The sequence below is a fragment of the Mustela nigripes genome, chromosome 9 (assembly GCF_022355385.1).
Source record: "Mustela nigripes isolate SB6536 chromosome 9, MUSNIG.SB6536, whole genome shotgun sequence".
NCBI classification, from domain to species: domain Eukaryota; kingdom Metazoa; phylum Chordata; class Mammalia; order Carnivora; family Mustelidae; genus Mustela; species Mustela nigripes.
The window spans coordinates 54,186,316-54,258,404 of record NC_081565.1 but is presented as its reverse complement, the minus strand read 5'-3'; the positions used below and the strand labels follow the sequence as shown (position 1 = coordinate 54,258,404).

General features: G+C 39.1%; 1 long non-coding RNA gene and 2 pseudogenes across 2 annotated transcripts; 1 reads left to right on the top strand and 2 right to left on the bottom strand.

The window, feature by feature from the left end:
- The first annotated feature begins 20,286 nt into the window (after nt 1-20,286).
- On the top strand, nt 20,287-70,381 carry LOC132025131 (uncharacterized). 2 transcript variants are annotated; one of them, XR_009406427.1, is made up of 7 exons: nt 20,287-20,343; nt 30,206-30,285; nt 37,959-38,036; nt 60,884-61,043; nt 63,587-63,681; nt 68,291-68,558; nt 69,122-70,381. It is a non-coding gene; the product is annotated as an uncharacterized LOC132025131 (long non-coding RNA). The 2 variants fall into 2 exon arrangements; XR_009406428.1 differs by lacking the exon at nt 37,959-38,036.
- Nucleotides 23,426-24,040, bottom strand: LOC132024918 (eukaryotic translation initiation factor 3 subunit M-like; annotated as a pseudogene).
- On the bottom strand, nt 40,528-40,627 carry LOC132025231 (U6 spliceosomal RNA; annotated as a pseudogene).
- Nucleotides 70,382-72,089: the final 1,708 nt, after the last annotated feature.

The following is a 72,089-nucleotide window of genomic DNA, read 5'->3' as shown; positions in this document are numbered from 1 at the left end:
GAAGAAGTAAATCATAATCTTTTTTTCTCTCATTCAAGCATGCTATTATACATACAATGAGTGTGCAGTTCAAGCTCACAAACTTCTAATACCACATTATCTGCCTTAAGTATACTAAATATTTGTAGGACGTAAGAAAGAAGGGAAAATAAATACCATCCAACAAAACTATCATTCATTAAATATGTCATAGCATTTGAAAATCTAATACTTCAAATTACAATATTTTTGGACAATATCTATGCATAGTTAAAATCTATGCAATGTCTATACATAACATATACAAAATCTATACATATACAAAAATCCAAAATTACTCTATTCAAAGGACAGTGGATTTCAGATCTGTTGCTGTAATAATTTGAAGGCCAGATCACCTATATTGGTATCTTTTTTTTTTAATATTTTATTTATTTATTTGACAGACAGAGATCACAAGTAGGCAGAGAGGCAGGCAGAGAGAGAGGAGGAAGCACGCTCTCCGCCGAGCAGAGAGCCCGATGTGGGGCTCGATCCCAGGACCCCGGGATCATGACCTGAGCGGAAGGCAAATGCTTTAACCCACTGAGCCACCCAGGCGCCCCCTATATTGGTATCTTTTTTTTTTTTTTTTAAGATTTTATTTATTTATTTGACAGACAGAGATCACAAGCAGGCAGAGAGGCAGGCAGAGAGAGAGGGGAGGAAGCAGGCCCCCTGCGGAGCAGAGAGCCCGATGCGGGGCTCGATCCCAGGACCCTGGGATCATGACCTGAGCCGAAGGCAGAGGCTTCAACCCACTGAGCCACCCAGGCGCCCCCCTATATTGGTATCTTAAATCAAATCTGGTTTGACTTTAAGAAACAAAAAGCTTTTGGTTCCACACCACATTAGAAGGGGTGTCTATGAGAAGGCAAACTTCCAAACAGAGGAATTAAACTATAGTTTGTTCGACTGTGAACTGGAGCTACGTGAACACAAGAAACAGAATCAGTTCCGGGTCTCCCAAAGGTCACAAATGTCATTACTCCATCTTTCAGGGTCTTCATGCCTAATTTCAGCTCTAGTTACCTTCATACTATCTGTCTCATCTTTCCCTGGACTGGCTTCTGTTGCTTAGGCATGATCCAATAGGATGAACCCAAGTTTATTTAATCGTATGGGTCCAATAGTCCCATCTGCCAACTGCAACCCTCATTGTCAACTGGGAAAGATGTCTACCTCAGACGGAGCATGCACATCTGAATCTTTAGTTATGGAGAGGAGGGTATGAGCAGTTTAACCTTCACATTTTAATACAAACTTCATATTTGGAAAAGTTAAAACATAACCATTGTTCCATTTTGCAAATCACAGAAACTAAAACACTAGAAAACTTTACTGAGAAGTGAAAAAAAAGGGGGGATATACTTCACTGAAGACTCTGTTTTTGTGTCTTTTAGCTCTTATTCAAGAGAATCCTGACTGATTTTTTCCAACTAGTGGAGTGAGACTGGTGTCGGGGTGGGTGGTCTACCTCGGGTCTAGTCCACTGTGACTGCAAAGAAGAGTCATGTGGAACAAACCTGACTTATCCCCTCAGTGTGGGACAGAGGTGTGTAGTTCCCAGTGAAGGACACGTTGGGTCGTTAGTTTTCCCCTCAGAACTGTTAACTATGCAGGTATGGTGATCACACTTCATCAAGAAATCAAGTTTGGATTTAAATTTGAAGAAAGGACTATTACTTAAATCAAGAGTTGAGAAGACAGCATTCTCGGTAGGAGATGTTTCAAAAACAAAAGTATCCCAAATGGACATTACACATTGCGCAGTGTATTTTGAGGATTATGGATATGCTAATGGTTTACAGCCCATTAGCTCTTGAGGTAGAGCCTGAAGCAGTTTTGCAACCAAAATCACAGGTAGAATTGCTCCCAGGACCACTTTCTCAGCTGCCAATGAACATTTCTGTTGGGAAAAAGCTCTTTGCTGAAAGCTGTCAAGCTTGCAGTATATACTTACCTGTGGGAAGTTATGGCTACAGCCTGTTAGAGGGGGAGAAGCTACTGGCCTACTCATTCTCTCAGGAGATTTTTCTTCGAACATGGTTTTCCAACTTGAAATAGAACAAATCTGAACTTAACCTCTACTGTGTTTAACGTCTCAGAAAAAAAAAAAAAAAAAAAAAAAAAAAAAAAAAAAAAAAACCCCAAAAACAAAAAAAAACCCTTCCTCCCTCATTTCCAAGGAAGTAACTTTTTCTTGGAAGCAAGGAGGAAGGAGGGCAACCTGAGCCAAAGAGAGGAGGGCTGTGTGTGTGTGTGTGTGTGTGTGTGTGTGTGTGTGTAACTACACTAGGGGAGGACAGGGCAGGGAAGGAAGGAGGCCAGGGAAGGCCGGCTTTTCTTTATCATTTCACCTCCTGGGGTCATTCGTTCTATGAGACCTTCTCCTGACGTGTCTTAGATATGGGGCAAGAAAAGATGGCATGAGTTCCAGATTCTAGGGAGACAGGGAGGAAATTATTAACTTTAGTATGGGCGAATGCTCCAGAAAACCAGCGAGTTCCAGTGGTGGGGAGAAGAGAATGCTCTGTAGAATTTCCTTTTTTTTTTTTTCCCCAAGGCTGACATCCTCCTGCGATGTTTACAGGCTCTGTTACCATAGTTGGTGACCCAGATCGGATTATGGGAAGCGCTCTTATGACTCTCATGCTTTCTTCCTGTTAACTAGGAGGGTCTGTATCGCCCGTGACTCTGTGGCAAGGCAGGGTTTTCCTGGGCGTGGGCCCGCTGGGACAGCGTCTGGTATGCCTATTCGGACTTCCAGGGTCCTGTCTTCCAGGCCCCCACCGTCAGTTTATTTTGCCTTCAGGCTGAACAGGACGGCTCTCTTCCCGTTGGTGCTTTGTCACAGCTCCCTCCACAAGTTATCAGCTCTCTTCTCACAGCTCCTCTCCTCACCCCCACCCCCACCCGGCTTCCCAATACACACCCAGGGTTGTCCAGCAGCAGCCCATCTGCCCTCTGGAATCATCTGTTGCCTATTCTGCAGGCTGGAGGACGACTTTTTCACTTTTCTTTCAGTCGTGGGGAAAGGGGGTTTTCAGAGGCCTCTGAGAGGGAGAAACTGGTTCCCAAGGGCTCATGCAGGCCAGAAGTTATTGGCTTAGTGAAAGCTGTTACTTTGTTTTAAGAACCGGCATGAGTCTGTTATTGTTGGGTACCCCAGAGGCCAATCACTCAGAGGGAGTTTGATCCTGTCCTGTCTGAGAGAGAACACTGCGGAGCCTTTGTCTCCCTGCTGCCTGCCTACCCACACAGCCCTGTACCCCCATCCCACCCCCGCTGGGACTTCCCAGCATTCCTTGGCTCACCCTCCCCGGGGTGGAGCAAAAACCTCACACCGGGAGCTCCCAGAGGTGGAAGGGCGAGGGGACTTGCAATTTTAAAGTAAATGTAGCAGGTGGTCTCAAAGTACAATAGTGTTATGGGATTCCCTCAGTTTGTTTTCCGTCTCTCTGTGTTGACCCAAGTCTTGCTGTACAGGATTTTAAAAACATTTTTTTTTTCATTCCTCTATTGTGAAATACCATAGGCACTTAGAAAAGGTACATAAAGCATATTGGTTCAAGTTAGTGAAATATTGGAAAGCAAACAGCTACCTACCTATCACTTTTATTATTTAAAATGCGACTATTTCCAGGCAGAAAAATAGTCCTTTAAGACCAGAGTCTTTTCAACTTAGAGAAAATAATTAGGAATATATAAGTGAAAATATTGATTTGGTCTTTAATATCTCAGTGGTGTGGTTGTTATTTTATGTATGTGCATTCTGCTGACCAATCAACGCAGTTACTTGCCTGTGGATCAGCCTCGTCAGTCAGTTATATGAGACAAAAGTTTTCTTCCTTTATTGAACTGCTCTAGCTCAGGACTTTCTCCTTCTTCTGCAAGACTTCCCCTAGGAAAAGCCAACTAATCTGCGTAGTAGGGTGGGGAAAGCACAGTTCTTTGTACTTTCAAAGTAAAACAATTGCAAAATGTCCCAGTGATTCTACAAGATAATCCATGTGAATAACTTTTGGAGCATTTGGAGTTAACCATTCCTATGAGAGCCCATTAAAGTGAAATCTTCGCACATCAGTAGGTATTTAATGTGTGCCCACTGTGCTATGCATTGTTCTAGATAACTGAGCTGGATGAGCAAAGAGACAAAGATCCTTGCTCTTATGGAGCTTACCTGATAGCAGGCAAGACAAAGGCTAATATCGTAATAAACATAATATATAAATAAATTATACAATATGATAGAAAGGGATGAATGCTGTTGAAAAAAGAAAACACAGAGCAGGCTCAGAGAATCTGGAGTGCAGGGCAGGGGTGAGGGGGTATGGGTGGGGCAGAGTGCTATATTCAATAGGCTTGTGAGGACAAGTCTTAAAAAGGTAACATGTGATCAAAGGCTGGAGGGAAGTGGGAGAGTTAGCCATCCAGATATCTGGGGGAGGAACATTCCGGAGGGGTTGAGGGAACAGCTTGAGCAAGGCTGTCGGGTAGTAGCATGCCAAGCATGTCTGAGGGGGAGCAAGGGGGTCAGAGTGCAGCAGCTGGAGCAGAGTGAGGAGAAAGGCGGTTGGAGGTGGGGTCAGAGACCTGGGATCCAGTTCACTTTGGGCCCTGTAGGTCCCTGTAAGCACTCTGCCTTTCCCTCTAGGAACAGGGCAAGCCTTGGCAGGATTTCCAGCGACGGAAGGCATGATCTGGTTAACTTGTTTAAGTAGGTGTGCCAGTAATGAAGCTATTGTCTCTCAGCTCCCAACGCATCCATCTCAAACTTGGCCTCCTCATGCCGGGGCTGAGACTTTGCAAACCACCTATCTGCTTTGTTGGTGGCTCCCTGTGCGATTCTGCCAAAGGGCAGTAAGAGGGGGGTGCTCCAGCTGAGGGAGAGGAAGGGACTTCCTGCTTCCTATTTGCTTCCTGATCCCTCCCTCGGCAGTCACCTGAAGCTTCTAGCTCCTGAGGAACTAGCCCATCTCACAGTCTCAGCTTCACCAGCACATGCTGGTCACGCCCTTCCTTAGGGGCCTGAGCTACGAAATAGTCACATTTTCAGCCTCATTTCTTTCCTCTACCCACCTCCCCTCCCCACACCCATGGTAGCTGCTCCCTGCTCTTTCTACCTCCCTCATACCCTTTTTTGCCTTTTCAGCTATTCAGTTAATAACTTTATATCCAGTTAACAATTATCTATATTAAATTCTCCCTTTTACCAGAACTGGTGTGATCCAAGTATCCCCCTCTGTCCCCCCACAAGAAGAATGGATTTGCCATCAACCAAGGTGAAGAAAGCTGTAGGCAGAGGGGGTTTGGAGGGAAATATCAAAAATCCAACTTAGGACATGTTACTTAGACATAAATAGAGATGTCGAGTAGGCAGTTGGATATTACCACAGAGCTAATTTTCATTCTTTTCTATATAGCCCCTGGGCCATGATCGCACCTTTTGTTACATTAGGAATGTTCACGGAACGATTTACGTTCTTAGTGTTAAATTAATTTCAAGGATTTAAATCAGTCGGTTAAGAATTATAGATGTGGGGATTAGAGCTAGGTTTCAGTTCTGGCTCTTCGGTTGATCTCTGATGTTGAATCAGATATGTAACCTCTTGAAGTCTTAATTTTCATCAACTATAAAAACAGTGGTGATAATGCCAAAGTAATTGAAGAGAAAATTAAAGGAAATATAGTGGTGAGCACAGTGTCATTTTTGAGAGTGAAATGTCCTCCTCAGTGTCCTTACCTGTAACATGGGAATAATATCTATTTTATAGGCTTTTTTTCCCCCTTGGGTTTTACATCAGAACAAGTCATATAAATCACCTAGCAAAGAGTCTTCTCAGAAGGCACTCAATAAATTTCATTTTCATTCTTGGCATATTATTTCATCTTACCCTCATAACATCTCTCTCATTTACAAATTTAACAGCATTTTTTGAAACATGTTCCATAAAGCATTAATTCCAGAGGAAGTTAATAGGGTTAAGCACAATAAAATAAAGCCATAATCATTTACTTAAATAAGAGTAGCTAGTACGTTTAGCTGTGTAGATTATGATAAATATAAAACTGTATTTTGATTCCTGACCTACCGCCTTATGCTTTATTTAGTGAAGATTATCCTTTTCTGGTTGTGGATTGACTACTTCCACAGCCTGGTAACTTCTCATTTGTAATAATAGGCAGGATCACAGCCATTTTAAGTTATAACTATGTCTCAGTTCAGGTTCTATAATGTCTGGTCCCAAAGAGTTGGCCACAGACTGCAGGTGCACCATGACAGGTCTGTAGTTAGGTATCTCTGCCCTCTATAGCCCATTATCTTTCTCAGTCCCTACGCCTGACCCCCATTTGGCCAGACCAAGCTCTTCATAGATCAACTGAAGGATCCCAGAGAATGACAGCATATTTTCCAATAAACTGCTCTTCTTCCAAAGTTAAGTCAGAGGGACACATACATTAAGTGTCTATGATTAAATCTAATGAATCAGTTCCTCTTTATCAGGCTCTAAATACCTGGAACCCTGCTTGTACCACAGAGCACACAAATAGGTTTCAAGGAAGAGATAAATTGCTTCTAGGTAGTGATGTTTGTGAGAGAGTACAGCATTTTGATTAAAGTCATACACTCCGTACCCAAATCCTAGTTTTACTTCTTGCTAGCGGTATGAAAAAGCCACTTAGCCTCTCCAAGCCTGGCTTCCGTCTCTAAGATAGGGACACTAACAGAGCTGTGTGAGGATGAAAAGAGTTGACGCATAAGAACTACTGAGGCACAGAGGCCGAAAAGAGTACAGGCACTTGGCATCAGCTGTTAATATCAGAACATTTACAATTCAGGTACAAGAAACAAAGTAACGTAGTAGTTACAGCCAAGCCACAGGCTAAAGTGTGAGAGAGGAGCTGAAAACGAGAAAGCCCATCACCCAAATCAAGACAGTGCAGAAGAGGGAAGAACAGATTTGAGCCGTGGATAGCAGAGAGATAACAGAGAGATTCTGATTTTATTATTTTGTTGTTATATTACTTTTGGAAGGAGGACACACAGAGAGCCAGGGGTAACAGCAGTGTAAGAGGATATATTGAGGATGTTGTAATTTCTGTTTCTACTTTTTTGGAGGTCTGTGTAATTACATTCTGATTGGAAAATTGGCTGTAGTCTACTCTTGGGTGGGTGAGGTATTATCATGTCATTGCAGTTCTTTAAGTATAAATCTTTTGTTCATTATCTTAAGTTAAATTTTACTTTTTTTCCCCCCAAGATAGTAGGCATGACTCTTTCTGTATTTGGTATTTATATCACTAGCATTATTATATAATGTAGCTTTTGAAATAATTTCAATTTGGATCAAATTCATATTGTCTTTGAGCTACCATTTTCCAAAACCATAACTTGCAGTACCAATTGGCATATAATTTTAGAGCCTGCCATGAAATGCAAAAGAAAGGATAAGATATTTAATATTCAATACCCCCAAAAGATTACTGTAATTATTTCTTTAAAAAAAAAAAGATATGACTAGGAACTTGGATGAGACATTTATCAGTGCAAATGATCAATGAAATAAACAAAAATCATTCACTGAAGAAGAACATTGCTTATCACTCATACTTTGAGAAATGAAGTAAAGCATTCCAGTTCTGTGGATTTACTTCTCCTGTAATTCACTGTGCTTTTAAAATGAGCAGCTTGGCAACACAGAAATTTAGACTCACATTTCTATCTATAAATCACCAGTTTGTCCTTTATGTTGACAGTTTCTGTACAAAATTGAAGGATTTCAAAGTGTTCCAGCAACAAAATGTAAGAAATTGCAGAACACATAAATTTCAAGTGTTTTCTACCTACGTCAGCAATATCATTTTAGCAAAACACAGACGGTATTCAAGTGCCAAGATGGAAAAATAAAATAAAATAAGGTAAATAGCAAAACAGAATTCAAAGAAGGGATGTTCGTGGATAATCAGACTAATTCGTGGGAGATGTCATTCTGGTTTAATAAGCTGCAGTTGTTACCTAAGTGAAAGCTGGGTAAGCTGGAAAGATAAAGGAAAAGGTGCCAAGTTTAAAATCAAGGATCAGGTTTTTTTAAAGTATGTTTTGAGCAAATGTTGTATCTTTCATCAGGCAATTATTAAGCTGTTGCAAAGATATGGGCCAAACACTTTGTGAATCTTGAGGGGAGAAAAACAAGACAAATAATCTTCGTTCCTGCCCTCAAGGAGCTTATACCTTAGTAGGTTTCGCGATTAGAAACAGTAAGACGACTTTTTTAAAGTTGAGATGCAAACGAGGATATAGATTAGGTCATTAGGAAACTATGGGACCACCAGCCTAACCCTCTGTCTCCAAGAAGAAATATTTGTGCCTCCATTTTCCTCTCCAAGCTAACAGGAGCTTCTGTGTTGCACTTGGTGACCCTTAAATGGGCGAGCCAACTTTTTCATGAATAGGCTATTCACACACAAGGATCTGGACATTTATATTGACTTTTACCATTTCTAATTATTTTTTACAAGTGATACAAAGGTGGGGGAGCGAGTGAGAAAGGAAAAGAATTTGTAAAATCAACTCCTGAAAAATGACATAGTTTCACATTGCTCTTTCATTTAATTTAAGTGCCTTGGTTATTGCCTTTATATCGTACTTATTTGTAACGATCAGTTACATTGCTGAATAGCAGAAATAGTAAATTTAATAGATTGTGCTTAATATTTTGCTCTTGAGCTAATGTTCTTCTAAATTAGTTAGGTTGAAATGATTATGTCTTCCTCTACAACTGCCTCAAATTCTAAAAATCCTTGTACCTAGATTAAGGACATTGAAAGGAAATGTAGCAGGAGGAACGGGCTGAGTGTTACAGGGAGTAATATCTTAATGCATTGTTATTGCTTTATTGATTGGAGTGGATCTTTTCTCTTCTTACTCATTTTCACAGGTGCTCCCATGGTGACAGCAATTGTAAAAAGTGCTAAATATCTCCTAGTCACAGACCTCTGTTTTAACAGAAATCTTAAGTCTTACTATAAAGTGTTTTAGACCAAATATGAATTATTTTGGGAGAGTTGGCAATAATTCCTTTGCCTCCCAAACATTCTTCATAGCTTAAGGAATTTAAATGCTTTGGTTGAAAAAATTTATATATATATAAATATATATATATATAAATATATATATAGCATATATATATGTATGATCTATATATATATGTAATATATATAAATATATAAATAAAATTATATATATAAATTATATATATATATACATAAATCATATATATATGAAATATATGTTCTGTGTTTCATATGACCAGGGATTCCTGTTGAGAATAATTGAACAAACTTGTTATTTAAAAGATCACAATAAAGACAATGGGCATTAAAAACCACACAGTGGGCTTCAAGAGGGCAGTGGATGCACAGATGGTTTCTAGGCATTATATACCCATAAAAACAGACTAGCAAGAGAAGGAAGGTGAAAATTTTGGTTTGCAGGCAAAATCAACAATAGTACTTTCACAATCATTGTTCTCCTTTTGAATCCATGCTTTTCTTCAGACTTTTCTGAAAAACACCAGGGCTTTATTCATCTCCTGGCTCTGTTTGTGGTTTGCAGAGGTGTCATTGTTCTTAGCCACATCCTGTTTTCCCTTAGATGGCCCTTTAGGTTCAGTGGGAGTAACCAGAAGGTCAACTTTGTTGTCTTTCACATTGAAGAAAAACACTATAGTTCAGGAGAACCAGGATCCAACTTTAAACTGCTCCTTTTAGTTTGCAGTTTGGACAATGAAGTTTATTTCCCACTAACGTTAATTGCTGTAAAAACTCAACCCTGCTGGGTTGGTAGATGGCATTTCGCATATTTAGAAGGAGGCAGAATTATTTGTGGTCAGTTGTGGACAGTTTTCTTTTAAGTATAAATCAGTTCTCAGTTTGTTCTTCCCCCAAAATGGTGACCAGTCTCGGAAAAATATTTGGGGAAAAGGAGTTTGCCTGCTTTCTGCCAGCCTCTCGATGTTCTCCGTGTCCCGACCTCAGTGGAGGGGCACTGGGCCAGGCTTTCCCAGGGGGAGCACTGCTGCTAGCTAAAGGAGAGCTCGGGACAAGTGTGTGAACACGGGTGGGTAGATCTCTTCCACTCACGTCCCTGCCTCTTTCACCACAAGATTATTTTAGATGATACACCGTGAGTGATGGTATTTAAAAACTGTACACGACATATGGTTATCCCTGTAGTTCAAGAACTAAAAGTTACACAGTTTAAAGCCTTTGCAGTCTGTTGGCATCTTCTGGGTGCACTGAAATCTTTCCGTCTGTGACCTCCTTATCTAGCTTAAGGAAGCTCCCACCTCCGCATACAGTCTTGGTCTAGGCCTCCATCAGTCTCATTCCTCCCATGGCACATTTCCCCACATCCGGGTTAAGCACCCAGTGGACTCTGCCTTCCCAAACTCCCAAGGAATAGGCCAAAGTGGCTGTGCCCCAACCCCCAAGACCAAGCCGCTTAGGTATCTTTCTACCAGTGAAGGTTTGAGATGCGTCTTTTATTCTTCTAAATGTCCAACAGGAATTCTTGGGTCAAACTCCCATTTCCCCCAAAGACCAACATGAATTTTCAGATGTTTCAATCTTCATCCGTAGAGAGAATTTTTTGACTTGTCCTTTAACCGCACGTCACCATATTATAACTCAGTCTACTCTTTTGATGCCTTCCAACTCTCCAAGTTTCCTGCAAACACAAAACAAAAAAAAAACTAAAAATTCCAAACACTTCTTCATGGCTCTTCCTCTAGCTGTAGAAAGCCTCAGCCAAAGCTTTGAAATTACTTTCCTAGTTTCAGATTGGACGGGTATGGTTGTATGTTTTCCTTCTTCTGGTTACATTTGCAAGGGAAGCCATTGGTGAGTTTGGACAGTTTACAGTAGATTAATTTCTGTTTGTTTCATGGTGTACAGACAGAGGATCAAGCTTGAAATGCGAAGACCTGGGTGAAAATGCAGCTTAACTATTGCTGTTTGATACCACATGTTTTTCTTAAATCCTTAATAGAGTGGGTTTCTTTTTCTGTAAAATGTGACTACTGGTGCTCATCCTGTGGTTATTAAGGTTAAATGAGATCATTTAAATGGGAATAGTTAGCATAATGTCCAGGATGTGGTAAGGAGTCGAAAATATTGAACAGTGAATTGATATTTGGTTTTGCTGTATCATGATAAGTTATTACCAACCTATGAGCAACCCAACTTTAAATGAGGTCGCGAATGACTTGTAATATTGACTGTTATTTTCACTTTCTCCCTAATTTGGTAATGCCATTTTGTATTAGAGCTTTAATTTTTACATGATTTTTTTTAGGAATTTCAATAACAATATTATTTGATGGGATCCTAATCAATTATATTTCATAGGCAGATATTAGGTTATGATCATTTTGCTTGAATTTTTATGGAGGGTCTGTTCTGGGAACACATGATTAATTCTCCTCATTTGTTATTTATAATGACAGGAATAGTCCCCATTTATTGAGCCAATAAATAATTGTGACTATGTGGCTGGAAGATTAAATGCCTAATATACATTATCTCATTTAATCCTCACTTCAACTGGATGGTGTTGAGAACATTCACCTTATTTTACAGATTGGGAATAGGAGGCTTACTGAAATTAAATAGCTTGCATATGTTTTAGCAACCAGAAGTTGGGAGAGCTTTATCTGAAGCCAATTCAGATATCTATGTTTATACTTTTGACAACACTATATAGTGTATCACTTAACGCTAGCTTCTTTCTTTCTTCTTCTTTTTTTTTTTTTTTTTGCTTAACGCTCTCTTGATAACTTCCTCTGACAATTGTCTCTCTCCTCAGAACCAGTGATTCGCCTTACCCAGCCCAGCAGACTCCCTGAGTGGTGGGGCACCCCCAGATGGTCTTCAGCTTTGCTTCTGTACATCCCTGAAAGACCTCCTTACTGGGCCCCTGGGTGGCTCAGTTGGTTAAGTGACTGCCTTCGGCTCAGGTCATGATCCTGGAGTCCCAGAATCAACTTGCACATTGGGCTCCTTGCATGGCAGGGGAGTCTGCTTCTTCCTCTGACCCTCCCCCATCTTGTGCTCGCTCTCTCTCTCATATAAATGAAATCTTTAAAAAAGGGGAAAAAAAAAAAGCCTGTTCACCTAGTGTTTTTGCTCTGGGCACCCAGATCCAGATGACAGCTGTCCCATGAGAACGTGCACCTTGGAATCTTGCCTTGAATACTCAAATGAGATCTTTGGACCATAGTTATTGTAAAACAACAGAAGAAAAATATTTGAGGATGAACCCACGCTACAGTTTAAAGTTTAAACTGGAGCAAAATTTTCGCAAATCAGGCAGAAATGGCAACATGAAGAAAATATACATGGAGCTGGGAAAATTGCTAGCAAAAATGTGGCACTCTCTTTGGTCTTCAATTAAAAAAAAAAATAACTTCCTCTGGTGTTTGTGTCCTTCTTTGTTTTCTATTTATCTTGTTGTGTGACAACAACCCCGATCCAAATGTCCTGTTCTTCCATCAGGACTTCTAAAAGCCAATCCTGTGCCTGCTTAAAAGTGATTAATCAAAGCTCAGCCTTTAAATATAGTTGCCTCAAGAATTCTTTTACACAGTATTAATTGTTTCTACTGGGCTTTGCCATATGTGTGAGGCTCCCTTTTTTGTAATGCCTACTGCAGTCGCTTGCTATATGAAAATGCTTTGTTTCTCGGATCTCATGAGCTGGCTATGACGGCAATCGTAAAGACCACTCTGACTTTCAGCTGACAGGGACAGTTTCCCTCACTGTTCATAAATCTTTTCCTTCATTCTAGTTCCTGTATTACAGTGTCAGGAATTCCCTCTATTCACAGAAGCCTGGGACATGCTGGCTATTCTCCTTGGCCATGCCCCTAGTGAGTGCGCTGTATCATCCCACAAAACTCCCTAAGCTAGTCCGTGTCATAATTCTTTCAGCTTTAATGTAATCGAAATATAAGAGACACAACTGAACAAAACTGCATATTTATCTAGTTGGGGACAAGGAAGGTCTTCATAAAGAAGCAAACTAATGAAAAAATTCATAGATTCGACTACCTAAACACCAGCATTCTCTGTAACAGTGGTGACAACATAATGGTCAAGAAAATAATTAGGCAAATGAAAAACTGACAAAAATATTTGCCACTTTGCATACATGAGTTCTAATAAATTAATGAGAAAAATACAAATGGGCTGTGAGAGAGTAAAGAACATGAAGAGGCAAGGGACCACAAAAGGAATTTTAATATACTGAATATGTGACCAATGTTTTATTCTATCAGAAGTCAGGGAAATGAAAATATCTCACTTATTAAAATAGAGGCCAATTTACATATAGACACATATTTATCTGTGACGATGGAGAAACATGGGTGAGAATGATATGGGTACAGATTTTCTGGATTCCATTTGAAAATGGGTTTGTAAATTGCTAAATATGTTCTTGCCACTTGGTCCAGTAATTCCGTTTAAAAAAAAAAGAAACAAACTATCATGAATCTGGGATTCACAGAGATTCAGGCAGGAAAACATAAGTTGTAGACCTAATTTAATAGGGAAAATTTTTAAATAATATGTGTTCGGATGAAAGGAAAGGCGTTGTGAAGGAAATCACGTGTGTACACAAGGAGAGTGGGTCTGATGCAATTTAAAACCAGACTTTAGAACAATATTTAGTGATACATTATAATGCTGACTTTGACTTGCTGCAGTGTGATGCTGATTGGAGGAAGTTACAGATACAGGTGTGAAGGCACACAGAAAAGAAACTACTCCAAAATATTAATAACAATGAACTTTTAATGGGTATTGGGATTTAGCAGTAATTTTTGGTTTTTGTTTATATATTTTTTTTGTCAACGGCCCTATATGACTTGGGAAGAGATGAATATATTTTAAAAATAAAATTCAAAGACTTTATTACTCTATCAGAATTACTCAGCTGTACCACACTTGAGATGGAGTATGTTCCTTCCTTGTTATTTTCCATCCTTGTTATTCATATTTCTAGTCCTAAATCTACTTTTTTTTCTTTTGTTTCCAGAATGTGTTCATGAACCTGTATTTCTCACTCGGAACTCAGAAAAAGATTAAAGATAGTCATTACCTTCTTTTCTTTTTACACAGGCAGCGAAATCTATTTTTAATGGTTCCGTTTTAAATCCCTGCTGTTAGAAACATTTATTTAACCTCTAACTCTGCTCTACTGAGACATTTTTGTTTACATCAGGTTAGACCTTGACCTTCGCAACCCTAGACTCAGGGGAAATTTGTTGTTGTTGCTGTTGTTGTACATTCAAAAAGATTTGATTGAAATTGGTTTGGCTCATTCCTTTAGGTTTGGAAATAGCCAGAAGCAATTTTACTTTGGACTATTTGGGGAGACTTTATTTTTTCCTCCTCTGGCTTAAGAAGATTTCATTACGAACATGAGAACATGAGCTTATACCAACAGTGAATAAAGTGTGTGTCAAACTTGCTTGTTTCACAAGCTTGAGTGGTAAAAAATCAACCATTGCCATTACTGGCAACTTGTCGGCTCTCTCCTGTTTCCTTGGAGGTGTTCTGATGTGTGGACTGGAGTCGCAGGCAGGCCCTTCACTGTCCTCCGGACAGTTTGTTAGGATGAGGCTTGGTGACTAGCTGTAGGCATCTAGCGTCTGGTGGCCTCCCATGGAGATGCCCTCAAATGCTTTTGGAGGATTTTGAAAGAGATGTAAAGAACTTGACTTCTGGAGAAGATCAGGAGTAGGTACAAATGTTTTTTCTTATTCCATGAAGTAAGAATATTGTAGCTATGGCAAAAGCTTTTAAGTATGCTCAGGAAGAGGGTAAGAAGGAAGAATGAGTCCAAATCATTTCCACCCATCTCTAGAGCCCCCTACAGCCCTCAGACTCTGAGAAAATATTTGAAGGTTTCTACTATATCTACAGAGTTCCCATGTATCCCAGATCACTCCCCAGGACACAGGGAAGAGCAGGGGCCACAATAGCCACACAATGCAGCTCCCCATTCTCTACTGGGGTCTCTCCTGACTGATTATTACTAAGAACGTCCCATGTGTACTCAGGTATATAGTCTATGGTGCTCATAATTTTTTCCTAATTTTGGCTCCTATGGTGATGTTTGGTTTTGATGTCCTTGGTGACCTTGAAGCCATACTGAGTGCGGGTATCAATTCAGCAACTTTGCATGGCCTCTCACCATGCAAAGGCCACTGATGCCTGCACCGGGGGAGCTAGCTCCTGAAGCACTGGCTGTTTTCTCATCATGTTGACTGCCCAAGCTCTGGACTTAGACAACCAAGGCTCCTCAATTTACTAGCTGGGTCTCTTTGGTAGACTCTGCTGGCTGCCTCCTACTACTGATAGAACTTTTCATCAGCAGAATTCAGAGCAATGCGCCTAGCAAAAACATGACCTTCACCTCCTAGGCTGCTGAGTGTGGGCATCAGGTAATGTGAGACATGATAGAAGTAATGTTTGGGACTTTGGGACAAGGCTACCTGAAGAGAAAGAGACGAGTGCCCTTGGTTTCTGCTTTATTTCATTCCTGCTACCTGGAAATGTAAATGTGAGTCCAAAGCTTGGACAGCCACCTTAGGCTGCCACCTAAGTGGATTTTTGGAACTGAAGTCACTTATGGAAGATTGCAAAGCAGAAAGCAGGAAGCAGAAAGAAAGAAGCCCATATTTCAGATGTAGCTAGGAAACAAATAAACTTCAAATTGATGTAAGTTACTGTCATTTTGATCTTTTTCTATAATATGCAGCCAATCCTAATCCTGATAATTTATCTAAGAAAGGAGAAGGACAATAATAATACCTAAACCCTAAGTTATTGTTAAGTTATATAATGAAATAATATGGGTGATGAATTTCTGTATGTTTAATAAATTTAGATATTTTCACTAAATAAAAACCTAGTTTGCACCTAATAAAAGTTAGATGTTTAACCTGAATGAAACTTGGGATTCCCCAAGTCCACTCTTGAGATGAAATTTCATAAGAAAATGTGGTTTGGCCACAGAAATAATTAAAAGCAATTTAAATTTGAATTGGAGTTACTAAAAAATATCAAAATGTGTGCAATTTGAAAACCAGAGACACTTCACATTAAAGGATGAAGTTTCTTTTTGGGGTTACTTATTTCTTTTGAAAAGATTTCAGACTTACAAAAATTTGTCAGAATAGTACAGAAAACTTCGGTAACCTCTTTACTCGTCTTCCCCGAATGTCAACTTGCTATCACATTTCCACACTCATTCACCTGCATGCCCATCATCCTTAGCTTTGTTCTTGAACTTTGGGAAAGCGAAGATGCCCTCCTGTTCACCCTGAAACACTTGAGAATGTGTTCCCCAAACAAGAATATGCTCTTAAATCACCAGCAAATGACACCCCAAATCAGGAAATTGACACTTATTCCTTTTTCCCACGCACTGCACCTTGTCTATATGAGTGACATCCCAAACTGATTCAGAGCACAGTTTTAACTTAATTCATTAATATGAATTTTCTTGCATACTTTGCAAACTTGAAGTCATTCAAGACAGTTGTACTTTTCAAAATTAAAATAAAAAATCTTAATCCCAGGATGCACCTATCCCCATCCTCCATGATCCCCTAAACATGTTGCATTTTAAATCAAATATAATAATAATAAACAACTGAGCAAGAATTTTTTTTTTTTTTAAGTAGTCTCCACACCCAGCATGGAACCCATCACAGGGCTTGAACTCATGACCCTGAGTTCAATTTCAGGAGTTGGACACCTAACTGACTGCACCACCCAGGTGCCCCAAGACTTCCTTTAAAAAAATACAAAAAATAATATTATGCTAGAAAAATTTGACTTTGCCTGCAAAGCTCTTTAGCTGCCAGGGAAACATAAGTGTATGAAGCAAAATGCAGTCTTTCTTGTTCACACGTCAGACAAAGTCACAGGACATGAGTGCGTGTGTCCATGATTGCTTTGTTTTTCTTCTGTCTGCATCTTCTACCATCTGAACGTTTTGGAAAGATCAATGTTAGAAAACCATGCTATCCAGAAAAGGCTATCCATTTTGTTTTCTAAACTAGAATAGGCATATTCTAGTTTTTTTCTTGAGAACAAAAATGTCCCCTCCTCCAATGCATAAACTCTTATCCAAATCTTTGACCCATGACGTGCTTTAACTCTGCAGCAACTATTAACCTACAATTTTTTGTTCTTTGCTGGGCAAATGTAGAACTTGAAAACTTTTTCCAGGCTCCCTTGCAGCTCCTAAGGAATATGGTGAGGAGAGTGAGGCACACCGACTACCTCCAAGCTGAACTTGTGAAAGTCTTGGCACATGCTCCCTGTTCTCTGTCTTCCCTCACATGCTGGCCAGATGCGGAGCTGCAGTATAGGACTCCGAGGTCTGGTGGCAGAGCCCCTGAAGGGAAAGAATCTGGTTCCTGCTTGGAACAGAGGCCCTCCTCTTCCTACCCTATCCCTTCCCAACCTGCACAGGACTGAGAAGTGTAGGAGCAATGGACCTTCGTGGTTGAGATTTAGTATTATTTGTGAAGATTCTTAGCCTGCTCTAACAAATTCACCAAAGTGTCCTATGGGTTCCTACTAAGATTAGATCACAGACATTTGCTGATGGATAGTTTTCCCGAGTGGCTGTGTACAGCAAAAGTTGGCTGACTGAGCAAGACACTTTCTCTTACTTCACCATGGAAATTTCCTTAGTTTCTATGAGGGATATTGCAATACTTTTTAAGGCTCTCATCATACGACCAAAGTTCCAAACAAGGCTCTCAGATATGTCCAACTTCAGTGGCTCATCTGGAGATGGTGATATGTGGTTCCAGTGGAAATTCACAAGTGGAAACAGTGGTGATGCCTTATGGGAGTCAGCGGAGTGGTGCATGGAACTATTCCCGGTCTGGTCCAATGCAAACACTAATTAACGTTACTGTAACACATCTTTGAGTTGCATAAGGGTTAATACTCTTTTTTGTGTGTTTAGTTTACTGGCAAGAATGACTGAATAACAGGGAGGACTAAACTCAACACCACTAAGGCTTTTCCTTTCCTCAGAAAGAGCTTCTGGCCATGAAAGGTGGATTTACTTGTGTTCACACTACTGTGCAAGAAAAGGGAACGATCACGCCATCACCTCTTGTGATGCACAGGTCTTTTGTGCTATTCTGCCCAGTTGGGATGCTCCTACTTGTTTTTTAATCCCTGGTCCCTTTACTTCTTGGAGTAGACCCTGGGGCATTCTCAGCAGAGGGCCGTTGACACTGGAAATTCCTCCTTTTGGTTGATCAAAGCTGATGCTGCCTGACCCCACCCCAGGAAGTGGGGGCAGACACATCTGTTCATTCTGGCTTCCTGCCAATAGGGGATTACTCTCGGGTGAGTGGGGGAGAGGGACTTTTATGTCGGGAGGGGATTTATTGTTGGCTGACGGGGTGTGGCGAGTGTGAAGGGTGGGAACCACTTCAGCTCCTTGGCTGGATTGTCTGACTTTTTATGCAGCCGGGTTTAATCTTTGTATGTAGGTTCCAAGACTTTTGTAAAGGGCAAGGGCTGAATCGGTGAACTTTAACGATACACTGAGAAACTTTTTGGGAAGTATAGATTTGCAAAAAGCAAGAAGTTTAGCTGACTACACACAGTAAGATACTGTTTGGAATCAAACAACGACTGAAGATGGAATTCTGGCAGTCCTCGCTGGTTAGTGGGCATAACCCCTCAGGAGGAAGGGGAATAGAAGCCAGGCCACTTGGTGTTCTGAAATCTGGCCTTCGTTAATGGTCATTAGACCACTTCCCATCCCAAAGTCTTCATAGCAACAATTGCAATGATACTAAAATTATGGATCAAATTTCCTTATTTTATGAAAGTATTACGTGCCAAGAAAGGAAGAATATGACGTTACATGGTACTGAACCAGGAACACCCAAAGCCTGGAGTAGGAAGGTTGTCTGAGACCAGAATATGGTCCTGAGCATGACAATGTTTCGGTGACTCAACAGATGAACATGAAAGACGTGTCATGGGCTTTAATTGAGTTTAGATTTAGAAGTTGAGAGAAAGCCAGCGTTTGGCCCTTTAGAAAGTCCTTAACTGTTTTTGTCTTCATGTTGTTTTTACAAGACCAGAGATTTTCCCTAGATAGGAACTACGTGCCACCTCACAGATCTTACCTAGTGATACAGTTTCTATGCCCACTGCCAGGCCATATGACAAAGTCTACTACAGAGGAAATGTGATTTATGGTCTGTGTTCTCCATATAGCAGGGATTCCTGTTTGAAGCCTCAATTTAAGGGTTCAGGCAAGGCCACAGCCCAACTGTAAATGAGAAAAAGATACTGTCTCACCAGACATAGTCCCGGTTGCATGGTTTGCTAGTGGAGTGTGGGTTACATTTCAACCCTCACCAGTGTTTTACATTTTTAACCCATACATCTTTGTGTGCTTTGGAGTCCATCATATCTTACGGATATGGAGCATGATAACTTAATGGAGTTGTGGGATATGTCTGTCAGAAATCTTCGTTTCATAAGGCCCCATGAAAATCTTTCTGGTAAATAAATCATCCTCTGGGAAGAGAAATCAGAAGCAGACAAGTTTAATACAAGGGCAACACACCACCGGTGAATAGTCTGAGAGGATCCAAAGGCAACATGATGTCTGTCATAGAGCTAGATGACAGAGGGGAGTGTGTGGTGACTGTAGGTGACCTCTGCTAGTTGGCTCTAGCAGCCCAAGAAGTTTCACTCCAGACCAGCTGCAGAAGTTGGAGGCTCTGAGACGGACTCAGAGTGGCTGACTGGCAATTTCTCCGGTATAGGATCAGTGAGGGATGTGGGAAATGTCAGCTCTGTACATCAGCATACACGTGCTTTTTGGAGAATTCCAGAAATACCCAGCAGTGGGGAAGAAATTTAAAAAAGGACTGGAGTCCTAAAATTGGGAGTCGAGGAAGAGTCATAGGAAGATTATTTGTTGCTGTGATTGTGATACTGTTTTTTTTATCCCATCGCAGGGGTAAACTGGGCAACCAGAATAACACGTACACATAGGAAAATGTGAAGCAATGATACATTCCACTCCAATCTAACTTTTCCTTACCACCTGTTCTGGAGCACAAGGTGGGGCATGATTACAAAATGTTCAGTCAACACCATTTATATATATTCCACTTGGGTTGGTCTCACTTGTTAGGAATGATGGAATATAAAGGATGATGAGCAACTTCCACAATTCATAATTGGAGGTTCCCAGGTAATTCTCTTAAATTTCTACTTCAGCAAAGTGATGGGGGGAGGACAACGTGGTGGGGGGGAGAGGGCTGGAGAGGGGACAAGAAGTGACTGTGGGTAGAGTAGGAGTACAAGCTATGTGAAGGCGGATATACCCTAATTCAGCAACCAGGATTCCTGAGTTCTCTACCTCCTTCTGCTCCAGTCAGCAAAGCTGGACTGGGAAAATCATTTCCCTCCTCTGAGCTTTGATGTTCTCATCTGTGAAATGTATTGAATTGATTAGCTTTCAGAGTTATTCCCTGAGTCTGATGGTCACGTTTATTCCTGAAAACAGTAATTGTTGAAAGTGAAATTTTGCCTACCAACCCTGTGAATGGTTTGTAGCTTCCTTCAGTAGGATTGAACTGCCACCAGAGTGCCACATAAAAGGGTGAGCTTTCTAACTGGAGCCTTTTGGTCAGTCAAGTTGAGCCCTGTGTGTACACATACAGAGATATTTCGGACGGCTGGGTATTCCATGTTTTGCTAAGCTTCCTGCCCTTCCTTTGCTCTCCTGCTTCCTACATGTCAGATTTCTACTTCCTTTTTGGTCACTGTGTGTGTAGGACTTCCAGCCCTATCAGATTGGCTGGGCATTTTAGGCTGTGTTTTCGCAGTCCTGCCAAGATCAGCATGGTCATTTACCTCTGTTTATTTTCCCTTCCCAGACATCAGGTGTTGTCTGCATTCCAGCACCCCCGCAAAAGTACTATCTCCCTTAGTGAGGCTGCAAGGCCTCTGATTGTTGCTAAATTTGGTGGACTTGGAGTCGGACCAGCCATCAGAGGCACCCATGAAACAGCAGCCCATGGCGTTTGATTTCTCCAAGTTTTCAAAATCTCTGCAATAGCAATTGAATGACATTGTTTATTAATGTTTAAAGATTTTATTTATTTATTGGAGAGAGAGAATGAGAGAGAGAGCAGGAGCGGGAGTTGGGGGTGGAGTAAGGGAAGAGGGAAAGGGAAAAGCAGGCTCCCTGCTCAGCTGGGGACCCCACGCCAGGCTCGTCCTAAGACCCAGGATCATGAGCCTAAGGGAGACGTTTAACCAACTGAGGTACCCAGGTGCCCCTTGAGTGACATTTTAAATAAGTAGTTTTTATGAGAAAGAGAGGAGTTCATGGGAGGGACTAAGAGAAGAGAGGAGAGGAAGCTAAACTATAAGGGAAGGAATCCAGAGAAGAACGGACTCCTTCCATACTTCCTTCCATCACATATATGACAGATGACAGTGTTGTCTTTTAAGGATGTATTGGTCCGCTTTTTGATCAAACTACATTTCAACATTAAAAAATTAAATGTAGAGGCACATGGGTGGTTCTGTCTGTTAAGTGTCCTACTCTTGGTTTGGGCTCAGGTCCTGATCTCAGGGTCATGAGACGGAGCTCCGTCAGGCTCTGCACTCAGTGTAGAGTCGGCTTGAGATTTTCTTCCCTCTGCCTCTGCCCCTCTCCCAGCTCACATGCTCTCACTCTCTTTCTAAAATAAATAAATAAATAATTTTCAAGAATATTAATTTTAGATAGATTCTAATATCTGACATTTTGGCTACCCTTTGTAATGCATCAGGTTCTGCCTTACCTAAGGAATTTAAACCCTTTTCCAGAATCGTCTCCTGAAACCCAGGTCCTGGTAATTCATCTCCCTACTAAAGAATCTTCATTGGGCTCCTTGACCCCAGTATATTTTTCTAGTTTTGAATCAAACTGATTTTTTTTGTCTGTTTCCAGTGCTTTTCCACAGTAGCTAATATAGTTGAAAATATATGGTTTTCATATACTTGAGAATAGACTTACACATCCGAATTCACAAAAACACTGAAACTACTATTCCTATAGTTAGATTTTCACTTTAATTCCTTATGGAAACTATGTTGGATTGAGGCCACATATTTCTTAAACTAGATGCCTATCAAGTAAGTACCTGAAATCTGCCACAACTACTCTTATGCCCTCTGTATGAACAAATGAGGTGACCTGTGTCGTTTTCATCTGAACATTGTTGCAGAAGAAATAAAGAAAGATTATGTGGTTTGAGGATCCATTGACCAGCATCTATATCGATGACAGGAGGAAAAATGTGATTAAGTGAAGGCAAAGGATTTCTGTCTTGTAATATTAAAAATATTAACGATGGGGAGGAAGTAAAATACTGTGCACAGCTGATAATTATTGTAGAATTTGCTTTCCCAGACATCTTTTGTATCATGATGATAAGAAATACATATAAAATTATGAGGAAGGATTTGGAAGTGATTTGGCTCTCAATAAGGATAGAGGGAGAAATTTAATCAGGGCACTTATTATCATATATCAATATAAGCAATATAGGCCGGGAACAAATGGATGCTGCTGCTGATTTTCTGTGTTTATGGAAAATAAAAGCAAGGGAAAGAAAAGATGAAACAAAAAATGTTAGATGCCTACTATATGCTAGTCTCATGCTTGGCAATAACCTCATTTAATCTTTATACCAACTTCCCTGAAGGAGTTTCCAGTATCCTCATTTTACAGATGGGGAACCATAGGACGTAGAAGGTAACTGGTCCAGAATCCCACAGCCAGGGTTTTAGCTGAGCTCACCCCTCAGAGACTTTATTTTTTCCACATTGATCTCTTGTGATTGGTTTTGTTTGTTTGCTTGTTTTTTATTCAGTTAATTCCTTCTTGTTCTGGAGAAATTACACAGGATTTGATCACTGCTATCTGTGCAATTCCATGTTATAAGTTAGTTACCATTTTGAAATCATTTTAGCCCTGAATATTCAACAACTCATCAGTTTCAAGATGGCATCTTCATTATGCATGTATACATATTATTTAAAATAAAGAATATCCTTTTTCATTTTGGCCAAAGCAAGGCTAAGTTTCTTCCCCTGAGTTCTGACCGCCTGAATCTTCCTGTTCAGGTTTCTTTTTCTTTTCAGTTTATAATGTTTTGTTATGATTTAGATTTTCTCAAAGAACTATTTTATGCCATATGTGTGTGTGTATATATATATATATATGCTATTATATATATATAAAACAGAACAACTATTTTATAATTTATGTATAAACTTCATACATAGTGTAAAATTTCAGAAAGACTCAAAAGGCTCTTTTTCACTTTCTTCAAATTTTGTTTCCAGGCATTAAATGTGTCATTCAGCTGTTGCCATTGCTGTTTTCCAAATGTCCGATGTGTACCTTGAATGACAACAAGACCATTTTAGTTCTTACTGTATCAATAACAAACACTTCAACATCATTAGCTCCAATCTGAAGTTCTTGAAGCAGTGTATCTAAGAAATTTCTTTATTTTCCACTGTCATTCCCCTAAAAGTAAGCAGTCTCATTTTTGCTATATTCCGTTCATGTAATATATGAATATATATGACGGCTTTATTATTCTGATAAAACTTGACATATGACGCAAATCTAGTGCTCACAGAAATGGTTAAAAGAATGAATAAGTTCGTCTTCCCAAAATTTGACTGGTTTTAATGTAAGAAAATAGTCAAAAGATAGTCAAAAAGAAATGCATCTCAATCATTCAAGGCTCATATAATATACATGTGGGCATCAGCCCGAGCTGGGAAGTGTTGTCCTCTGTGTAACTTCCTACCAATTCCACACATGAGTGTATCAGCTGGATACTTACTGATATGCTTTTTCTGGAGAGCCAATGAACCATTCTCCTCTGGTCGCAAATGTACTGTTATCCATTGTTCAAGTCTGATTATTACCAAGTATGTTTATGGAAACATATTCTCTAGATGTAATAGACCTTTCATAATTTAACTTATCAATGTGAAGGAATTATGAAATGTCCTAGCAGCATTAATGTTGAATCAATTAAACATCCAAAATAAGCTATGGTGTTTCATGCTTTGGAAGATGAGAAGTGGTTACAGGCAAATCCACAGGGACAGAGCACTAAAATTCCAAAGGATGAGTAATCACTCCTAAAAACAGTATACACCTGGGGCGCCTGGGTGGCTCAGTGGTTTAAAGCCTCTGCCTTCTGCTCAGGTCATGATCCAGGGTCCTAGGATGGAACCCCACATTGGGCTCTCTGCACAGCGGGGAGCCTGCTTCCCTTCCTCTCTCTCTGCCTGCCTTTCTGCTTACTTGTGGTCTGTCAAAATAAATAAATTTTTAAAAAAGCCTTAAAATATATATATATATATATATATAAAGAATAGTATACACCTGTCTGAGATGCCGTATGAAAATATAGGACAATGGTTTTCTTAGAAGCTGTGAAAAGTTAAAACAAGACACCAACCAGACAGCTCTCCTAATACCAGATGCGTTTCAGGACTGGTATGTCTCTATTGCCTCAAAATCAAAAGTCAGAATCAGAACAAATTACAATTAATTATTACCACTATGATCCTCCATCAAGAATCCTTTAGAAGGATAACATTTCTTATAACTGCTAGATTTCTGAGTCAAAGATGATGAAAATCTCATTTTTTTTTAACATACCATGCAATTCTTTTACATCTTAGAGAATATTTGGACAAAAATTTGGGAAATAGACACATGAAATATTGATTCTTATTTCTGGTGAGTAATCAGGTTAACCCTATTGGTAGAATGAGGTTGAGATAATTAATAGGTGGATTTGCCAAAATGAGTAAATGAATCCGTTACAATACATTATGTCACAATCCTATCTCTGCTACCATCATTTTAAAATAAAAATAACATTTAACAAGTTCTGTGCCCCGAAGTTGAAAATAGAATGTTATAGAGTTGTCATTATTTCTTCTCTGGGAAGGATTGTGACTGATAAGATAACTATTGCCTAAACTATTTTAGTATGTGGAATTGGCACAGATAAATTCTCTGCTCTATGTACTAATTACAGTAATTTGATCATTATAATGATTATAATTTCATATTCACTTTATATGAGATAGTCTCTTAACACTGCCTGTCACATCATAGTAAATTTGCTTGTAAGATTCTTTTGGGGGAAACTATTATATCTTATCAACAATGTCTTTAGTGACTTAATTATGATATGCCTTCAGGATTTTTATAACACCTTCTTGTAAAGCCTGTTTTCTGAATGAGATTGCTATATTTCTAAGAGCTGTGTCAAGATACTGTTTTAAATAGTTACCTGCATGTCTAATATATTTATGAGAAAAATTATTGAAAACAACCTGAAATTTCAACAAGGAGGTACTTATTAAATTAATAATGGCATGTCTCTGTAATAGAATATCAGATATTTACCAAAAAAATGAGGAAATGCTGTGTACTGATTCAGACAGATTACCAAGATATACTCTGGCATGAAAACAGCAAGGTACAAAATAGTGAATATAGAACATATTTTTTTAATATAAAGTAGGGTGTGTGCTCAACCACTCAGCATCAGCATCAGGGAAATACAAATCAAAACCACAGTGAGATACCACCTCACACAGTGAGAATGGCTAAAATTAACCAGTCAGGAAATGACAAGTGTTGGCGAGGATGCAGAAAAAGGGGAACCCTCCTATACTGTTGGTGGGAATGCAAGTTGGTGTAGCCACTCTGGAAAACAGTATTGAGATTCCTCGAAAAGTTAAAAATAGAGCTACCCTACAACTCAGCAGTCGCACTATTGGGTATTTACCCTAAAGATTCAAAGGTAGTGATCCTAAGGGGCACGTGCACCTGAATGTTTATAGCAGCAATGTCCACAATAGCCAAGCTATGGAAAGAACCTAGATGTCCATCAACAGATGAATCAATAAAGAAGATGTGGTTTATATACAATGGAATACTATGCAGCCATTAAAAACTGAAATCTTGCCATCTGCAACAACATAGATAGAACTAGAAGGTATTATGCTAAGTGAAATAACAATCAGAGAAAGAGATTTATCATATAATCTCACTGATATGAGGAATTTGAGAAACAAGACAGAGGATCATAGGGGAAGGGAGGGAAAAATGAAACAAGAAGAAACCAGAGAGGGAGACAAACCATAACAGACTCTTAATCTCAGAAAAGAAACTGAAGGTTGCTGGGGGGGAGGGGCGTGGCAGGGTTTGGGTGGCTGGGTGATGGAAATTGGAGAAGATGTGTGGTATGGTGAGAAAATAAATTAAAATAAAATAGGGTGTGCGTGTATGTGTGTGTGTGTGTGTGTGTGTGTATCTCCATATCTATATTTTCTTGCATTTTCAATCAAGGAAGACTCTGGTAGAACAGATGGTTTCCTGAGGGTGAGGGTATGCATGGAACTAGACGAGTGGTGAATGGGGGCTTAAAGACAGACTTTCACTGTATTCCTTCTCTTAGATTCTCTGTTGGTGACTCCTGGGGCAATTAAAATTTTTTGATATTCACTCTGCCCACTATATCAAACTTTCTTTTGGATTTTGAGTCATATATATGAAAGCCTTTACTTGTTGTCATTTTATACTTATATAACTTTTGCAATTAAGTATTTGATCCATTTGTAATTCACTATGGTGCATACTGTGAGAAACAATGGTTATCCAGTTGTCTCAGCATTATTTATGAAGAGACTGTCATTTCCCTATTGATGGACCTGTTACCTGTTCACATGTTGAAGTAGCTCAGTTTCTTGAATTTTCTATTCCATTACATCGGTTTGTCTATGTATATGCTCCCATGATTTAGTTACTTCGACTATCTGTTTTAAAATTTATAGGTTTGGTTTTCCCTCATTGTTCTTTTTCAGAGGTTTTCTGGCATTTTAAACATTTTTAAATAAAATCTTCCAAAAATTAGATTGTCTAATTGAAAATGTTGACATTTATTGTGCTAAATCTATCCATTAACTTAAGGAGAATTGATAACATTCTGATGGGGAGTAGTTTTCCAGTTGGTTCTTTTGGACTTTTCAAGTGTATAATCATATTACTTGCAAATAGTGATAATTCTACCTTCTCCTTCCCATTTCTCTTGTCTCTAATTTCTTTTTCTCATCTAATTATAATGATTAGTTAAATATGCTCCTAAAAACTCTGCAAAGACTCACCAAAGGAAAGGTTTTAACAAGAGAATCTGGGTGAAATTCTTAACCCATTTATACAAGGCATTGTTTTGAATAACTGTTTTGGCTACATCAACATGACCTGTTAGTTAGAGATTTTTTCTTGATGCCTTATTTCTAAGAAATGAGAAATGACTTCACTTGTTATTAAAACCATCTTCAGTATAGTAAACTGGAGCTTTCCCTAAGGGCTAGTTTACAAAGAATCATGATTCATCTGACATACTGTAAGGAAATATACATAGACAAAAGAGAGATTTTAGCAGTTGACTGGTTAATCTCTCTTTTCCCCCAAGCCAGGTATATTGGAAATGATTGAAGTAAAATGTGTGGTTTACATCCTACTCCCCAACTCCTGTATGTTTGAATTCAACTCTCATATTCGAACATAGTCACGCCAGGTTTAAGAATGATCTTCCTCAACTATGGTAGCAAGATTAATTGTCTAGTGTGTTACATGATGATCTGTATATTTTATATTTATATCTAAAACTTCAGTAGCCAACCCATGGCTGAATTTAGTCCCAGTATGAAACAAAAGATATTTGACAACTGAATGGAAAGGATATCAACCAAACTAAAATTTGCTAAATTTAGGGATTTTTCATTCATGAGGTGAAGTGTTAGTAAATACTTTTGAAAATCCAAGGCTAGCATTGCCAGTCAAAAGACTGGATTTCCACAATCAAAATTCACAAATTTTCTTACAGACATTTACCTTTAGCATATTTTCGAGATGAAGGAGTTCGTTATGAAAGGAAAGGAACAAAGGGAATGACCAAAGACTACCAAAGTTAAACAGGACACGGTATAGCATTGATACAGACAAATTACACACACACACACACACACACACACATCCCAGGAGAGCCTCCTTACAAATCAATAGTCACTTGATTTACAAATCAAGTGTCCCCTTAGCTTCGAGGGGCCACAAAGGCCCATGCTCTTTGAGGATCCCTGAGTTTCGAAGGAATTAATCTGCTTTGAACCTCTTGATGCTCCTTTCTGGACCAAATAAATATCAGTAAACCTGCCAGAAAACAAGAAAACAAGCTCAACATAAGTCTTCCCAGTTTTGTGTTCTAACAGTCCAATCCTCTATCTAGTGTAGTTGAGAAAAGAGAAGTGGCCATTTGGGAAGACTGATGAAAGTTGACCCTAATTCTAATTGCCACGTTTAGCTAAGCTAACGCTAACTTACAGGTCTACAGGAAACAGGCAGGGCAGAGCATCCATTCAGTCATGGAAGTCCACCAGCATATGTCACCACCATTCCCCAGTATGAGTGTTTTTTACCTACTATGTCTATCAACTTGGTAACACTGAGGCCATCTCTCAATATCAGAGAGTTTACATTTTGACCTAGACTTCCAATGATGAATAGCGGGTGATTTCTACCAGGTGAAAATCTTATTTATCTCTCCTAGGCTGAGGGTAAAAAAATCCTGAATGAGAGCCAAAAGACACATGAACTAGATTATATGTACTCAGAAGAATTTGTAAATCAAGTGACTGCTGATTTGTAAGGAGTTTCTCTTGATGTGTATACGTGTGTGTTTTGTGTTTCACTTGTATATATCAATGCCATACGGTGCCAGGTTTTGTAAATTACCAAATATATAGTCATAACCTATTGAAAAGACTAAATACTGGCTTGGAGGCATTGGCTGAACTTTACCATTTTTCTTCTTATAATTAGATTTTTTTAAACTTAGCCCCACATACCGCTACTTTTAGCACGATGCAGCAGGGTCTAGTTAAGTTATGCTATATGCTTTTCAATTAAACCATAACTTTCACATGTGCATTTTGTTGTGCTCACTCAACATTAAATAAATGGATAACACCTGAATAAATTCATAGCCCCAGAGTACACCAATTCTTGGAACTAATTTACCAGTGAGAGGTTTTTCATTTTTAGTTTAATCAAGAGTGTTACTGAATTGAGGTAAAGCAGAAGTGACTTAAGTACAATCTCTGCAAACAGGTAATAATAAAATATATATAATAGTATTTATGACTGGTTGACCCATTTCTCAACCCATTTAAGTCTGGAAAGATATGTAATAAATTTGAGTCCAGTTTATGTACTTGGACTATTCATATATACAGTAAAGCTCTTTCATAAAGCTTCTTATCAGGGGAAATGTCTTAGAAAGGAAATGGAAAATTATGGGCATGGAGATAGTACATAAGATTTCTAGCCTCCCATTTTACCATTATATCTCCTTATTTGTATTCAAAAACACAGCTACTGACAATGACACTGTACATGCGTGTAAAGTGTCAAGGAGACATATATCCTCAGCAGTTGCTGGAACGCCAAGAACTCCGTGGCCTTTCCCTACCGCTGATGTCATTTTTCTTGTAGCTGTTTCTTGGGAAAGCTCAGTGGCAATGACAATAAATATGACATTCCTCATTTTTGAAAGCTTTCACACTTGGTTAGGTATTTAGTGTGGGGACTCATACAAAGAAAGCATTGAGTGAATATTGCTTAATGATGATCACTCCCTGCCAGATAAAATGAACCATTCTGCATGAAGCAGGTGCTGATAAATTGATAGAGACTGTGTAATTCTGAGAAAGATCTAGATTTTTCAACTTCCGTCTGTGAACCACTTGTCTTATAGGGTTCTTGACAAAAATAAAAATTCCTATCTCATACCTAAGACCCTGTGATTTAGAACCTCTGAGTGTAGGAATTTTCATTTTTAACAGTTTTTCTGGTGATACTCCTGTATTACAAAATTTGACAACCACTACCCATTCAATCTTGGATTCTTGGAAGAGTAGTTCTAAATACGTACATGTGCATTTTCATCTAGATCACTAGAAAGGAAGACTACAGAGAAGATGATTTTCAGTATTGGATTCTGAATTCGTGATTTAAGTGGTCAAAATAACAGTAAGTACCTAAAGTCTTAAGCAATGCCTGTAAAATTCTTAAAAACTCAGCAGAAAATTGAACCATTTCCAAAGGCAAATATCTGGCTTTTGAGAAAGATCTGGGATTAAAAAAAAAAAAAAAGAAATATATATATATATATATATATATATATATATATCAGTAAGCTTCATAATAAGTGAACAAAGAAACGTTTTTGTTAGTTCTCTACTGGAGAGGTCAGGAAGAAAAGACAACAGATGATATAGAGCACAACTTTTTACTTACTTACCATGAGCAACAGGAGAATGTGTACAATGTATATGGAGCTGCAAACATTTTAGAAATAAGTATAAAATAAAATAGCATAAAATTACTTCTCAAATATAAAAAGCAAAGGCAAAGCCCCAGTAAGAAGGTCTGGGATGAAAGAAATGTTCCTAGCATGGGGGGGGGGGGGCGGCGACTGGCCATAGCTAGAATTCAATTCACATCAAGAAGGAATGCATATACTGCAGTGCCTCCAGGACAGAAAGCAGAGCTTAAGTAATAAACAATTTTAAAATATGGATGCTTTGTCTGATAATGACGAGCTTTGGTCCCAGTGTAGGTGAGAGCTTAGGACACAGGCACTGAGATGGGAATGGTAAAGTCAGATCTAAACTGGTAACTGTGCTCAAATGCTTAAAGAGATAGCATAAGAAAAGGGATTAGCCTTATGCAAGGTTTGAAAATAAAACCTGAAGACCAAAAGGTAAAAATAAGAAAACTGAAATATGAAGAAATTTTCTAAAAAAAGAAAAAAATTCAGTGAAAGCCCTTCTACAAAGAAATAGGAATGATTGTTTAAAGTGCTGTCATCTTGGAAGCAAGAGGCTATTTGAATAATCATCTAGGACATTGTAGGAGAGTGCTTCTCAAACTTTAATGGGCATATGGATCATGTGAGGATCATATTAAAATGCAGATTCTGGTTCTGGATCTAGGGTGAGACTTGAGTTTCTACCACATCTAGCAAAGCTCCCAGGGAAGCCAATACTGCTGGCCCATTAGAGCGCATTAGACATCAACATTCCAAGGTATTTTCCAAATCTAAGAATCCAGAATGGATTTACCTTGTGGCTCTGTCACTTTCTGTGTATTTGTGGAACTAGTTCCTTATCTTTTCTTTGTCCCAGATTTTCTCATTTGTAAACTGGAAACAATCAGAATTTTGCCTTGTAGGAATGTTTGGAGGATTTGGTGAATTAATGGACATAGAGCAGGCAGGAGAGAGTCTGACACATAATAAATAAATCAATAAATGTCAGCTTTGATTATTGCTGCCATTTTTATAAAGCTAAAAAGTTGTGAAATACAGAGTGCTTTGGCTTTTTCGGATTTCCATCTTCGCTGATGTAATCAGATTGTTTGTCTGGAACTGAGCAAGGATGCCTTAAGAGTTTCTCCTGCTCACTGCCAGATAGAACTCCAGTTGCGGCCTAAAGTCATTTTTAGGTTTTGCTAAATTCCAAAGGAAATGAAATCTGAAGTGACTCCATTATGCAAATAATAGTAATGTTGAAGGAACAGGGGAATGAATTTCTAGAGACTGAGTTTTCAGTCCTGCCTCTAATTAACCATGTAAACTAATTGTATTCTCCCAAACCTAACAGTCTCACAATGCAAGAGAACATGTGCTCCTTTTTACTGCTGACTCAAACCCCCAGGACATCTTTCATGGATTGGTGATTTAGCCATAGACTTCCAAGAAACAGAGATTGCCATCATTCTTTGGGCCTCACATGCTCTTCTGGACTCTAAGTTATCCACTATGCCGTCCATTTCCTCTGATTTCTGGCTAAATTTCCTGTTCCTAGTGATGAAGAACTATTGGCACTCAAGCTAGCATCAAAGTCAAGGACTGGAAACCCTACCTAATGGGTGACTGTGGCTTAATGGAAATAATAAGACTTAAAAAAAATTTTTTTTTGTACACCTTACTCCCCAAATGTCTTAGCGAATTAAGAAAAAAATCTAAAATTTTAAATGAACATTTATGGCTCACTTACTCTGTCACTTCCAAAGTGCAGTTTTAATCTAAAACATAGTTTTACTTGAATGATATCCAGGAAATAGAACAAATATATGGTAAGTCATCAAGTACTTTTTGAATTCCTACCATACTGTGGCAATGTGGAGACTATAAGAAGTGTAAGCCACTGGAGTTTAACATATAGCTAAGAGGATACTACTTACATATATGGAAAAGTTAGAGTCAATTCAACATGGAGATGAGCAGAACTAGCTCTGGGGGCCACAACCTGCTTAGCAAACACATCCCTCCTTCTGTCCCTCCCCTTCAGAATGTCCATTCACCTTCCCTCACTCAGCTTTTTCTCCCTGGGACCCCATAACACTTCTAACATACTATAAAACTTGCTTACCTATTATTAGATTCATTATCTCATTGTTTTCCTCCACAAGGATGGGGTTTTTGCCTCTCATTTCTTGGTGGATCTCCCATGTGTAGAAGAATGCTTGGAAGCACAGTAGTCTTCAAGAACGACACTCTGAGGGATGGCGTGATTCATTAAAGAGATCAATACCAAGTTTGAGTCTGCCTTTCACAGCTCATAGACCTCCAGTGTCCCTAACTCACAAAAGACACCAGCAGAAAATATTTTAAACTGACTAGTTTGTACAAACTGTATTTGTTAATCTCTGCTCGACAATACTCAGGATTTTGGTTTTTGTTTTGTTTTGTTTTGTTTTGTTTTGTTTCACTTTTGACATCTAAAAATTAGGCTGACCTAAAGACACTAAGCGATGAGAATGAATTATAGATCATTACTGTACTGCCATTCCAAGGGAAAATGAAATCTGCAATGACTCCTTTATGCAAATAGTAGTAACTGTGAAGGAACATGGGAATGGATTTTTTGAGATCTAGTTCGGTGTCCTACCTCCAAGGAGCCTTGTAAACTGATAAATCTCTTAACCTCAGAGTTCCAAAATCATCAGTTGAAATATGAAATTATTTCTAAACGATAACCAAAAATATTTAACTTTGACATCGAGCTTTTTTAGATACTAACTCCATTTTGCCCACCCCATCCCAGTAGCCCCCATTCTATTAACAGTTCAAGTTTAAGGAGTTAGAAAAGACAGAGAGATGAACAAAGGAGAATGGTACCTGATGGGAAACACTCACTGTTATTATCATTGTAACCAAGATCATAAATATAAATTCAGGTAAAGAATCAGACTTCTGATCGTTCGAACCTGGTTCTACTTTCCCTCAGCAAAACCCCAGAAAAGCAAAAAGCAAAAACAAAAACAAAAACCACCACCAACAAAAAAACCTCGAAAGTCAGTTTAAAAGGCCTTTTGAGTAGCAAAAACAGTGCCATGCATTTATCCTCTAGGCCTATTTGGTAACATCAGACTGTCACAGGGAGCCTACTTACTGCACACATAATTCATTTGGGCTAGAATCCTTTTCCCCTCCACCCAAAGGAATTAGAAGCAGCAAATTTTACAATGTTATCAACAGGGCAGATCTTGTCAGATAAACAACTTAAAGCTGATAAGAGTTAAAGAGAGTCTTTCATTCAGAGATGAGATATTGTAAACATATTACATTAGCATCTTTAGATTATAATAAATTTTAAAATGATTTTCTGACAATGATCTTGACTCACAATAGTAGATTAAATTATATTGACCACCTTGTGTAAGAAGGCAAGACATATTTCTGCTAGAAGGGTTTTCGTTAACAATAGTTTATATGTGGGCGCCTGGGTGGCTCAGTCGGTTAAGCATCTGCCTTTGGCTCAGGTCATGATTCCGGAGTCCTGAGATTGACTGAGCCCTGCATGGGGCTCCTTGCTCAGTGGGGAGTCTGCTTCTCCCTATACTCCTCTCCCACTCCTGCTTGTGATCTCTCTTTCACTCTCAAACTATAAAATCTTAAACAAACAAACAAAGACATAATAATTTATATATAAACACTTTTGTTTGAGGTATCTGAAAAGACCCATTCATATTAAACTTTTATTCCCAGGTGATGTTAGATAATGAGATAAATTATATTATCTCTCCTTAAATTTCTCTGATAATTATTAATAAGTATTTTGGGCACTCCTCTTATGTCGACATGTTTTCTCTTTTTTCAGTATTTGTCGGGCAGTATGGGGACCTGTAGCGTAAAAATATAGGTCCAGATACTGAGTAGTCTAGGAATAGATGGATAAGTCAGATGAAGAAGAAATTGTTTTGAGCATGGGTTTTGGAGATGGTCTGATCTGGATGACAACTCGTGCTTACTTAAGACCTCTGCTCCTCAGATTCCTCATGTGTAAAATAGTGATTGTAATATCTATGTCCAGAGGAGTTATGAGGATTAAATAAAATATATATGCCAAGCACTTACATTTACAAACTGAAATAGAGATACCAGACACATATTTGGCGGTGAATGAATAAGCTGGTTTATCCTGGACAATTTATTTATAAATTTTTGTTGCTTCGTCTGTAAAATGGGAAAAATAGTGTTTAACTTCATAGAGTTTTAAAAAAATAACCACAAAAAATTAATTGCTTATGTACATGGGACATAAAGTATCCCCAGAATACCATAAAAGCCTAATAAATCATATCCATTAGAAATACTATGTTTTAGTAATGAGAAAACAAATGCCAAGGTATATGGTGTAGTAAGAGTTCAGAAAAAGGGCAGGCCAGTGTGAATGGAAGTCAAAAGGGAAGGCTCCATCTAGAAGGTGCAATTCTGAATCATTGTCAAACTCTGAGGGGTCCTGATAGAGTTCAGCTTCTCTGTTTACTCTCATGGCCCCCTATGTCCAGCTGTCCTATACCCAGTGAAAGAGAAGGTGCTAAATCAGTTCGCTGAAAAATCTAAAAGGGGGCACAGATATTCAGGGCAGAGCTGGTGTGAACCTTACCAGTGGCCTCTGTGTTCCTTTGGCAAAGGGCAACAAAGCAAGAATGATTGGTTTTGTGAACATTACCTCTGCAAAGACATTCCTTTGTCTCTTCATCTGCTTCAGTTATGTAGTTCACACTTGGTTCCCTGGTTTTGTTTTTTGTTTTTTTTTTCCCCAACTGAATATATATATATATATATATATATATATATATGTATATATATGTCCTTGTATATATATATATATATATTTTTTTTTTTTCAATTAGAAGCCAGAGATCTTGGATTTATATTTTTCCCCTGAACTACTGAAAGTAGTTTTGTTTTGTTTTTTCCCCCTGATGGTATAAGTGGCACATGTTCATTGTAATTAAATCAGTCAACAGAGAACATCTGAGGAACATGTAAAGATCTTTGGAGATTTCTGCCATGAATCAGAATTTCTTTCTTCTTTTTTTTCCCTTTATCTTTTCTTTTCTTTCTTTCTTTCTTTCTTTCTTTCTTTCTTTCTTTCTTTCTTCCTTCCTTCCTTCCTTCCTTTCTTTCTTTCTTTTTCTTTCTTTCTTTCTCTCTCTCTCTCTCTCTCTTTCTTTCTTTCTTTCTTTTTTTAGAGAGGAGGCAGGGGAAGGGGTATAGGGAGAAGTAGAGAATCTTAAGTAGGCTCCATACCCAGTGCAGAGCCCAATGCAGGGCTTGAACTAAAGACCCTGAGGTCATGACCTAAACTGAAATCAAGAGTCCTTGCTTAACCGACTGAGCCCCCCAGGTGCCCCCAATCAGAATTTCCTAAAGGGAAGTAACAAAGGATGAGGTTTCATGCAAAAATCAATGATAATTAGCTTCAATCACCCAGAGCAGCCAACATAATCTACCTAAAATACAATTCAGGTCATGCCATCCTCCTGTTTAAACTCTCTCTCTTTGTATCACTTTTGCAACAATATCTGTAATCCTGAGCACAATATGTGAGGCTCTTCATGATCTGAGTGTTGCCCAACTGGTAATTTCCCACCCTTCTGCCTTCACTAAGAACTTCAGGTTCTGGCCACAAAGAACTACTTCATACTCTCCAATTCTTAGTTTGTTTTTTTTTTTTTTTTTTTTTTAAAGATTTTATTTATTCGATAGATCACAAGTAGGCAGAGAGGCAGGCAGAGAGAGAGGGGGAGGCAGGCTCCCTGCTGAGCAGAGAACCCGATGTGGGGCTCGATCCCAGGACCCTGAGATCATGACCTGAGCCGAAGGCAGCGGCTTAACCCACTGAGCCACCCAGGCGCCCCTCCAATTCTTAGTTTTAAAGCCCTTTTCACTTCTGGATTTTACATAATGGAAAACTGAGCTCACAAGCACCCTCTCACTCCAAACACATACAAATGCTGGCTAAAATATAACTAAAAGCATATTTAATAAACACTTGGCTTTAAAAAAAAAACAAAACAAAACAAAACAAAACAAAAAAACAAGACAAAATTTCCAGTTTCCAGAACCTAAGAAGAATTTGAAGTCAGAATTGTTAATATCTTGAAACCTGGGATAGTAAACATGGATAAAGGCCTAATAGTCAAGTAACAAGGGCTAATTATCCACAAAGAATCAGGAGATGCAGCCTTGAAAATGAAGAACAGAGGAGTAAAAATAGAAAATGGAGAAAAGGAAAAGATAATTATTCCAAAGGAATACAAAAAGGAAGAAATAAAAAAAAAATAAATGCATAGGCCAAATGCAAAACAATGAATGAAAAGGTAAATTCAAACCAAACTAGATCGGTAATGTTATTAAGTATGAAGGAGCTAAATTAAAAGGTGAAGATTGTAAGGGGCACCTGTGTGGCTCAGTCAGTTAAGTGTCTACCTTCTGCTTGAGTCATGATCTCAGGGTCCTGGGATCAGGCCCCATAGTGGACTCCCCGTCCACCAGGGAGTCTACTAGTCCCTCTGCCCTCCCCCTGTTTATGTTTGTATTTTCTCTCTCTCTCAAATAAAAATAAACCAAATCTTAAAGGAAAAAAAGAAGAAAGCAAGACTCTTTAAAATAGAAAAAAAATTATGTCCTATTTAAAGTAAGTGCTCTTCTAAATATAAGGTCACAGAAAGATGGATAGAAAAAGACATACTAGCAAACTAATATTTTAATTATATTAAAATCAGATGAAAGAGGATACTTTTTATTATTTTATTAAGCTATAAAACACATACATTAAAATTCACAATTTTTTATGGTACTAGTCTGTGGGTTTCAACAAATACATATAATTTCTAATCACCACCATAATCAAGATAGCAAAGAGTTCCATCACCCACTTCCCTCCCTAAATATGCCATTGGCCTTAGCCCTTTACAATCGACTCTTTTCCAGTAGCTTGTGGAAATCACTGATCTGTTTTATGTCCATATAATCTTGCTTTTTCCACAATGTCATATAAATGGAATATAGGATATAGACTTTGAGACTGACTTCTTTCACTTAACATAAAGCGTTTAAGATCTGTCCACACTGTTGTGTATTACTTATTCATTTCTTTTTATTCTGGTAGTATTTTGTTATATAGATGTACCAGAATTTGTTTAACCAGTCCCTAGTTCAAACACTTGGATGGCTTCCAGTTTTGTGCAATTACAAATAAAGTCACTATAAACATTCACATATAAGTTTTTGTGTGAACATAAGGTTTCAGTTCACTTGAGTAAATAGCTAAGAGTGGGATTGCAGGGTTGTATGATAAATGTATTTTTAACTTTATAAGAAACTGCCAAATTGTTTCCTAAAGTGTCTGGGCCATGTTGCATTCCCACCAGTAATGTGTGAAAGTTCCAGTTGCTCTGCATCCATGTCAGCAATTGTTAGGGTAAGTATTTTAAAACATTTTATCCATTCAAGTAGGTGTGTAGTGGTATCTCACTGTGGCTCTAATTTTCATTTTCCTAATGACTAACTTCCCTAATCTTTTCATGTGCTCATTTTCCATTTTGGTCAAATATCTGTTCAAATGTTTTGCTTGTTTCTTAAGGTTTTCTTTTCCTTGTTATTGAGTGTTGGGGTTCTTTATATAGTCTAGATATAAGTCCTTAATCAGATATGTGATTTATAATATTTCTTTCCAGCCTGAGGTTTAGCTTTTCCGTCTCTTAATATATTAATCAAATATATTCATTTCTTATAGACCATGCTTTTGTTTCTGTGTTTAAGAAATTATTATCAGCTCCAAATAGCAAGAATTATTTCCTTGTTTTTTGAGACATTTTACAGCTTTAAGTATTAGACAAACACCTATCATTTATTTTTAGTTAATATTTTTGCATAGATATGAGGTATGGACCAATGTTTATAGATATATATATATTTTGTATAAGAGTATTCCAATGGTTTCAGCATGTCTTTTTTTTTTTTTTTTTTTTTTTTTTTTGAAGACTTCACTTTCTCTGCTGAATTACATTTGCCCATTTGGACAAAATCAGTTGTCCATAGCTAATTTTGGATTCTATTGATCTTTTTATCTACCTTTTTTCAATACGGCACTGTTTTGATTTCTGTAATTTTATAGTAAGTCTTGAAATCATGTAGAGTGACATAAATATGATGTAAAATAGAGACCTATAACTGATTAATGAATTAAAAAATTCATCCTGCAAAAATTGTCACCTTTTTCCACATTAGTTTTATGGCTAGTAAAATACCAATAATATTTTCCTTTTATTGATCTTTCATTTTTTGTTTTTGCCTTTTTAAAAAGATTTTATTTATTTGGGAGAGAGAGATAGTGAGAGAGAGAGAGAGCAGGAATGGGGAGGAGAGGGAGAAGCCGGCTTTCCACGAACAGAGAGCCCAGTGTGGGGCTCGATTTCAGAACCCTGGGACCATGACCTGAGCTGAAAGCAGATGTTTAACTGACTGAGCCACCCAAGCGCCCCAAGATCTTTAATTTTTTGAAACATAATAAATTGCTTCTAAAATGTTTATATGAAATTAAAAGGTCAAAAATTGTCTAGACAACTGAAGAAGTAGAAAATGTTAGGGACTTGCCTTCCCATTCATCAAAATTATTACAAGGGTACAGTAATTAATAAACTATATTACTCACACAGGCAGAGACAAATAAATGAATGAAACAGAGGAGATAGAAATTCCCAGAAATAGACTCAAACATAAACAGACTGTTAATATGACAGAGGGCATTGTAGATTATTGGGGAAAAGATGGACATTTCATAAAAAAGTTAGGACAGTTGGCTATTATATCTAAAAATGAATTCAGGCCCCTCTTCATACCAGATATAAAATTGACAGCAGGTTGATTAAAAATTTTGAGCAAATACAAAATATGAAATCTGCTATTATGCTGAATATCATTACAAATTTGAGGTTGGGAAATTTTTCTAAAGCAAGTCGGAAAACTGCAAAAATCAAAGAAAAGGATAGATAATTTTGATGACACCAAGATTAAGAACTCTTTCCCGAATGAAAATGGAAGGATACTTAAAATAAAAAACACAAACTTGGATAAGGTATCACAGCACATATAACTAACAAAATACTCATGTCCTGAACACTTATATAAATACCAGCTCTCAGGAAAATAATGGGCAAACCACTTATATATGCATTTCACAGAAAATATGAATATCCAATAAACATGGGAAAAGTTGCTCAACCTCAGGGAAGAGTAAATGAAAACCACAATGTATCATCTTTACATATCCACTAGTAGGGCAGAACTGTGAACCATTGCCGTGGCTAATCTTTGGTGAAGATGTGGCTCCGTGTTGAGTGCTCGTGCTTTATTGCTGAGCATTGGCACAGTCACTTGAAAACAGTGTGGCCTATTTAGTAAAATTCAGACTGAACAATCTAGTCCTACTCACACCTGCAAGAATTCTTGCAAATGAGCATCAGAACACAAGATTCGTAAAAGTATTATTATTTTGTTTATTATTATTATTATTTTAGTATTTAAATTCAGTTAAACAACATAGAGTATATATTTAGTTTCAGATGTAGTGTTCAATAATTTACCAGTTGCATGTAACTAACACCCAGTGCTCATCCCATCATGTGCCCTCCTTAATGCCCATCACCCAGTTACCCCACCCCCCCTCCCACTTCCCCTCCTGCAACCCTCACTTTGTTTCTGAGCATTAAGAATCTCTCATGTTTTTTCTCCCTGTCTGATGACTTCCCATCCAGTTTTCCCTCCCTTCCTCTATGATCTTCTGCACTGTTTCTTATACTCCACATACGAGTGAAATCACATGATAACTGTCTTTCTCTGATTGGCTTATTTTCCTCAGCATAATACCCTGCTGTCCATCCATATCAATGTAAATGGTAAGTATTCATCCTAAAAATATGGAACACTTCTCGAACATGCATGTCATCCTTGAGCAGGGGTCATGCTGATCTATCATTCCAATTGTAGTAAATGTGCTGCTGAAGCGAGCATACAGAAACATTATTTGTAACAGCAGAAAACTAGAAACAACTTGAGTGTCCATCAACAGTAGAATGTTTAAATAAATTATAATACATACAACAGAATATCCTACAAAAGTGAAAGTGAATAATGATAGCCTTGCATAGCAACATGCCTGAATCTCAAAATTGTAATACTGAGAAAAAAAAATTACCAAGAGTACTGTTTGTGTGATTCTATTTGTATGAAGCTTTGCAACAAGCAGAATTCAACACTCTAGGGCACCTGGATGGCTCAGTTGGTTAAGTGACTGCCTTCGGCTCAGGTCATGATCCTGGAGTCTCATGATCAAGTCTCACATTGGGCTTCCAGCTCCATGAGGAGTCTGCTTCTCCCTCTGACCTTCTCCCCTCTCAAGCTCTCTCTCTCTCAAATAAATAAATAAAATATTAAAATAAAAGAAAAAAGAATTCAACACTCTATTGTTTAGGATACATATATATGATACATACATCAAGAAAATCAAGTCAATAATTACCACAAATGCCATGCTAGTGCTTTTCTTTTGGGTTGTGAAGATAATACGATTGAAGAGGAAGATTCTGGGGCTTTAAAAATACTGTCATTGTTCTATTCTTTAACCTGGGTAGTATTGACAAGGGTGTTTGTTTAATTATTCTTTTAAAAACTACATATTTGTGTACATAGGCATACTTTATAATAAAAAAATAAGGAAGGAAATAGTCTGGTCAAAATTTGACACCCATTCATAATGTAGCAAAAATAAAATTACTGCAGATATCATTCTTGACGAAAAAAAAATTTTGTGAGGGCACCTGGGTGGCTCAGTAGTTTAGACGGCTGCTTTCAGCTCAGGTCGTGATCTCAGGATCCTCCGACTGAGTCCCGCATGGGACTTCCTGTCTGCGGGGAATCTGCTTGTTCCTCTGCCCCTCGCCCTGCTCATGTTCTCGCTCTCTCAAATAAATAAATAAACTTTTAAAAAATTGTGGCATTTTCTTTTAAGTAAGTTAGACAGTTATGCCCAGCATAATTATTTGTATTCAACATTGTTTCAAAAGTCTTGGACAAATCAGGGAAAGAAAAATCAAAACAAGTAAATATTCACAAATTAAAAGGGAATAATAAGCCAAAGCATCACTATCTAAAGGTCATAGGATTATTTTCATAGAAAATCCAAGTCTACTAAAAAACTATTAGACCTAATAAGAAATTCTTCATAGTTCCTGGATATAGGATTAATATAAAAGATAAATAAGATTTAATAGAACATTAATCATTTAAAATATATCATTTCTTTTCTTTAAAGATTTTACTTATTTATTTGATAGAATGAGAGAGAGATCCCAAGTAGGCAGAGAGGCAGGCAGAGAGAGAGAGGGCAGCAGGCTCCCTGCCGAGCAAAGAGCCCGATGGGAGGCTCGATCCCAGGACCCTGAGATCATGACCTGAGCCAAGGGGAGAGGCCCAACCCACTGAGCTACCAGGTGCCCCTAAAATATATCATTTCTAATGTAGTTAAATATTCCACTCAGAAGAGTAATGAGTAAAATATGTACAAGTCCTTCTGTATGGAAAATTTAAAATGTTGCGGGAGGATCTAAAACAAAATTAAATAATAGATACACTGTTTTTATGAATAGAAAGACATCATGTTCAAGATAAATTCAGTTTCCTTATTCTGAGAGTGTTTTCATAGGACACTGATACTGACATTGAAATTCATATGGAAAACTAAAGGGCCAGAGGGATCGGAGACGACTTCAAAGATTGAGAAGGTGCAATTTTCTCCAATAAATGTAGAGTTTTACCTTTAGAGTGTAAACTACTTTTCACCTAGTGTCACCTACATTGAGATTCTGTCAGTATGCATTCTCCTCCATGGATCCTTCTCAGCTGGCAGGTTTCCTTCCATATTACTCCATTGCATTCTGCACTTATCTCTATCACAGTGTTTGTCACAGTGTTGATAGAACCGCACTGAGGTCTGTGTTCACTCCTTTATCTCCTTCACTGCGCTATGAGCTCACCTTTGTACAATCTGATTCCCCCATGGTGCCTGGTTCATAGGAGAGAGTTAATAGATATCAACCCCTTGCGGTCTTGCACTGTCATTATTATTCCATGGTCAGAAGAACTAATTGTTACCACTAAATTCTCACCTAGTCCACAAGCTTTGGCAGAGGACTTGAAGGTTTGGTTATCGTCCATACTCAACTTCCTGGGACTCCATTTTAAAGTCGTTTCTGAAAGTAGCTACGTGTGACTACCTTCATATTTTCTCTCATGTTGAGTACAGACATGTAAAAGCATGCATTACAGAATTTCTCACCTGAAAAGGACATTAGGTTATATTCTTTCCCTGCTCCTTTTAAAGATGAGGAAACAGGGACCCAGCGTGCTCATACAGTATTACATTGAAAAATGCTTTCAATTATATTTTATTTTTGCACAATATTTCTACTTTCTGACATGCCTGAAATTAAATGAATTGAAATCTTGAAGGATGATTTGTGATTCTGACAATGACGAAGCCAGGAAATTGATAATACAGAAAAGTGTGTAGAAGCTAAAGAGATAATCGAGTACAGTCTGTGATTTTTAGATATTTCACTATTATTTCTTTTTATCCATTACCCTATTTTAGAACATACATTTATCCTGTTAAAAGTAACTAGGAATTGGAGGAACATCCTGAGGGGAGTGTTCAAGAGAATTTCAGTTTATAATCGTGGAACTGAAATAAAAATGTTCTGTATTTGTGCGCAAGCCAGCCTAAGGCAGTTGTTTACATTTAGCAAAGAGTTACCTAACCTTCTGACTTGGACGTCGGCTCTCTCTTGCATTAAATAATAATTCTGAATACCATTATTTATGTCCTTTTGGTGTCTTACCAGATGAAAAGAGAATTTGAATTCTATGTCTCTTGGCTAGCAGAAAACTCTGGTGTTGCTTTGCGATTTATACATCCTGTTTGTATTCTCCCACATTCTGAGCAGGTTTTCTGTTTGCTTATACGGTATCCCCTTCCACACCTACAAACCCTCCTTGTTTTCCTTTTTTTTAAATGTAATTGTAGCTTACCTATTTATCAATCAATACCACAGCCAATATATTTCATTTTTTTTTTACTGATATTCTTTGGAGGAAGCCTTTTTAGCGATAACAAATCACCTGTTAACTTGAACAGAGAAAGGAAGAGTTATTTAAAATTTCTTCAGACCTGTTATTTATTTATTTATTTGGGGGATGGAGGTGGGGGAGAGAGAGAGAGAAAGAGGGAAGGGGCAGAAGGGGAGGGAGAAAAAGAATCTTAAGCAGGTTCCATGTCCAGGGCAGAGCTGGGTGGGGGAACTCAATCCCACAACCCTGAGACCATGACAGGAGCTGAAATCAAGAGTTAGGCCCTTAACCAAGCCATCCAGGCACCCCCAGACTTATTTTTAAGTGGAAGCTTTACAGGCAAAACGTTGGCTTGGCGTCTTTATCTCTGGGAAAGCAACATCAGTGACAAGAGATAGTTTAAAAGTTTTAACAACCACAACATCACTGAAAATAACAGGGCTTAGTTATTAGAAGTTAAGGTATAGATCTTTAAAGTGTACGGTCAAAGGAGCTCGCAGAGTAAAAATGCAGTACTGGTATTATCATATGTGATCAAAATCAGTGCGGACAAATTGTGTGTTGGTGTGAAGAGCAGCCAGGATTTGGAGTGTGCCATGATATGAAAAAAGCTGATGGTCTTTCCCAACAAATGGGGGACCAGAATGCTTTCTCCCCAGCGGAGGACACAGGCAGATCATCACTGGAGAAGTGTTCAGACATGTTTGTCCTACGGAAAGAGCCACCTTTCTTTTTATTGCTTTAGAGAGGAATGTGGGAGTTTGGAGATTTATTTAGCTTTTAAAAAAGAATCGGCATTACATCGAGAAAGATGATTTAATGAGCCTATCTGCCATACAAATTATAATAATTAACCGAGGGTGACATGAAATTAAAAACCCAAGAACTAGAAAACGTAGGCACACTTTCATGTATAAAAGACTATGGCTCCATTACTCCAGTTTTTCTAAAAGTCTGCACAAGGTAGATGATAAATACGACTGCATGAATAATTAATTTTCATCTATTTTCCTTGTTTCTCCTCAACAGGCAAAATTCTTCCTGTAGCTTACCAACATCATCCCAAACACATAAAAGAGCATTTTTTAAAAAGCCAAACCTTGTTGTTCCAAATTGAATACACGCTTGACTTTTCCTATTCTCATCTTCATTTTGGTATCGTTTGTGTAAAGTCAGAGACAGAGTGGAAAAAGAACTATAAAAACAACACGCTCTTGCTAAATATTCATCCTCTGCAAAGGGATTAGAAGCAAAATGTAAACCAAAGAGGGGGCACACTCGACAAGGTGCGTGGTGTAGTCCTGATCTATTTTGTGCAGGTTGTGAGTGCTTTGGGTAGGAGATGGCAAGAGAAGGGCTATTTCTCTTCTCTCTCCCTTTCATAGAATTTCAACAGCAGATTCATATTTTTGGATGGTGTTAAAAAGGTACAAAATCAAAAAAGACTGATAACCTAAGGCCCATCACCTAGAATTTCACTTCATAAGCCCTGCCTGGATTGATGATTTTGAAACGTACTTTTGCTAACCCATCACTGTTTCTTCTCATCAGTTCAGTTTACAGCAAATGGGTGAATTTATATTATTATTTATTTTATTTTATTTTATTTATTTGTCAGAGAAAGAGAGAAGAGAGAGAGCACAAGCCAGGGAAGCAGTAGGCAGAGAGAGAAGCAGGCTCCCCACGGAACAGGGAGCCCAATGCGGGACTCGATTCCAGGACCCTGGGAGAATGACCAGAGCCGAAGGCAAAACACTTAACTGACTGAGCCACCCAGGCACCTCATGAGACACATATTATAATTAGTAGTACATTTTACATGTCTTACAAGATTAATAAGAGGTTAATCTTATTCACGTTTTAGACTTCTTGATGCTTACATGTTTTAAATCATACTCCAAATACTCCACAAAATATATCTAATTTTATATATTTTTCATATTTCTGAATACAAGGACATATTATTTCCTACCAGCTTGTCCCCAAAGGCAGGACACTGCTCCGCTGTCCTGTGCATAGAAACGACATCCAGGAGGCAGAGGACACAGAACTGCCCCAGGCAGATGACAGTTGTCTTCTTTGGTTTATTGGTTTATGTATGTATGTATTTATTTGTTTTACCACACTCCTCTCCACTTTCTTCCAGCTCTCTCAGAACTTTTTGTAATTTTCTTACATGCGATGTAGCATCCACCAGTCTGAAGAAGTCACTGCAATTGTTTTAAAAACCTTCCCTTGCCCGGTTCAAATTGGCTTTTAAAAGGGTTTTTGACCCTTTAAAGAAAGAGAGAGAGAAAAAAAAGAAAGTTGACCTAATTCGAATCATAAAGAGCAGAGTCTGGTTTTGATTGTTGAACAAATTATTTCAGCATAAATGGAGCACTGATGATGGGCTGAGGCCTGAGCCAGACTCGTGGCTTTTTTTGCTTTCCTTGTTTTTCTGTTCTAGCCACAGAAGTCACACGGTCTTAAAGAGAAGGTTCTCTGGACGTCTGTGATACGAGGACTTTGAGTCCTTTGGTCTAGAGGACACAGGAACAGATAAGTTTCTATTTAGAGTAATTAGAGTAAGTAGTTAATTAAAGGCTTCTTGGACCCTAAGCACAGAGAACAGGCTGAAATAGCTCTGCTGCCTTGGGCTTGAAGCACTGCCCTGTGAACATCAGACAATCCTTACGCGAGGAAGGTGATCCTGCTGGGGTCTCTCTAGGTGTGAAAAGTGAAACTACCTTGGGGAGTAGATTCAGCAAGAGTAAATGGCAATACTTCATTTATAGCGAGTGTATGTTGTGTGTAGCTAGCTATTTGAATTTCTTCCAATCTTGCTCTAAATCGTATTTTTCATAAGCAATATTAAGCAAGTTGGTAATTCAACAGTAGTTTTTATCTCTACATTGACAGTTACACCCCAGATGAGTAAGGCTAATCTCTTTCACTTTAAATTCTTTGAGACCCTTGACATTTGATTTGCCGTTTACAGACACTGGGTAGGCTTTGCTGGAAACTAGCCATTGGGCTAGTTAGCATTTAGGGTGGCTGATGTTCTATCCAAGGCACCATGACATTGGAAGAGCCATGGAATTGCTCCAATTTAAAGTCTTGGTGGGAATGTGTGATTTGACTATGATTCTGCATGCAAATACTCTGTGCTAAGGGAAAAAGTCAAACCACAAAGAGCAGGTCCTTCTTTTCTTTGTTTGATGTCCCTTTTGTAACTGTTTGCCCATTCTTTTGCACTCATTTTTTTTTTAAGATTTATTTATTTGAGATAGAGAGAGAGCACTCACACATGTGCATGTATGGGGCAGGGCAGGGGGAGAGGGTGAAGCAGGGTCCCCACTGAGTAGGGAGACTTACTTGAGGCTCGACCCCAGGACCCTGAAATCATGACCCAAGCCCAAGGCAGATGTTTAACAGACTGAGCCACCCAGACACCCTGTCTTTTGCATTCACTTCTGCAGACCTTGTGGATGCCTCAGGTCTTTCCCACCCATCTCTCCTTTGCTCTAGTGTTAGGTGCTGTCTGGACCAGAGCTAGTTCTCAAGCATGGGCTGGCCAGAGAGCAAGGAAAAGGAGGAGGTGGGCAAAACCTCCTTTTTCTCTACCTACCACTGCATTTGACTCAACTTTAGTATTCCTAGTGAGCAGGGCATGTCAGTTTTTTCATGGACTACAAGTCTCCTGGCTGAAATGATTTTGAGGAGTAAAGGGAGAAACACAGCACACAGCACCATGTCTGAGACATGACATGTGGGGAGAAGGCATAGCTCTTGCACCCTAAGTTAACAGACCTCCCGTACTCCTGGAAAACAGGAGAAATAGTGAATCAACCCCAATCCCAACTGACATACAAGACTGATGGAATATCCATCCCAGAGCAGATATTTGTAATTTTGCTGTGAAGCAGTCTTGCCCCATTTAGTGCAGGAGTTATACGCCTCTACCAGACACAGTAACCAGAGATAGTTCTAATGGTAGCATGCCCAACATTTATTTTCTTTATTGAATGAACATCAAGTGGGTGAGGCAACATTTAAAAGGACAGGCCGAAAGCTGGCAGTGCTACGAGCAGCCACCTGGCAGAAGGCATTATTACTGCTTGGAACCAAAGACATCAAGTGAGTGGCATCAACCACCGAGACGAGAGGGGCTGCCAAGGCAAGAGTGCAGCAATGGTGCCATTATTGTGATGAGGAGAGATTGGTTGTTAACCAGGTTAATGAATACAGCAATGAAAGTTTGTGATTACCTCCAGGCCCATCCCAACCTGAATTTCTGCCCTTCTCAACCTTCCACCAAATTAGACTAGAGAACAGAAGATGCTAAAAGAACTAGGGTTCTAGTATTTATTCTAATGGGGGTTTATCTGGCTCTTCTTTTGCTTTTCTGTTGTTTCCTTCCCCACACTCCTGTTCACTACCTATGGCTTCATTAACATACCAGTTACCTAATTTCCTTAAAAGGAAGCATTCGAATCAAAAATTCATGCTGGGGCAACCGGGTGTCTCAGTTGGTTAAGTGGCTGACTTCAGCTCAGGTCTTGATCTCTGCTCACGTCTTGATCTCAGGGTCTTGAATTCAAGTCTCACATTAGGCTCCACACCAGGCATGGAGCCTATTAATAAAAAATAAAAAAAAAAAAGGAAAATTCTTGCTGCTCTCTCAAGCCATGTTTTTTTCAGTTGTTAAGTGACCATTATAAATGATCGTAATAACAATACCAACTTCACAGAAATGTTGCAGAAATTAAATATAATAATATACATAGGAAGGTCAACACAACAGATGCTAGCTAACAAAATTGATTATATCTTTTGTGTGTTATCAAACTCGTATTATTTCATGTGTGTCTTTTCTCATTACTGGTTGCCAGTGGAAAAACCAAGAATGGAAGTGTGCTGAGGGGTGGCAGAATGGAGTGATAATTTATTGATTATCTAGTCCGTGCTAGGTGCTGCTGGAGGTAAAGAGGTACAGCAGGAAATAAGACCCAGTCTCCAATTGATTTTGGGTCCTCATTTAAAGAAGCTTACCACTAAAAATAAAACTTTTCATAAAATGTTTACAAACCAATAATCAGGGAAAGTCGAAAAGAATGGAAGATATTTGGCACAAACAGAAAACGACTTACGTAAAACCAAATGAGGATCCTTATTTACCAAGGAATAAAATAAATTTACATTTTGGAAATGTAAAGTACAGCGACTCCAAGTATTATGTTAAGCATTACCAAAAGAAACGTATGCAAAAAGAACTGGTAGAAACTGAGGGCAAACAGTCCTCCTTTCCGATCAGGTATGAAGCAAGTATTAAAATATGTTCTGATAGCTGGAGAACAGTTCTGATTTGACTGCAGATACTAAGTAAGGTGTGGAAGCACAGATGATACTTCTGCAGGATAAATGCTTTCGAATAATCTTTATTTGTACATAGTGATATAAACAAGAGTGTGGACTTGGAAGCCAAGACGTTACCTGAGTCTGTGTCCTCTAAGACTTTGAGGAAATTTACTTAACGTCTCTGACTCAGTTGTACAATCTAAAAAATGGGGTCATAATAATAGGAAAAAATCATTGTGAGTATCAAATACATATAGCTTTGTATGGTGAAAAGTACCTAGTAGAGTCAATAAATACTAGCTTCCCTTCTGCCTCTCCCTTTCTTTCTCTATCTGCTCCCATTTTCAATCACCTCACTTCTGCAATACCCCAGAGAAGACAGAACAGCTACTTCCTTACTAAAGAGGAACTAAAACAAAATCCCACCAGGATTGGATGAAAATAAAACTTTCTCTCACATACGATGAAATTCATCCTTTAAGACAATTGTTGCAATCCATTCATTGAGAAATAATCCATTTGCACATGGGCTGATCTGACCTGCTTGAGCTCAAGAAAAAACAAAAAATTCTTCTTTGTATCTAGTGGGCTAATCTGTGAATATATAAAAGTGAGCGTTCTAAAAGCACACTGCTCTATTTCCTTAAAATGAGTTTCACCATGTAAAATGAAATTGTCTTAAAGTTTAGTAAAAAGAGCATGCTTTTATAAAATGTTCAAGGGGCCCTTAGTTCTAAAAATTATTATGGTGTTGACTATAGTTTCTCTCTTTTTTTTTTTTTGAACAAAAATGTTTTATTAGGCAAAAAAAAAAATCCAAAAGTATATGTACATATAAATATAAATGTAAATATAAATATATAGAGAGAGAGACATACACACACACGTGTGTGTGTGTTTGTGTGTGGACTATAGTTTCTCTTAATTGACAAGTATAGACGCTGAAACGGAGTATTTGCTATTGGGATCTAGTTACTTCATTAAGAGTACAGATATAATTATAAGGAAAAGTCGTAAAAACAAAAAGGAAAAGTGGTCAAGATGTGTGTACGTGCATGGGTGCATGTGTATATGTGTGTACGTCTTCAAAAAAATTCTTCGGATTTTAATTCAGATGGAATGGAGGGGGTGGATAGGTATGCTGGATTGAAAAGCGACTGTGTTCAGCACCTACTTCAAAAGAGTAATGTCTTCATTTCCTGACACATATTTGAGAATCGTGTCCCCACATATGAAAAGGAGAACTAGAACTGTTTATATGAACTTCAAAAACAAAATGCATGTGTGCAAGTGAGTGTGCGTGCGGTATGTGAGGTGTCCGTGTGCATGTGGAGAGAGAGAGAGAGAGAAATAGTCTCCTGTTCCAGGTGTGGGCCTTTCATTTTTTCCTTTCTCCATATTTCTTGGATAATCCCATCCATCTCTGTATTAGGACTATTAGGCTAACAAATTCCTAGCTGTAACACAAACTGAATTCCATCATCTCTATTTGCTAGCCACATTTTTACCTCCAACTCCACATGCCTAAAGTAGAGCTCGTGTGTTTTCCTCCAAAGAAACTTCCTGACATTACAAAGTCAGAGACTTTGTGCTGGAAGGAAAGTTCGGTTTACAAAGCCCAACCTCCCACAAACCGCACTGTAATGTTGCCCAAGCAACTTTACACTTAGTCCTCTGTTTACATTTGCAAGGCGGAGGACCTCATTATTTCACCAGGTAACTCATTACATTAAAAAAAAAAAAAAAAAAAAGACAAGACAAGACATTACCTCACAAGAAAACCCTTTTTGTATGTATGTCTACTAGTAGTTAGGAGACAACCACACAGACGGCTGCTTGGCCTCAACTCTCAGCTCTGCTCCTGACTTACTAGATGTGATCTCAGACTTGTCACCGAGCTTCCTTGGGCTTTGACTGGTCGGCTTCTTTGTAAAATTAGGCTAATAACAGTGTCCATCTGAGAGGGTTTTTGTGAGGAAGCAATAATCTGATAGACACTAAATCTTTAGCATATTGGCTGGCCCAGAGTCAGTGCTAAGTGACTATTAATATTGTATTATTATTATGATTCTTACTAGAAGTACATCACTCGTAAAGGCATAAAGAATTGTGGTACCTATGTACCTACCATCTAGCATAAGAAACAAAGCATAGCTAATATAATCCTAAGACTTGGATTATATTAGCTATCTTTTTCTAATACTCCTTTTTTCTGCTGACCTCTCTCCCAGATTTGGTGTTCACCATTCCTATGCATTGCTTAGAAATTGTGCTAAATAAATGCATATCCATAAACTGAAGTGCAGAGTATTGGGTTACATGTTTCTTAACTGCTCATAAATGGTATCATATGTGTATACTTTCGCAACTTGCTTGTATTGCTCAGCAATATATTTGTGGGGTTTAGCACTGTGGATAAAGCCAGATCTAGATCACTCATTATCACAGTTGTATTTTATTTGATTGTATACATATATCACATTTTACTTACTCAGTTCTCTGTTGTAAGGCACTTAGGTGGATTTCAATTTTTTTTTCCTATATAAACAATGCTGCTAGTCTATTAGATCATTGGGTGGCAAAGAACCTGTCTTATACTTTTCTAAAATTTGTCTCCGTACAATGTCCACACACTGTTTCTATCTCTCCCTTGTAAAACCATATAGGATTCTCACATGTCTTATATACTCAGGTCTTCCAACTATGATTTAAAAATGAGCTCATGTTCTATTATATAAAAACTCCCATTTATTGACCCCATTTTACTTATTACCTTTTGAAATTATATAATCCATGCATGCTTGTCATAAAAATTATCCCAACAATATGAAAGGGCATGAATCTAAAAAGTAGAAATCTCTACCCTCCACCACTTGTGAGTGATTACTGCCCATTAGAGTGTGGCGAACATTTTCCCAATCATTTCTAGGCCTGCCCCCATATATTCAAACATACATGTGTTCTCATGGTCTACCATCTCAGTCTGTCTCCTCTTTTTTTTTTTTTTTTTTTTTTAAGATTTTATTTATTTATTTGACAGAAATCACAAGGAGGCAGAAAGGCAGGCAGACAGAGGTGGGGAGGCAGGCCCCCTGGCAAGCAGAGAGCCGATGCGGGGCTCAATCCCAAAACCCTGAGATCCTGACCTGAGCTGAAGGCAGAGGCTTTAACCCACTGAGCCACCCAGGCACCCCTCAGTCTGTCTCCTCTTATAAGGACCTCAGTCATATCGGATGAGGGTTCACACTGCTAATCTCATTTTAATGTAATTTAATTATCTCTTTAAAGACCCAAGTACAGTCCTATCCTGAGGTGATGAGGGTTAAGAGTTCAACATAGGGATTTTAGAGGCAATTGTTGAGTTTTAATAATGTCCATAGGCTTTAAAAAAAATTATTTATTCATTTTAGAGAGAGAGAGCACAGAGCGGAGGGGCCGAGGCAGGCAGAGAGAAAGAATCTAGAGCAGACTCCCACCACTGAGCACAGGGCTTGATCTCATGACCCTGAGATCATGACCTGAGCCAAAACCAAAAATAGGACACTTAAAGGACTGAGCCACCCAGGCACCCCTGTATACAAGCTTTACATGAGCATCCTCAGGGAGCCTATTCCTCCTTCTCCTTCTGCCTGCCAATTTCCCAGTCTCTTTGATCTCTTGTGGTCTCTCCCACTCTGTGTCAAATAAATAAATAAAATCTTAAAAAAAAAATAAAGTTTAATGAAAAAACTGTAATATTATTATTCATTCCTACAATATACCCATATATAACTATAAGCTTTTGTAACTTTTTCTAAAATGTTTGTTAATGTTATGAAAAAGATTAAAATTATTACTTTTTATTTTATACTAAAATATTTATTTTCTTTTTCTTTGTCTTCCTGTAGGTATGTTCTGACCAGTATTTTAATTCATTTCATAAGTATTGCATAAAATAATTTTGTCATATGTAGGATGATATTTAAAACAGGGCCCAAGAAAGTAAATAAATAAAAATAATAAAAGAGGATCCATTCTTCATGTCAGATATATTAGTTTTACCACCGCATCTAGTTTACCTTGTCCATTTTTCTTCTTTTATTCATTATTTTTAGAAGATGAGGAGGTGCAGAGTCCAAGCAGGCTCCACACCTAGTGTGGAACCTGACACAGGGCTCAATCTCACGAACCTGAGATCATGACCTGAGCTGGAATCAAGAGTTGGACGCTTAACCAACTGAACCACCCAGAGTCCCCTCTTGTCCACTTTTCCAAATACATTTGTTGGCTGTGTCAGTTATCAAGCCCATTTTCTCCACAGAATGATTAGAATCAGAATCTCATCTTTATGCTTAACACTATAAATAATTATGACAGTTTCATCAAACAAAAATATTTTTATAAAGAGTGTCATGGTGCTAGAAAAGTCCAATAAAAAATCTTCATGCTTATTACGCTCAGGAACCAAACATTATGCTAACTACATGCCAAGCACTAGTATAGGAGGAAAAATCCAAAGAGAGATAAATACATGTTGTCGTTATTACTACTACTACTATTACTATTATTATTATTCTCCAGGACCTTCTAATCTAGTGAGGAGATAAAATATGAGCAGATGAGAGAATAGGGTGCATTGGGGAGACTATCTGTTACAACAACCAAGGATATGGGTAGAGACAGGTTTTATCACTTCTAGCCAAGTGGGAAATCACTTACCTTCTCTATAATATGGGGATGATATTTTATTATGTGTATAGTGTAGCTGGAGCATATAGTAGGCATCCAATGACTGGTAGTTAAGCATGAAAAAGTCATAAGAAAATAAACATGGAGGGACGCCTACGTGGCTCAGTGGGTTTAAGTCTCTGCCTTCAGCTCAGGTCATGATCCCAGGGTCCTGGGATCGAGCCCCACATCAGGCTCTCTGCTCAGCGGGGAGCCTGCTTCACTCTCTCTCTCTCTCTCTCTCTCTCTGTCTGCCTCTCTGCCTACTTGTGATCTCTGTCAAATAAATTTTTTTTAAAAATGGAGAAGATAATTAAAAGTTTGGTGCAACAATAAATAATATGGCCCTGACGAAATTCCTTAAAGAAGATACATATGGTAGAAGAGTTCCAGAAGGGAAAGAACATTTTCCATTGAGAGATCTTGACAGGTTTAGGCCCAATGCTAAATTCAGAGCATGCACTGGGGAGGTGGAAAGGCATGAGGGCCTGGAGGCACCAAAAAAGCTCTGATTCAGCAAATTGCCCTGCAGGAATGGTCTTAACATCCTAGTCACACCTCCTAGCTAAAACAGCATCTTTTCAATGTTAAATGACAAAATCTGGACAGAAATGCTCAAATACTGCATACTTCCTTTATTTAAAATACACAAAAGCCAAACCTCATCCATGGTATTACAGACTGGGTAGAGTGCGTCCTTGTGAGAGAGAACCAGGGCTCGTCATGTTCGGTTTCTTGAGGAGAGTGTTGGTGACATGGATATCTTCTGTTTCTTAAAATTCATTAAGCTACATTTTTATTCGGGCACTTTTCTGTATACAGAATACTCTTCAACACAAAGTTCAAAATACGTAAAGTTTTATTTTACAATTTTTGAAAACCATAAGGAATATGGGGAAAAATTAAGAGAAACAAATCACCTATGATCCCGAAATTCCGAATAACTACTGTTAACATTTTGTAATAGCTGCCTCACTATTAATTATGCTATTTTACAGCCTCTTTTTTGTCGTTCTCACTAAGCAAATATAAGCAAGGAGTTTCCCATGTCAAGAGAATTTTTTTTTTTGAAAACCCAATATATGGATATACCATAATTTTCTTAGTAAATCCCCTATAGTTTGAAAATTAGCATATTTCTATTTTTAAATATTTAAATATTGCCACAACAAACTCTTCCATCCATAAATATATTACATCTCTCAACATCTGAGATCAATTTCTGTAAGTGAAAAAGGTTTTGATACACATTTTTCAATTTCCCTTCAAGATTTGAGCTCATCCCACTCCCATCCTCAGTAATATTGAGAATATATATTTTTTCATCTGTACATTTTGTAGTTGAACACGCTTTTTCTTTGAAATGTTGCTTTTTTTAGTCCTGAGCTTGAAACTTGTTTTACGTTATTAGCTATCTCTGCGTCTTTTCTTGGAATGCCGCTGCCTACCCTTGGCCAATTTTCTGTTTTTTGTTTTTTCTTCCTATTAGAGAATTTCACTTCTCTCAAACTTCTCGAAACTTTGCAGTTTCATGTTGTCCCAACTTAATAGCTCGTTCAGATTAAAGCCCAGACTCGACTTGCTTTATGAACTAAGTTCCTTTTCACCCACTGACCCTTTGGCATATGACCCCGTTTATGTTTCTGATTTGAGTTGTTAAACTTATTTCTGGGTTTTAAAAGCTGATAATAAGCAAACCTGCCGTGGACAAGACAGTAGCTCTTGGTGGTAGAAGCAACGGAGATTGAATATAAACTCCCCGAGTCTAAGGTCATGGAACACACCTAATTTTCGCTACCATTTCCCCACAATCACAATACTTGTCTGTCTTAAATGATAATTAAAATTGGTGACCCCAGTGTCGTAGCATCATAGTTTTAATAGATTGAGCTCTGTCTAGTTTGGGTAGAGCATCTGGCGTATAGATGAACTTGCTATTTCTATTTTTCTAAAGCCTGTAAAAACAAACCAACATACTTTATATTTCTCCCTTTGCAGTAATGTCCATTAGGGGGTGAAAAAAAAACAAACCACAGCGTATTTTCAACCAAGCACAGATTGCCTGCTGTTTCCTCTTGTCAGGGTTTGCTCTCCCTCTATCACAGTTGTGAGAAGGCTGTGTGTGATCTGTATTTTTGTCCTATCTCCCTGAAAGATGACTTCCACATTCTGCAGTGTGGGAGGACAGTCACTGACGAAGTCCATGCTGAGAACGGCTCAGCCATGCGGGGCAGCGGAGGGGGCCGGTATCTTTCTGTTTTAGTCTCCATTTTTACCGTGCCCTGTGGCAAGCCTTAGTTCTTTTCCTCTGTTGGTCCTGAACCCCTTACCTTTTTCCTTTTTTCTTTCGGATGCCTCTATTGTTTTTCTCAGCTGTGACTTGGGGTGGGCTTGGGGAGCGATGTTGAAGGATCATAGAGCTTTTGAGGGAACGTGAATTGCGGATGGCACTGAGTCCCGTCTGTTTTCTCATCGGAAAGCAGCATTTCAGAGAGTTGAACTGGCACCGAGTCTCGGCAAAGACATGCCGAGTTCAGGAATATTCCCAGTTCCCAGGCCCTGGCTCTGCAGAAGTGGGGTTTTCTGAAGAGGGGGCACTTGGAGAGGGAGGGGAGGAGAGGGGCACTTGCAGAAGCAGATGCTCCTGGCTTCAGAAGGAAAGCTGCTCTAATCAGAGTTCAGCAGTCTTGCAGACAATCCACAGCTTTGGAGAGAGACAAACAAAACACAGTCTCTTAGTCCGGCGCATAAATGTAAGAGGCTGGTCTTAAGTGTGTGTGTGCAGGATTCTAGTGGACTAAAAATGTTAGGCAGAGTTAAAGTGAGGCATTGTTTAGGTTTTAATGAAGGCCACCAATTTTTAACAACAGAAGTTCTGTTGCTGAAAAACCCCCTTCCCCCCCCCCCCCCCCCCCCAACACTCGGTTCCTCTGCCCCTGCACCTGCTTTCATTTTTGGCTTCTTGGCACTGATGTTCACAGAGACATCAGCTGGCAGTGGCAAACCGCTAAAAGCTCCCCTGCAACACAGCTCGGCAACTGCCAGCCATTTATCCACTGGTGCGTGCCGGCTGAATGTAAGGTCTCCCTTTCTCCCTCTGACCCCAATCCCCTCAGCCCCCCAGTTTTGCTTCCAAATGACGGTACACGTTCCAAGCCAAGCAGTGGTCTGGCCCTTTGAGTCTCCATTAAGTGTGGCCGCATCTTTATGCTGCATCTATTTGCTGCGATTATCATATTTTGATCCAAAGGGCGTTGCAGAAAATTTAGACGACAATACTATTTCTTCTATTCAATAAAGAGCTGCGGGCCCACAGGCTCATTCCTTTCTCCTCAGCAGATGGTGGGATCGTTTCTTGAGGTCTCTTTGACTCGAAACAGCCTTTTTGTTTTTGTTGCTTCCTGAGAGCCAGTTGCCCCAAATTCATGGAATAAAGACATCCACTTTTCAGTTCCAGCTAAGCCCCAATAGATAAATACTGACTTAGAGTTGGGCTGACGGACAAGCTAGAAAGGCAAAGGGGCTGCTGGAAGTTAAGTATTCAGCACAAGGCTTTGCAGTTTCAAAAACGATGGCTTTAAGTTCCCCATTCAGCACAGCAATTCAGGCTGTATACTGAGAAAGTGTGAGAAATCTGTGAGAAATTCGACATATATTTATTTTTCTTGGAAATTAGAGAATATCTTCACAGTGTACACTCTGAAGGGCTTTTGTTTTGTTTTGTTGTGTTTTTAATGATCTAAACCATCTGGGGAGTTGATAAAGAATGTGATTTTCACAAGCTGAGCTAGCAAAGCCTATTGCTAAATCCCAAACCTTTATCCAGCCTACAGATAAAACCAGGGTGGGAGAGCTTCCCTTCCAGCTCCAAAATACTAGAATCCCACGTATGCCAAATGCTTCAGTCTCTGGGTGGTAAGAAAAATAGAGAACTGACTAAGGGAGCCTGGTCCAAACATTCAGAAATGTATGGTAGTGTTTTTTTGTTTTTCGTTTTGTTTTTTTTGTTTTGTTTTGTTTTGTTTCCCCTGAAGACTGGTGGAGGTCATAGATTTCCAGAAAATCTGTCTGAAAACTGAGCCATTGTCATACTTTATCTAATGCCTTCTTGGTCTTTTTTGCTTTAGGGACGAGAACTAGCACTTGCAAGAATGTTTTAACCACCTATCTTTCAAACCTAGAGTCTGCCTAAAATCTGTCTTACCAGACAGAGCCCGGAGAAGGCATTACAGGGGCTGCTGACTCTGGTGGTCAACTGACAACAATTGTGATCTTATATCAGTAGGGGTGTGTACATGCGGTTTGTGACATCTGACCAGTGAGGAGCATCAAGGCTTGCTACATGAGCATTTAATTCAGCAATGTGGTCAAGACAGAGAAATCAGAGGGGCGTCTGGTGGCTCCGTTGGTTAAGCATCCAACTCTTGATTTTGGCTCAGGTCATGCTCTCAGAGTCATGACATTGAGCCCCGTGTTGTGTTCCCTGCTCAATGGAGAGTCGGCTTCCTTCTTCTCCTTCTCCCTTTTCCCCTCCCCCTGCCCTCTTTCTCTCTCTCAAATAAATGAATAAATAAATCTTAAAAAAAAAAAAAAAGTAAGATAGAGAATCAGAAAATGTCCTTCTCAGTAAAGGACCATACACTGAAGATACAATCGTGTCATGGCCTTCAACTTAACCCTCTCCCCACTTCCCGTTCTCTGGTTATGTGCCACAGGGGTACATGAGGTCAAACTGGAAAGTTCTCTGTTTGTGTTCAAGTACATGCATGCTCTAAGTTCTCATCTGCTCATAGTGTGTGCAAATGTCTCTCACCAGAGTCTGACAGTATTTCCAAGCCTTGGTTGTCGGTCACTACTCCCTATGAAACCTACATGCTAAGCAATCAGTCGATCAATGTTTCATGTCTAACACGTGCTGCTAGCCCATACTTTACTCAAAAACAACAGATTATGTCAGAAGTATCTTTTACTACTTCTGTTTAAGATGGTTTTAGAATTAAGAATCTGGTTAAATGTTCCAGTATATCAAACTTCTGCTGAATGGAGCTCCCACCCGGGAGATGAGGGAATAGTTTCATGGAACAAATCAGACAGGTGAGGCTTCAGGCCCTGCTGCCAGCCATTCACAGGAAATCATCAGGTAATAAAGCTTGATGAATGAGGACAATTTTTAACAGTAATACCTACTTCCGCAGTTATCTTCTTTCACACAGCCGGAAGGCTACATCATCTCTTCAGCCCCTCCCTCGCCCTGACTAAGATGTGCTTCCAAATTAGAAGCAACCATGAAGTAGGGGGAGAAGGAGTTGACCAGAGGACAGCAAATAAGAGCCCCCACACCTAAGAGCACCTTCCAACACTCCCTCCAAGTCCTCGAGCTCCTTGGAAACTCAGCTTCCCTCTCTGCAAAATGGGAATGACCTTCTATCCACCCTTGGCAACTCACAGGCTTGCTGTAAGACACAAATGAAATAATATTCATAAACTTCAGATCAGTACACAAACGTTCATCATTGCAACCATCATTTGTGTTAGAATGCTTCGTGAACCACAAAGGCTACAGGGCTGTGAGTGAGAATAATTACCATTTGCATTACAGTAGTTATGTCAGTGCCTCCCCAAACCTGGGCTTCCTCCGCTCTTCCTACTTCAGAGAATGCACCATCCAAAGAGTCGCACGAGCTCTGACACCTCCCGATCCATTCCCCATACTCATTGTATCCCAAATCTCATTGACTGCCATTTCTTCAAGTCAAAGGATTTAGAGCAGCATATCGTATTCTGTCCTGAGTTTTCAATGGTTTCTAGCTTCATTTTGTTGAATGCTTGAGTAAAAGTAATGTACACATACTGATTTATAGGTGTATACTTTTACTCCATTTTATTTCAAAAGAGGAAGGTTATATGATACATAAGTACAACAAATTGCATATGTCAGAAGCAGACAGGAAATGCAAAGGTAAAAAATGCTAGGTACCTACATTGGAGCCAAGGGTAAGACTAATACAAGAATAATTGCCATTGAATCCTTACCATGGCTGGGTCCAAATATAACTGGAAAGACACAAAATATAGTGTTCATGGAATGAAAGCAAAAGTATTGTCTAAAAAATCACATATATTCTGGATATACTTCTAGAAAGAAATTTCTGGAAAAAATCTTTTTAAAAGGATACTATGAAATGTAGTGAATAATGCTACCAATGATCACTTTACAAAGATAGGGAACAATTTCACATGGCTGTCACTTTAAGGGCTGTGCTTACTTGGTGTTGGAGATACTAAAATAGGTAAGACAGGCCTTGTTCTCAAAGAATCACTGCGACAGATAAATCTACTCTATACAGATCAGTGCCATTCACTAAGATAGATTTAATTAGAGAAGGAGGATGCATAGTGCATTGGAATGCAGTAAAGGAAGTAATCAGTTCTACTCAGTAGGCCAGGGAAGGCTTCTTGGAAGTGATAGCATCTGATCTCCTGTGTTTTTTCAACAAATACTTATCAGTTGCCCTGTGGTCTGTGAAGTGGCAGGAGCTGGCATTACAATGCTGAGGAGAACAAAGCCTTTGTCCTTGCAAGTAGATAAGGCTTTGAACAGTATTTCAGTGAGAAACATTCTCACCTGCTCCTGAGCCACTGCGCACACCCCTACCCCAACCTCGGCTGTGCTAAGCCTTTAATAACTCAGATCCCTCGCTTGCCCCTGCTTTCTGAAAAGGAACATGAAACAAAATCAGGAACTTCATGAGAAGCTCTAGCCACTGTGCAAAGCTGCCAGAAACCTTGGGAAAGGAAGTAGATAAGAAATAGATTTCTAGGAATCCTTGGGGAAGCCTCAACTCTGGACAGATGGAGCTGAAACCCGACTAGGATAGAACAAGGACCTCAGTGTTTGGCATCTAGGAAGGCCAGTAAATATTACTGAACTCTAATTGAAATAACAGGCTGGGAACTAGACTTGAAAGTCATCATCTTCTTTTTCTTCTCCATCTCCTCCTCCCCCTCCCCCTCCCTCCACCCCCCCTTCCCCCTCCACCTCCTCCTCCTTCCCTTCTTCTTGTCTTTTTTTGGTTTTTGTTTTTTGTTTTACAGGAAAGGAAAGAATATGCAGCCTGTTTCTCTTATTTCTGAAAAACTGAGATGAGCCAAGTTAATTCAATGTCAGCAGAAGATACCCTGATTTTTCTAGGAATCAAGCTCGTGAAGTAGTTTACATTGGGAGCAGCATGGGAGGCCAAAAGAGCCGACATTAGTAAGAAGGAATCTTTTGTTTCTGCCCAAATAAATAATGCTCTGATATAACTTCTTTAATGATACCATGTATAATTATTTACTAGATGTAAGAGCAATACTCCTCAGTCAGTATTCCACAGAGGGTAATAGCCCATGCTATTTGCGAGAAATTGTTTGGGACTGAGGAGGAAGCTCAGAAATATTCCACAGAGACTCCATTAGCATGATGCCTAAAGAATTAGGGACACAAGATCCATTCCTGAGACAGTGAAACTACATATTAAGATATGCCAGAGCCTATGGTAAGTGTTAAATATACAGTATAGACAATAACTCGTGGACAAAATGAAAGGTAGCCATGAACAGAGCAGGAGTGATCAGCGAAGATATTACAAAAATCGGGACCTGAAGAATGGGGAGAGTCTAGATGGATCAGGCAGGAACACTCTAGGTCAAAAGAAGAAAGCTTACAAAGCTAAGGAAAAGTGATTTTTAAAAACTAACATGTTTTCAAATCAGAGAACCAGAAAATTAACTGTTAACACAATTGCCAGAAGACATCTCTTGCTACACACACACGCACTAGAAAGAATGTCCTTGGGAAGTGTGACACATTTGAGAAAGTGAATCGAAAAAAAAAATTCATCCTTATAAAGCAACATCAACTTGTACACATTTCTTCAATGTCACAAATATTACAGATTAACTGGAGTGGGGAAGGGGGAAGAAAATAACATTTCCCAAAATGTCAGAGCTGGTGAGTTAATTCTAGGTAGATACAGTATAAAACAGTGATTCTCTGGGAGCTGAATCTGAACAAACCATATTACTTTCTTAACTCCAAAGCTGTTAGTGGTGCTATATAGCAGACTAAATCAAAATTTTGGTTACAAATAAAATCTGGTTGTGTGTCAGTTCTACCTCAATAAAACTGAAAAAAAAAAAAAAAAGAAAGAAAAGAAACATAAAAAGTTAGCACCTGTCTCCAGATGTTTGCTTTAAACATAAACTAGAGTATGTGTATGTTCTCTGAAATAAACTGGCATTTCCATTTATTCTAAGCCCAGATGAAAATTCCACCACAACTTTTAAAGCATAAAATGTTATTAATGTGTATGTATTAATCTTCAGAGAAGTTAAGTAACTTGTTCAAGGTCACTGTCAAGTCTGTGGTTTCAGAGTCCTGAGTTTTAAGTGATAAGAGCTTCCCACCTAAAGTTGTGTGGTGCTCCAGATCCCTGGAGAACTTTAGTATTCAGATACCAGAACCAGCCCTGACCCACTAAATCAGGATCACCAGCATTGAGCTCAGGCATGTAGAGGTTTAAAAAGAAAAAAAAAAAAAAAAGCTAAAAACTATTTGGTGATTTTGATGGATATGATGGATATCCCTGGTTAAGAGGCTGCCTACAAAAACTTTTTATTATATAGAAAGAATTATAATAATTGTTATTATACACTAGAACCCAAGTTGGTCTCTCAAGTGTAGCAAGAGGAGATGGAAAAATATTAATCTTTGTATTTTTCTTACTTACCCTCCCTTCCCAACCTTCCTTGAATTAGTCAGAACTATTTATTTTGCCTGAAGGAGAACTTGGATTATAACAGTAGGGACATAGAGGAAAAGACGCCAGTCATGTTCACTTTTTGGTTTCTCAGCAAGGCTCTAGAGAATCCCAAGGAAAGGTCTGGAGGGGAGCAGAACATTGATTGGAAAGGGTTGGAAAGAGAAGACAGGGATTGCTGTCCTTCTTGGCCTATTTACACAATTTGCAGGTAAGGGGGGGAGGGGAGAGAGAGACACACACATATTGGAACACCTCCTGCTAACATGGAGCCGAGTGGTCTAGAACACTGAGAAAAATGGTGGTAAGTGCATTCAGCATGTGGAGTTAGAAGAAGTTAGCTCTGCCTGGTGACATTGGAGAAGAGACCTGGAGAAGTTAGCGTTGGAGTGGAGTGTTAATGATGGCTATGATTCTCTGTAGATGGGTGTGTGGGAACAAGCCAACTCAAGAGGAGATTACTATCTATCTAGTACCACACTGAAAGATGTGGTAACATTGTTACAGAGACTGCTGGTGAGCTCTGCCCACATTAACTTAGCAACCTCAGAGCTTGGCAATAATTGGCGGGCCATGTTCACCAGGAATGTCCCTAACTAGGATACCTTCAGTGGCTCCTAGTTTTCCTCTGACACTCGCTTCTTCACGCCTCTTGCCCACTCTCCCTGATTTGACATTCTCAAGTTGCTGTGGTCTCAGACCTCCTCTCTGCTTCTAGTCATCCATCCCTAAACCGAAAATATGTGCTTCTGTTAAAGTGTTCAGTACATCCTCACTGTGGGAGTATAGAGATGATGTTCCAATCTTTGTGGTCCAGACTTTCAGTGACTCATTAGTAACTGATGGGGGAAAATTTCAGACCTGCTTGAACCATCAAGAAATAGTTTGTAAAAGTTAAAAGCGACCTTAAAGATAGTCTGTTGTTCTGTTTTTATAAACTATCGCTCTCAAGACCCAAAGAGCCTAGATAATTTGTCTAAATCTGGACGTTTTTAAGGGTTAGGAGTGAAACTTGAACCTGGATCTGAGTCAAGCCACCTTCCTCTGCCACCTGCCAAGGGAATGCGGAGAGTGTTCACCAATCATACCCAGGTAAGAGTCAGTAGGTTGTCACCTTTCTTATGTTCTTTATCTATCTGAAGGCTAACCCTCAATCTGGACTTGGTGTGGAATTTCCACTAATTTACTCTTCCAAATTAAGGAACCAAATTCCATACACTAACTCTATACTAACTACTGAACAACAATTTATCTTCCTTGGCTCATAATATACTACACATGGGAGTGACTAAGGAACTGGATAGGCTCAAATTTAATGAGGCTAAATTATAATTAGTAATAAGGGTCTTATCCAATGTCACTTTGAAAATTGTTGACAAAATGAAGAATCATCTCATTTCCATTTTAATGCACTTAGTAAGGAGCCTGAATATGCCAAAGAACTAATGAAATTTGCAGAAGATCTATTTTTAGAAAGCATAGCTATACAGTTGTGATTCAAAAATAATAAATGATTTGGAAGAATCTACTTAAAATTTTGAGTAACTTATATCACAGATTAATATATTTACAGGTAGAGAACTTTAAATATATTAATACAAAAAGTTGTATCTGGGAAAAAGAAGAGAAAATAGAACTGATTTTTGCTTCGTTTACAATGTATTGTTGCAAAAAAGGATATACCATACAATTTGGAACTCGTGCAGAAAGATCAGTATTGGGAGCTAAGACTGGATTTTCAGAAAAATGTAGAGAAAAAGAATCATTCAAAATAAGGGCAATAGAGTGATTGAATCATTTGGTGACTAAGGTACCTGAAAGCCAATATGAATATGATGATCAAAGGTTTGGTTAGGTAGAGACTAAAGTAATAAATGATTAACAGTTGGGGTAAACAGAAAGAGAAATGCACAATGACATAAATAAAAAGAGAAGCTTGAGAGGAATTCCTGCGGCAGTTACAATGAAAAAATTTCGGAGGCTTATACGAAGACATGTTTCCAAAAATGAATTGGAATCCTAAAATTTCCAGAAAGAAAACCTAACATGATGATAGTGATTTTTATGTTTATTTAAAAAATGAGTTCACAGACCAGTAAGTGGTTATAAATATCTGCAAATTGGGTATGAAGGTTGGTACACTTAAAATGAGCCCTTTCCATCTTTTTTATTCTGTCAAAGAACATTAGTAGTAAGAAATCCCTAGAATATGCCTTCTCTTATTCTTCATGGTAGTTGAAGAATACTAATCCAACAAAAAATCTAACCTGAAATAGGGTCTTTGGATAATATTTATGAGGAACTGTATCATATTCGTCCAATTTTAATACCTTGCTTGTGAATACTGTCTTCAGACCACAGCCCCCATTCTGGCACCATGTTGGAAAAGCCAAGTTCTGGCTTTCCTCATGCCAAGGCAGGTGTCTGAGGGTCCAAGGGTTATTCTTATCTGTAGCCCATACCTCCCCTTCTAGAACATAGTCCAGTACCCAAGACTCCAGAATTTTCTTCCCAGAGTTCCCTGAGACCACTTTTAGACCTGTGCTGCCATCTTCTCTGGGTCTTTCTCTCCAGAAGATGGAATGTGCCACCAGTACCTGGCCGTCAGAAGCCAAGGGGAGTCTGGCTGCAGTGTGTATGTGGGAGAAAAGCAGTGTACAGAGCTTGTGATTAAAGGCAAGAGTGTCTTCTGGTGCCTGAGACCCCCATGGGGTAGGAAGGAACCCTGAATGGTCTGGGAGCTCATGTCCCTTATTTGAAAGCTGCCATGTTCCTTGCAGAGCTCTGAGGAATCTTACACTCCCTATACCGTGCATCTGGTCTTCCAGTCAGCATAGGGACTCTATTTTCAAGACTGGAAGATAGAAGAGATTTAATGTAAATATTATTAGTGTGATTTACATATTTGAAATATTTAGACATGTGATAAGTGGTCTTGCCTTTGGCTGGCAAATTTCTAGAGGCAAGCTTGTTGCTTTCCCGCTTCTGGGCTATTTGAAGTATCTGGGAGCAGACTATACCCTATTTCTCCAGTACTTTTTATCATACCTGACAAGATGCCTCATACAGGCCTGAGGCTTCAAACTGAATGGAAAGAAAATGCAGAGATTCATAACCTGAAGATAGGAGAAGGTGAAGCATGTATTTTCAGCAGTTAGACTTTTCATCTTCTTCCCCATTTCCCTGACTTTCCCACCACAGAGAAGAATATTCAGGAGTTTTATTTCACCCTCAGAACCTGAGGCTCCTGATGAACAGGGTCACCACAGCTGTTCCCGTATTTTGCCATCTTTCAGCCTTTGCTCCGTATACCGTCCAGGTCCCTGGAAACTTCGCTTAGCATCTGATTAGCATTTTAAGGACTAGGCAGTTTGAATTCCCCTTAGCTGTTTCTGTCCTTTCTCAAGGAAATCAACAAAGGCTTGAGAACCTTATCTTCATATTTTTGGACATCAAGTATTTCAGAAGAAATTCGCTGCTTCTTTTATTGAGGTTTTAAAGGACTGTTGGTAATATTCTGTCAATGCACAGTTTGTAACCACACTAAGGAAAGTGGCTCCTTATGATCTACTGAGTCCCTCTATCCATCCTTCCTACCTACCTACCAGCCTGCCTGCCTTTCTTTCAGCACAAATAATAATCATTTAAATTCAATTGCCATTATTTTGAACAGAAGCACACTTAATTCTCTTTCCCTTACAGGGCACACATAATATGGACATCATATTATATTGTATAAATTACACAATTCCAAAAAAAGTGTGTTTCTTCATCATAAACTCATCCTGGAAAACAATGGTATTTTCTTCTGTCTGTTACTATTTATGTATGACAGTATGACTCAGAAAACGGTCAACTTGGGCTAGGGTCACGAGGACAGTAATAATTATGAGCAAATTAAGGAACCAGGAGCATACTTCTATTTTTTGTTATTGTCAGTCATAATCCCACGTTTATGAAACTAATAAGACTTTTTTGTTTTTTATGGTAGTTCTGACTGGAGGTCAGAGATGACATTTTTAAAATTCCTTTGCAGGTAGTTACATTCCTACAAGATTTACGCAAGCTAAGAAATCTTTGCTCTTGCTGTCCCAAAGACCTCCAATTCACAGATTTCCCATGAATCCAGCCATAGGTATGGGCAAATTCTGGAAGTTCTCTGAGCTTCCGTTTCCATGTCTGCAAATAGAATAGTTTTGCCTATTTTACAGGTTTTTGTAGGCCTTAGAGTTGTTAGTTAAGGTGCCGGCACGTTCTGGGTAAACAGTAAGTGTGATTTCCTTTCCCTTGCTGTTTCTCTTCTCCTCCGCAGTTTATTCTCCATTAGACATCAACCTGCGTTTGACGTTAACCCTGAAGTTGAAGAGTCAAGCTTCAGTTATCAAATCTATTTCTTCTTTCTGAATTTATCCGCTTGCTGCGGGTTTGACTATTTGGTATTAGGGATGATAGAGAAGCGGTTTTTCTCCAGGCATATTATTTATCATTTTTTTTTCTCCTTTGGTTAGAAAAAACAAAAACAAAAACAAAAAAATTCAAAACAAAAACAAGTCAACATTGATTATTTCTTACAGAAGATGGGAATAGCAATTAGAATCCTGACTTTCAGTGGCATGGAAGGCCAGTCCTCACTCTGTGGCAGAACTGGGTAGAAGATGATCTGGATATCACAACCAGGAGCGCACTTGTCTAAAGCAATCCCTCCTATCAGACAATGATTCACCAGGTGTCTACTCCAAAGTTAATCTGGCAGAACACAGAGAAAGAAACACTATCACCTGTATTTTCTCTTAGAATCCATCCATAAATGATAACATTCAGATGCAACCCTCCCCCCCAACAAAGCACTAAAACACCATGATGGTCACTTCCCAAATCAGTTTTAAAGAGTAAAGGGAAATGCCAAGTTTCTTGAAAGCCTCTGGTATTTCCCTGAGTGAGAGTTTACTGCTATCTGACTTCCTCAGTAACACCAAAATGTTCTGTCAAAAGACTTTCCTATTGTAAGTTCATCTAGAAAATAGCTTCTTGGAATGGATCCTGTTTCTTTTGTGAAAATTCCTCATCCTTTTAACATGAAATTATGGGCATCACACAGGTCTAATCTTAATCGTAAACATGAATGATTTTATTTTGTATTGAATGCACATAAAAAATGAGAGGAGAATGTTGTTTCTGGGTTTTCATGCATGACATTCTGGTTACCTTAGTTTAACATTATATTTATTTACTACTCCTGGAGTAGAAGAGTAAGACCGATCATTTGTATCTCTCCACTTCTATACAAGCTGTCCAAAGGAGGGAGCGGGACCTCCTGTTCTGTATCTTTCGTACACTTACTATTTTTTTGAAAATGGAACCACAACTTTCTCCTTTATAGTGGTCATTTCCATATGTCTCACAGATTGGATGGCTAATTTGTCTGCATTGATGTCCCTAACAAAGTAGTGCTAAGTCTTTCTGTAGCAACAAGGGAATACATTTAAATTGGTCCTTCTTAATGAAGGACCAGAGTAAGTAATTTAACTCTTTGTCCCCGGCTTTACCAGGTTGAAAGAATCATAATACTCTGAATCCCAAACTGACCAGACCCAAATAAGCCTAGCTTTTCCTCGAGTTTCTTATCATAGCTATTTCTGGAATGTTTCTCCAGAAATTCAAATTTATTCTTCCAATTCATTTGTGTTGCTTCTACCCACAGGTCTTGTGGGAATACTCTGGAACATGATTATTGTGCTTATGATTCAGCCTTCGCAGTCTTCATGTATTGGTCAGTGATAGACAATGGAAATGTTTTTCTGGACAAACTCCACCACTTCTGGACAAGGGTTTCCACCAAGGCACATTTTCAGAACTCCATACTCAGGTATCAGTGTAATTCCCAAAGAATGGGCTCTTCAGTCTTGAATAAGATCACATACGGGGCCTCAACGTTATAATCCACATTGGAATTCATACACTGGAATGAGGTGAGCATATGTTCCCACTTCCTTCTGCTGTCTGTGTACAAAGTTATAGCAAGAATAACATATACAACTCCTAAAAATAAAGAATAAGTCTCAGAGACAGTAATAATCAAAATCTGTATTTAGGAAAGAAATCATTCTCAGAAGGAGATTTGGGATTGTACCGTCAACCCCTTACCTGCTGACTTCTTAAGCTTGAAGCAGTGGAAGACACTTGAACCTCTGTAGACCCACCCTCCCCTTTGAAAGAGAACTGGCAGGGAGTTCTGGCTGTCACTTCTACATATGGTGCCCAGTCGACAAAATATGTTTCAATGCACTGCTTGCTTCCCTTTGATAAAGGCATTTTGGCACAAGACTCTATAGAAAATGGGCACCAAATAGGCCTTCGAAATCCATGACCATCAAGACACACAAATTCTACTCTTTCTAAATGTAATGTGCTTAGTCATTTATTTGTCCAAGGGTCACACATTATAAGATGAGATGAATATATCCTGTAACTGCACAAATATGGACTGTCCTTTTACATTCAAGGTTCTTATTTGATTTTTTTTTTTTAACAGAATCAAGAAATTCTATTCCCATGAACAGGTTGGAGACTTTCCTCAGTTGGACGACTTTGTTGCTTGCTTGTTCTCGGTTATGAGATGTCACTGTAAGATGAACTGAAAAGAATGGCACTGAAACTGAAATTCTCTCAGAGATGAGTGAGCATTCTCACCTATTCAACATGTTACACTTAGAAGAGGACGGATCTAGTGCAGAGGTTGGCAAACTGGCACACAGACCTAGTGAACCTTCTGCCTGTTTTTGTAAATTACATTTTATTTTAGCCATGCCCTTGACTTGCATGTTGTCTGGGGCTGTTTCCAGGTCATAACAGCAGAGTTACGTTGCTGCTACGCAGACTGTAGGGATCACAATGCTTAAAATATTTAGCCCTTTATAGAGAGAGCTTGCCAATCCCCGATCTAGTGTACCGCTATCTTTTTTGTGAAACTGTTTCTTGAACTTTCTATTAAAGGTGGAGACACGTAAACAGGATTTTTTAAAAAATGCTGTACTCCAAGATTAGGTCATCTTGTGAGATTCTTTCCCTGAGAGTCAATATGAAGATATGTAAAGACCTCAAGAACAACCGTGCAGTGTTGTTTGTGTATGTGCTGATGGGATGGACAGGAAGTTATCTCATCTCGGTCTGTTGTGACACCGACTGTGTCATCCCAAGGAAATGTTCTGGGGTTCAGTTATGTTAAAAATGGAAGACATGAGGTCTACTGCCTGCTAATCACATTGCTTGGAAAAGAGGGAAAAATTTTTTTAAGAATATTTCTCTCTAATCATCTTTCCTTTTAAGTGCATTGCTTGAGAGACATTAAAATAGCTAAAGCGGCCTGGAAAATCTAGTTTAACAAATAAACCAACTCAGCATGCTCTGAGTTCAAAAGGTCTATTGCTTATTCACTATCAATCGCTTTCTACATATTTTATTTAACCTTCTGTAAATATTGTCGTTGTGGAGTGCTTCGCAATGGCTGTTGTGTGGGGACATTCTGCTAGTGGAAACAGGGACAACAACGCAGAAGGCAATCCCAGGATGAGAAGAGGAGGAGGCAGACGGAGGGACCGAGGGGCCAACTGAGGGCAGAGTCCGGGGCTTCAGAGAGGGAAGCGAGGCCCGGAGCCTGCACAGAGCTGACTTCTTCATTAGCACAACCTGGAGCCATGCCAGAGCATTCCACAAGTTCAGGAGCTCATGGGGTTTCCTCCCCTCTCCCCCTTCTCCTCTCTGCAAACTCAAAAAGAAGAGACATAATGGTGTTTCCCCCACATTAGCATGCACTCCTCTTCGTTGGAAATTCAGTCTGCAGAAAAATGACAAGTTGCTTTTAGTTCTGGAGAGTCACAGACCAACTTTCCGGTTAAGCCTCTCTTACTTAGTAAGAGTTAAAGCTTTAAAGCTCTCCCTGTGTTCAGGACTCCTTCCTCCACAGTGTGTGCAGTTGGTGGCTCTAGGTTGTGGGTGACTGCCCCCACCCTTCCTGTCCCACCTGAGCGGCCCTACCGGCTACCTGGACAAAGTATCTGGGCTATGACTCCTGTCTTGTGCGTTCCTATCTCCTTTTATTAAAGAGCAACACTGCCCTAACTGCAACTGGGAATATGTTCTCTTCCTTTTCTGCCTCCTTGTTTCCCTCTTCCTACCTCCCTTCCCCCCTTCTCTTTCACTCTTTTTGTTGTTGTGGTGGTGGTGGTTGTAGTGTTTCCCACAGCAAAAAACTGCCCCAGGACAGCCCAAGCCCACGTTGGCGGCTGGCGTTGGTGGTGCAGGTGTGCAGAGCCCTCCTCCGCGTGGTCGCCACAGCAACCCGCCGCTCTAATCTGCTGAATATGAAAGGGAGACACAGAAAGAGAAAAGCCATCCACCCCCTTCTGCTCCATCCCGGAGTCCAAAAGAAGGATACCGGCTCCAAGCATTCCTGATCATCCCCAGCCATCGCCCAGGCAACAGTCACAGGGAGCTGGCGGCTCTGGCTGGAGCCAGTCCCCTCCCAAGTTCCGACCGCCTCCCTCCCCTCCTCCCCTTCTCCCATTCTGGGCCTCCCGAAGCCCTGCAGGAACCCACATCCCACTCTGGCCTCCCTGCCCTACCCCCCCACCGCGCCCCACCCCTCACAGCCAGCCCGGGAGTCACCGACTCACGACTCACGTAGGGCATAATTCCATTAAGTTCTTCTAATGACTTTCCAACAACACACACACACACACACACACACACACACACACACACACACACGTGTGTGTGTGTGTGTGTGTGTATGTGTGTACGTATGTGTATATACTCCTGTGGATTTGTGCCTGTGTGTAGGAGACTTGCATCTCTAGTCACCTTTCAGATGGGCTGTGTTTATGTTCTAGAAAGATCGAAGTGGGCAGAGCTGATAGTTTGAAAAAGCAGTCCCTTGCCGCTTGCATTAATTCACGTGTTCTGGGGTTTGCAGTGGGTTCACAGGTCCAGGCTGGGGCTCTCGAGCTCCATATCCTGCAGTGAAAGCTCTCATTTGTCTCACCACGGCCGTGTTGTTGCAGCTGGGTTGGACACTGCTTACCTCAGCAGTTTGTTGTGATGGTGGTGGTGGTGGTGGCCCGGTTGTTGTTTTTTTATTTTTTTGGTTGAACGACAGAAGGCTTCCTTGTGATCCCAGCCTTTTCCTATCAAATGACACTCAGCCATGGTTTGGGTGACTTATTTACTGGCACTGGACCAGGAAAAACAAAAATGAGCGTTCACAACTAATAAATCCTCTGGCTCAGATAGCTCTGACAACAGTGGTGGGATTACATCAAAATGTCTCGCCTGATACCGCAGGACTCCCTGGTAGTGTGGAACCTAGTAAGTCACGGGGTAGGCAAAGGGGGCAAAACAAGACAGGAACAGAAAAATGTTCTATATGTGGGGTCTTAGACACTGTCAAAAACTTTGAGCTGGAATCATATGAGTCGCTTTCCCAGGGGAGGATTCTAAATGAG